The following is a 71,590-nucleotide window of genomic DNA, read 5'->3' as shown; positions in this document are numbered from 1 at the left end:
CAGATGGGCTCCACAGAGTGCCACATCTGTTTTGCAAGGAAGAGTCAAAGCTCTCAGACCCAATGGCTACCATCTATAGGGGGTTCCAGATGTCTGAGGACTTCTTTCTAGTTGCCAGGTGTTTTGTGGATGGGTTACCAGCTGTGCCATGGGACCCACAAAGTGTAGCCAGATGTTTTCTGGCACAGAATCTCCAGGTGTGGGTGTGGGTGTGTAGTCTAGCTAGAAACCTTAGTTTCAGGATTCACCTTCACAAGATATGAGAGACTATAGGCTTTCACCAAATCCTCTAATCCGATCCACAAACTAAAGACTATTGAGTGGAACACATTATTTTGAGTATTGTGTACCATTGCCTATATATATATATATATATATATATATATATATATATATATATGAATGACAAAAAGGAAGTATCTAAATCTGACAGTTGCTGGATATTATTATTATTATTATTATTATTATTATTATTATTATTACAAATCACCCAGGACGAAATAAAAAGGAAATTATATAAAGAGATATGTTTAAAGGCATATGGCTCATTTAAAGAATTGCCAGTAATTCCATCTCCTTTTTCAGCTGCTGTTCCAGAGTGGTTCTGGAGAATCCCAGCGAAATTGGAGCTGTTGCCAGAGTGACCAGATGCTCAGGCATCTTTTTTTGCAAGTTGAAATGTGTAGGCTAGGCTGAAGGCAACTGAGGGACCTTTGTCTGACAGATATATGACCAGCAGGGAACCAACATCAAATTTTTACCAGCCTGGCAAAAAGACAGAAAGTGTCACATAATCCTGATCGCCCCCTGCTGGCCTCTTTGGTGCACAGCACCTCAGTCAGAAGCATCTCACCTTTTCTACACAGACTCCACCTCTGCTGGATCACTGGCCCTTAGCCAAATCAAGACCTAAAATGCAGCAGTATCATATAACAACACTTCTCTATGGCAGCAGCTGGTGCACTTATAGGGCACTGAGATGGGATGCTCCCTTCTTCTCAAGTGCATAGGAAACCAGAAATTTCTACAGACACATTTATTTATTTTGCCAATTAATTTTTATTCATTTTTCAAATGTGTAACACATCAACACCAAATTAATACTAATTTAATACAATTCCACCCCCCAATTAAAAACTGGCTTCCCAGTCTGCCTGGAAACCATGTGTCTTAACCATGTGTCTCTGGCCCATCTCGTCTATTAAAAGCACATCGTCTGCGATCTCCTTTGAATGCACCTTGCATGCATCTCATTATCAGAAGCAGACAGTGAGGTGCAGTGGTTAGAGTGTCGGCCTAGTACCTGGGAAACCAGGGTTCAAATCCCCATTCAGTCATGAAGCTCACTGGGTGACTTGTCTCTCACTGTCTCTCAGCCAAACCTACCTCACAGGATTGTTGTGATGGTAAAATTGGCAGGGGGAGAACCACATACACCACCTTTTGCTTCTTGGGGGGAAAGCTGGGATACAAATGTAATGATAAACGGACAGAAATAAATCCTAGGCCAGACTCCGCTAACCCAGAAATAGTGCTTCAGGTTAAGAACTTTGCTTCAGGATGAGAACAGAAATCATGCTACAGCGGCGCAACAGCAGCTGGAGGCCCCATTAGCTAAAGTGGTGCTTCAGGTTGAGAAATTTATTACGGCCATAGGCCCATACAGGTAAAAACAACACCTAAATAACAGCTTGTGCCGTAGGGAAATAAAAAACAATCGCTAAAACACCACTATAACAATAAAATACTATGAAATGGAAAGGCATACTACGCCTTAATTAGCTTGTAGTGCTCCTTGGCGTCGCTTTTGGGAAAGGACAGCAACTAGGAACCTAGCCACCTTCAGGGTCGTGTGGGTATCCTTGTCCTGCAAGATTTGGGCAAGGTGGAATTTTGGTGGGGTACCCTCTAGTTTCTGTATGATTGATCCCAACAAATTTGCCCGTGGCACATTAAACAAGGGGCAAGTGAACATAATGTGCTGGAGCGACTCCGGCGTCACCTTATCACATTCGCACACGGCGGGGGCTTGGCCCTTTGAGAACCTATGTCTCAGGACATTGGAGGGAAAAACGTTAAACCTCGCTTTGGTGAAGGCCAGTCTATGTGCAACAGTCGAAAGGGAGGAGAGGTATGATGGAACGCAGTAAGTTAAAGTGATACCAATGTTCTGGGGCGAACAAACACCTCCCCCCTCTTCAGGTTAAGAACAGTTTCAGCTTAAGAACAGACCTCCGGAACGAATTGAGTACTTAACCCGAGGTACCACTGTACTGTTTTGTATTTTCTCCCCCAAGCTGGCGGGCAAGCCTTTCTCCCATGCGAGCTGTGGCAAGGCCTCTTCCCTCCCTCGTTCCTGCCCATCCAACCTTCTCCCCAGAGTAGACCATAAACCCATCACGGTCTGCCTCGTAATTGCCTCATTTTCAAAGCTCCCCAGAGGCCCCCCAAAGCCCAGTCACAGCAGATAAACATCTCCGGGCCTACGCTTTGTTGTTGAAGAGCGAAGAGTAACAAAGTGTCTGGCCTCCTCCACACACACAAACACACACACACGGCCTCTCCGACACCCAGCCACCCACCCACCCAACGCCGGCCTCATCCATGCCTGGGCTGAGAGGCCCAGGAGATGGAGGGGAAATCCTGGCCGGCTAAGGCCTGCAGCGAGACGCAGCCTGCTCTGGGGTTGCATTCCGCCGCCAGGCCTCCTGCGAAGGTATTTATGGCTGCCTGCTGCTGGCCTTTTATTGCACTTGGTTGTGAGCCTGTTGTCTCGCTGAGCTCAGCCCCATCTGCGGCGGCGCTGTTCACACAGAATTGCCCCTCCTAGGCCTCACTGGAAGGGGACCCCACAGCCCCTCAGCCCCTTTGAACCAAGGCAATTATCCCATCTGCTTTCCTCACCCAGAGGGGTGTTCCTTTGTGACTTCCCCCCACCTTAGAATATCCTCCCAGGCAAGGATCCAGTTCTGCCTTGCAGAAATGACGGGTCTGATCCACCAAGGGATGAAGGAGCACAATTTGTACAGCAAAAGAGGCATCTCCACCGCCAACCTGGTTTGCAAGCAGAGAGGAACGCAAACTGGGAACGACCCACAGATTTGCACACTGGCATGCTTTGAACAAAATGCACAATTCCGCCACGCAGGGGAAATTTTCACGTGCACCCGTGTACTTGCGCAACAGACGCCTCCCCATCTGCAGTCTGCCTCATTGCGCTCCACAACCTGGTCTGAAAGATGGTGCCCTCTGGTGGGTCGAGCGAAGAGCTCGCCCAGGAAGTGCCTTTTTTCAGCAGTCGCATCTGTGCCACGTTTAGGGCGAGTGGAAGTTGCTAACGTCCGCAACATGTGAAAGCTGCAAGATGGAGGCGGGAGCGTTTTAGTGCATTTGGCATTACAGTGGTACCTCAGGTTACATACGCTTCAGGTTACAGACTCTGCTAACCCAGAAATAGTGCTTCAGGTTAAGAACTTTGCTTCAGGATGAGAACAGAAATTGTGCTCCGGCGGCGTGGCAGCAGCAGGAGGCCCCATTAGCTAAAGTGGTGCTTCAGGTTAAGAACAGTTTCAGGTTAAGTACGGACCTCCAGAACGAATTACGTACTTAACCTGAGGTACCACTGTATTTGATTCTGAACTGACAAGTGACCGAAAGATTAAGATTTGGTTGCTTATTTTAAATCATCATGGAATACTGGGGCCAGTGGGGGGTGGTTCCAAGAGAGGTTTCCTTTCAAAGTGTGTGTGTAGGGCATCTTCATTCACTCACCAAATGCATGGTTAAATGGGTTGGGTCTAGCCCATGTGGTCTCACGATTGCCTTACATTAGCTAACAGGACCAGTGGTCAGGGATGACGGGAGTTGTAGTCCCAAAACATCTGGAGGGCCAGGTTTGGGGATGCCTGCTTTAGAGTATCACTATTGGATATTTGTAACTGTGTCACAGAGAAGTAATGAGTGCATTGGGGGGGTTAGTTGTGGAAATCTGTTCTAACCCCTAATAGACTTGTGTTATTGAAACATACTGAAACCTTAGGTCTATGTTTTTAGGACCCACCCTATTATTATGACTGAAATTAGTTTTAACCGTTTTTAATATTGAATTTTAAGTTATTGTAACCTACCCTGGGACCTGATGTTGAAGGGTGGGTAATACACTGAAATCATTGTTCTCATCAGTATATTTAATACAAGCCTGCTTCAAATTGTGCAGGGGCACAATTTATGTATCAGCTGCCCTTGTCTATATATAAAAAAAAATTACTTAAGGGAGGCTTTTCCATGCATCCTCGGGCCTACCCTGTGTGGATAGCATCTTTTGGACATGTGGAGCCACATTTTGAAATGGGTGCTGCAACTGCAGTCTGAAGCACTCAGGAGTAAATTCTACTGAATGCAGCGAGATTTACTTCTAGGATTCACTTATGAATAAAGAACTCTATAAAGTCACATGGTAACCTCACCTCCCACCCAAGGTTACATCCATGCAACCTTACACAAAAGGCAAAAAATATCTATCCAAATTCAACAATATATACAATTTTGGGCACCGGTAATCAAACACCATTGTTTCCTAAATTGTCCAGGGCAACCTCAGGCCCTTGGCATCCCTAGCCCTAACCCACGTGTTTCGATGGACACGCTGAGATCTGAATTGTTTTCAGAAAAGATTACAATCCTAATTTTGACCTAATTGGCACTGGTGAGGCTTCACTGAGAGTAATGGATACACATTTGGGTCCTGAAGCCTTTAAAAACAATGTAGAAACACTGGGCAGGGTTCAGAGGGCAGCAATGGAAGTGATAAAGAGTTCTGGGGGACGGGAGAAGGATCTAGGAGAAAAGAAAGGGGAAGGGCCCAGGAGTGTTTACTCACAGTAAGACAATATTTATAATGGGCAGGATACATTAAAAGGGTGCTATTAAAAAAGAAGGCGGTCAACCGCTGAGGAGACTCCAAGTTTGGGAGTTTTGTAAACAGGCTAGATAAACATCTGTCAAGGGTGGTTTACGTTCCAGTAATCCTACCTCAGAATGAGAAGAGAGATGGTGCAAAAGATCATCGCAAGGTGACCTCCAGATCAACATTTCTATCATTCCTAGATTCCGCCACTGAATGTGGTAATATGGCTACCATTGTGCGCAAGGAAGGCCCATTCAGCTCAAGGGCATGTGCATTTTTGCCTGTGTATGCAACATAAGGTAAAGGTAAAGGGATCCCTGACCATTAGGTCCAGTCGTGACCGACTCTGGGGTTGCGGCGCTCATCTCGCTTTATTGGCTGAGGGAGCCGGTGTACAGCTTCCGGGTCATGTGGCCAGCATGACTAAGCCGCTTCTGGCGAACCAGAGCAGCGCACGGAAACACCGTTTACCTTCCCACCAGAGTGGTACCTATTTATCTACTTGCACTTTGATGTCCTTTCGAACTGCTAGGTTGGCAGGAGCAGGGACTGAGCAACGGGAGCTCACCCTGTTGCGGGGATTCAAATCGCCGACCTTCTGATCGGCAAGCCCTAGGCTCTGTGGTTTAACCCACAGCGCCACCCACGTCCCTTGTATGCAACATATATAATGTCAATTTGCAGCTTTGGGCTATCACACAAGTTTTGATTTCTACATTATATGGGCCAGGAGGGAAGCCTTTCTGTCTGTGCCAGATCATTTTTACCATGTGCAATGCTGGACACATTCCCATGTACCATGAGCTGCTAATGATTAGCACATCAGCAGCTCATCAACCCAGCTCATGGATTGCTGGGATGCTAGTGTTGAAATGCAAGTGGGCCGGTGCACATTGCGAGCACACTTTGATGTGACCGGGTGCATGTGGAGAATTCATGGGTGTGGACTTTTCCCACGGCTTGCACACTGCACGAATAAGGTCTCAACTCAGAAGCTTGACACAGGTGTGCCGTCCTTGCACACAAGGGTACGCCTATCACTATAATCAATGGGGTAGTACAGGAAATGTAGACTTGTAGACCAGAAGTCACCTTGAGATTATCTTCTGGGCCACCTGCAGGGCTTCAGCATCCTCTTCAACCCAGAACTCTGTAAAAATGGCCCAAACCTGTCTGAAGCCTGCTTATTAGAGGAAAACCCTATTGTGCAAAATAAGTTGTTGTTGTTGTTTAGTCGTTTAGTCGTGTCCGACTCTTCGTGACCCCATGGACCAGAGCCCGCCAGGCCCTCCTGTCTTCCACTGCCTCCCGCAGTTTGGTCAAACTCATGTTGGTAGCTTCGAGAACACTGACCAACCATCTCGTCCTCTGCCATCCCCTTCTCCTTGTGCCCTCAATCTTTTCCAACATCAGGGTCTTTTCCAGGGAGTCTTCTCTTCTCATGAGGTGGAGCCTCAGCTTCAGGATCTGTCCTTCCAGTGAGCACTCAGGGCTGATTTCCTTCAGAATGGATAGGTTTGATCTTCTTGCAGCCCATGGGACTCTAAAGAGTCTCCTCCAGCGCATGCAAATTGAGCTTAGTTTTAATTTATTATCGTGGCTGCAGAATTTTGAAGGAAGTCTATTGCAGAGTACAGCCATCCTTTCATGTTCAGTAATGTCATTTGTATGTGTGCATGAATGCATGTGCATGGGAGAAATCTTGCAGGCCTCTCTTTCTTTGCACATTTCTGTGCATGAGGTACATTTAGCTGTCTACACAGGAAGACATTACAACCCTATACATGCCTGCTTAGAACTACATCCCACTGAGCTCATTGGGGTTACTGCCAGGTAAGTGGATTTAGGGTTGCAGCCTAATAGTGACATCAATTTCTTAAGCTGCATCAAAAACCTATATATGTCTGCATACGCACTATACATTTAAACCACACACACACACAAACCAAGAACAGTTTTTTAAGGGTGCTGGGAATTGTAGATCTGTGATGGGTAAACTACAGTTCCCAGGATCCTTAGGGTGTGCTTTAAATGTATTGTGTGTATGCAACCCTTGCCTTCTCAGATGTAATTACCATTGAGTTCTATGAGACTTGCTCCCCGCTAATCCTGCATAGGATTGCAGTCTTGATTTTTTGTATGCGTGACAAGAAGAGGGAGGAGAGAGGGAATATTTGACATTGGGGATCTAATTCTTTTTGCTGTCAGAGGTTTATCTGCTTTGTAAAAATAGCACTGCTATTTTTGGTTACTCATATAACCATTGTTAGGTAAAAAGGCCAGCAAACAATGAAATTTCTGCCTCGTTATTTATAAATATAAAAAATGCCTTCTGTAACCACCATAACATGGTAACAGTGCTCAGAAAAATACCCTGAGGTGGAGGGATGTTGCTTGCGAATTAATAAGTGTGTGTTGGGGGGTACTTTACGCTGAAAGCCCATCTTAGGCATAGAAAGTCCAATAGGAAAAACAGCTTTGGGAAGAGGCAGTTGGAGTTGTGAAGGGGGTGCTTCATCCTTTATATGCTTGCCACTTCTCCAGTCCAAAGCATTCCTTCCTCAAGCCATTTGCAGACACACCACACCAAATGCATGTTTGGAACGGGTCTGGCTGGGACTAGGGGATGCTTCTGCGATTGCTCCTTACTTGTTGGCTGCAGCAGAGGATGGTTCAAGGAACCCGGGTGCATCCTTACTCCTCCTCCAGAATGACAAAAATTGTCAATTACGGTCAGAAATAGGGGGAATCAATACTGCATCAGCCTTCCTGCCCTGAATGGGTGCTTCCTAGTTCAAGGCACAACTTAGCCCCACTCAGAAGTCAAGGCACATTAATGTGATGTGCTCTGATACACAGTATGGGAATCGCTATCTTAAGGTCTCAAGCTGTGGGCTAGGAAACCCTTTCCCCCCCACACACACACACTTCTTTTAAAGCAATTAAGGCACAATTCTAAACCCACATGTCTGGGAATACATCAATGAAATCAATAGGACTGACTTCTGGTTCTGAGTTGAAATGGATAGGATTGTGCTGCCAGTCAAATGTTTAGGAATCACACCTGTAGTCTCTTAAAAATATATATTGTGAGGTTCTGGTACCTAAATCCCATTTTAGACATTGGTTCCCCCCCCCCCCAAATCATGTATAAGGGTACTATTATATCTATAATTACTAGTCCAGTCTGGTATGAGACTGAAACTCATTGGCAAAGCACATACTTTGCAAGTAGAATATCTCATGCTCTTTCTGTTTATTTTGCTTAGAATACTAATATCCTGCTTTAAAGCCCTGGGAGGCTCTTAAAGTGACTCTCAGAATAAAATCACAAAGGACTCTCAGAATACAAAGGACTCTCAGAATAAAATCACATATAAGTCTGGTTTCAGCAACAGGGTATCCCTTGGTTGGCAGGGTTATTCAGCTGGCACTTCCTGCCTTTATGCTGATACTTCTCTTTGGCCTCTACCCACTAGGCAGCAGAGCCCACTGATGACCTCAAGGGAAGAGAGTAAGGCTGAGTGCCTGGACCTCATGCAGCCCCTTGATAACAGCAAAACTTTCTTACATCGTCACTCAAAAGGACCTCGGGTACCGTGAGGTTGGAATGCTGGAGAGCTGCTGCCAGTCCGAGCAGACAGCACTGGGCTGCCTGGTTTCTTATTTTTATCTCTGGAAGTAATGTTTGGATCATGTAATTGCTTGCTTGCTTTCTAGCTCACTCCATCCCCACAGGCTCCAGCAATATGTCAATCATAACCCCAGATTAGAATCGCTTATTATAGTCTCCTGCGGATATTTGGCCAAATAAAATGTGAAGATAACATCTTTTATGGCCTAATAATAGCTGCTGGGTGGGGCACTCACAGCGTACAGAACAGCCCCAGTAGCAGGCAATCCCCATGTTATCATCAGCAGTCTGTATACAACTTGGTTATCACTTGACAGATAATCAGAAATGATGTGTGGGCGGTTTTGCCGGTGATCACATTACCAACAGTGTCGTCTGCATCATTATTAAAGGGCTATAGCTACACATCTTCGTGGGCCCGTGACCTGGGGATAAATCCCATTGTACTTAGTGGGGCCAATTTCTAAGTTAACATTGCAGAAGATCACACTGCACAGAAGCAAGGCTAGTATTCACAAGGCTTTGCTTGCTCTCCAGTAGGTGTCTAGTGGTGGCTGAGGGGAGAGACTCCATCAGGCAAGGCCTCTTTCCACCTGCCTTGCCCCACCCTCCGGCCCTAGGAGTCCTCATAAGGGAGCTGTTCCTGGAGGAAGAACTGTGAGGGGAGAGACTCCATCAGACAAGGCCTCCTTCCACCTGCCTTGCTCTGCCCTCTGCTTCTCAATGTGTATTGTATTGTTTTATGTACTGTGGTTTGCCGTTGTTCTACTGATTATAGTTTAGATATTATTGTAACTGTTGAGTGGATTTCTGTTTAACTTTTATATGTTGATATTTTATACTATTCTAATGATTGTTGAATGTTACTTTTTTGATGGAGGTTGCCTATTTTAAAGTTATGTTTTATTATCACATTTTTGTATTGCATTAGATTGTTGTAAGATGTACATTTCTTTGTTTCTTCAGCTTGTAAACCGCGTTGAGTACTGTAAGATAGAAAGGTGGTATACAAAATAAAAATGGTGATGATGATACAGGCCCTGGGGGAATTGCCTGGTCCAGCCCAACAGGGGACCAAAGATGGCAGCGAAGGTTGTTTCTCTGGGAAAGACAGCAGCACAATCATGCCTCTTGCACAGCAAGGGCAGCCATAAAACCAGGGCCTTGCAATGCCTCTTCCCCTCCCACCGTCTCGCTGGCGATTTATGGCTGGCCCAAACACAGACAGACTGACTGATAGACATGGCGGTTGGTGCTTTCTCGCCTTCTGCCGGATGGCTGGCTGGGGGAGTCTGCCATCGCCAATCTCTCGGGCCAGACACCTTCCCAGCAAAGCCTCCTGTGTAAACACCGTCGCTGATCCCCTGCAGATGGCTCTCACCAGCCGGCCTCTGACCTCCTTGGATTCCAAATGCTCGTCCAGCATGAGTTAGTCTGGCAGGCTGGCTGGCTGCTGGTCGGCAGAACAGACAAGGCAGGACCAAGGCCTGATAGACGTTACAAATCCGTGCGCATTTCTGGCCCTTCCAGAGCAGGTAGGTACCTGCACGAGCGGCAAGACCAAGGTGGAAGCCAGACCTGCGCTTGATTAAGAAGAAGGGTTTGATCTTGTGGACCAGAGGGTTAGTGGAGCTCAGCCCCAAACTTCTTGCGAACGTCACGGCTCGGAGCAGAAACCTGCGGCAATGATTAAAAACAACCTCTGACCCAGCTAGTGTCCTCTGGGCAGAAGGCAGAGAAGCCAATGTCAGGCAGCACCAACTAATTCCAGTTTTGTCCCCCTCCTCCTCCCCGCTGAGTTCTACAAGGACAAAACTGGAGGAGAGGAAGCTGACAAGCTGTGCCACCCCCTTGGGCTGGTTGTAAGTAAGAAGGCAGGTAGGTAGGTAGGGGCCGGCAGAAGGCAAGCTGAGGCTGGTGGAGCAGGGCCCAGCTCACCCTATTGTAACAGTCTCCTCTGCTCTGATCATGCACAGGAAGCCTCTTTCTTGCAGCTCACCCAGCCAGTGCAGTACAGTATAGGGGTCAGGAAACCGGAATCAACACCTGAGGTTAGGCAACAGGTCTTCCAGGCAAGCCTGAAATGCAACACCTCTCTGTAGGGTTTAAGTGCTTTGTGGAAACAGGCTCAGCCTGGGCAGATCCACACCAAGCATTTAAAGCACATCTAATGCACTTTTGGGACGCGGGTGGCGCTGTGGGTTAAACCACAGAGCCTAGGACTTGCCGATCAGAAGGTCGGCGGTTCGAATCCCCACGAGCTCCGTCCCTGCTCCTACCAACCTAGCAGTTCGAAAGCACATCAAAGTGCAAGTAGATAAATAGATACCGCTCTGACGGGAAGGTAAACAGCATTTCCGTGCGCTGCTCTGGTTCGCCAGAAGCGGCTTAGTCATGCTGGCCACATGGCCCGGAAGCTGCATGCCGGCTCCCTCGGCCAATAAAGCGAGATGAGCGCCACAATCCCACAGTCGGTCATGACTGGACCTAATGGTCAGGGGTCCCTTTACCTTTAATGCACTTTTAAAGCACATGTCCTGGTCACTCTAGTTGCTTGGAATTAGCTCCATGTGAGGGAAACTACAGTTCCCATAATTCATTGGAGGAAGCCGTGTGTGCTTCAGTTATGTGTCTAATGTGCTTTAAAAGCATGGTGTCGGCCTGCCTACTTTCTGTCTGCTGTCCCCAGCGAGGCTAAAAGTACCGTAGCTTTCAGGGAAGGGGATGAATTTAACTGTGTAAGAATTGAGGAGAAAGGATTAAACATCCCCTTTCCATAATTACTACTCTGATCAATACAGGAAACCTCCAGAGCTATTTTTAAAAAATGGGGAGGGGGGAGATCTTATCTCAATTTTTCTGCACATTTTTTAAAAAAGCAATATTTGGTATACTCGTATGGAAAAGCAGGCCACACATTCCAAAACAAATAGATCAGAGAAGAAGGCACCCAGAAGAGAAGGGAGACGACGCTCAGAAGTGCTCAAGGCGACGGTGCGATCTGTTGGCCTTACTGAGGCAAAGGTGGAGTTCTGTGGCTGTAGCACTTCAGACTGGCCTCCCCGGTCCCACTTACTCCCAGGGAAAGAGACTTGATTTATGGCTGGAGGGAATGAGCAAAGCCGTCGCCTTTGGGAGAGAGGCTAAATGCATGTGCTGGGCCAGTTAGGAAGAATTGGCAATGCGGGGGAGAGGAGAAATGATGATGGAATGTGGCAGGATCAGCAGGACAGACAAGTTGGCTTCCCCTCCAAGATAAACACCTCTTGTTATCCTCCACACAGGGTTAACAGGAGGACAAGCCCTCCCTTTACTCCTGGAGCCAGTTGGCTGGTCCATACATGCAGAGAGAGAGAGAGAGAGAGAGCGCTCCCTTGCTATTTTCAGAAGGGATGAGTAGAAGATTGGTCCTGTGACACCACTGACCAGTTTCTGGTGGACTGCCAAAGAATGTGTGCTAATTGCTGGGATTCTTGCAAAGAATCATGGACTTATCCAGACCCCCACTGCAATCCAGCAAAGCTTACCGTACTTTCCCGTGTATAAGACTAGGTTTTTTTCTTTAAAAATTATGCTAAAAAGTTGGGGTCGTCTTATCCATGGATAGTGCATAGGGTGGACGTTCAATGGGTTGCAGCCGTGGCTGTCAGCAGTTATTGGGCATGTTCTTGGTTGCTGCATCAATAGCTGGTGTTGATTGGCTGATGCTGCAGCAATTAGGTGCGAGTGCCAGTGAGCGGATAGAGACAGATGTTGCGACGTGTGCAGGTGAGCTCAGCAGCCATGGGTAATTCCTCCCCCCCAAAAAAAGCTCAACAATTCAATCCTCTGCAAAGAAAGTTCAATAATTCTGTGCCATCTCCCCCCGCCTCTTAAATTTGAGTTCCCAAAAATACATGGGGATGTCTTATACACGGAAAAGTACGGTATGAATTTAGACATGTCCATTTGTTTATTTAAATAATTACAAGCAACATTTTTGTAGAAACTGTAGCAAGATGGCATAAAAACACCACACCACCATAACACCTGTAGAAACAATAAAGGTAAAGGTAAAGGTACCCCTGACCATTAGGTCCAGTCACGGACGACTCTGGGGTTGCGCGCTCATCTCGCTCTATAGGCCAAGGGAGCCGGCGTTTGTCTGCAGACAGCTTCTGGGTCATGTGGCCAGCATGACTAAGCTGCTTCTGGCGAACCAGAGCAGTGCACGGAAACGCCGTTTACCTTCCAGCTGGAGCGGTACCTATTTATCTGCTTGCACTTGACGTGCTTTCGAAGTGCTAGGTGGGCAGGAGCAGGCACCGAGCAACGGGAGCTCATCCCGTCACAGGGATTCGAACTGCCGACCTTCCGATTGGCAAGCCCTAGGCTCTGTGGTTTAGACCACAGCGCCATCAGCGTGCCCAACGTAGAAACAATAGCATATCCATAAAAACAGGCTTTTTTATTAAAAAAAAAGCATCACATTCTAAATATTAATAATATTTCTAACAAATTAGAGAAACTAGGATAAGCTGAAGGAAAAAAGGGATTGATAACAGAAACCAGGGTGGGGGAAGTCAAGGAATTCTGAGAATCCTAAATGTGAAGGTGAACGATATGTTTAAATTGAAATTTGTTATGCAAAACCTAATAAAAAATACCTATAGAAAGCAGGGGTGACTCCTGCCAAACCTCTGCTGGCAATGCGTTCCACAGGGAAGGGCTTGCCATATTAAAGGCTTGGTCCCTGGTAATGGATGACCAAACCTCAGGGCCTTTGGTGGGAAGAAGGGGCCACCAAAAATGCTCTTTCAGAAGGTCTCAGTGGTTGAGGTGCAGCACAATTAAATCTGTAGCACTTCGTCATGCTGTCTGAATTTAAACAAAGTGTGATCAAGTGAGGGATATGCATGTACTTTGGTGATGCTTTGGTTGAGGACTAAGGGACTGAGCAAAAGGGGGGCTTTGAAGAGCAATGCGAACGACAGGAAAGAGGAACTTCGGCCCTTCCCCCATCCAACATCAGTTTGTAGGTGAACTAGAAGCAGTTTCCACTGCTCCCAAGTAACCCTTCCCCATTCAACATGTGTCCAGTCTCACAGTCTTCCTTTTACCTTTATCCGCTGTGCTGCATCTAGGGTTCATGTGAGCTGGGAAGGGGACAAGATTTTGAAAATGTACCGAGCCTGGGAACAAGCAAGGAAACATGTCCTCTTAAGCATATCCAGAGCTTTCGGTCACTGCCCAAGAGTCGCACCCCAGTGGCATGCAAAATAAAGGCAGGAATGGGGAACCTCAGGCCCAGAAGCTGAATGTGGCCCTCCAGACCTCTCTACCTGGCCCTTGGAACTCTCCCAGGCCACACCTCCTCCCCAAGCCACACCCATATATTGCATTCTCCTTGAATGTTTTTGCCTGCCTGGAATGTGCCCTTGAACTCTGATCATGCCTGGACGTGGGACAAAGAGAGGGGTGCACAGACATTATTAGCCTACGGTTCTAACGTTTTCATTGCCCCACCCACTTTTGACCCAGGTCCCACCTACCACTGGTCTGTGGTCCTGGCAAGGTTGTGGTGTGGTTCTCATAATTCCCCGCCCTTGAGTTAAGGTCTCCTGTGGCTTGATCAACCTTGATCCTCAGAACCTCTGCTTAAGCTTTGCAAAACATCCGCTTCTTCCCAGCGAAATAAATAAATTAAGGTCTTATGCATATAATAAAGGTTCATAAATGTACCAAGCAAACACGTACAGTGGTACCTCAGGTTACATACGCTTCAGGTTACACACTCCGCTAACCCAGAAATAGTACCTCAGGTTAAGAACTTTGCTTCAGGATGAGAACAGAAATCATGCTCCGGCGGCGCGGCGGCAGCAGGAGGCCCCATTAGCTAAAGTGGTGCTTCAGGTTAAGAACAGTTTCAGGTTAAGTACGGACCTCCGGAACGAATAAAGTACTTAACCTGAGGTACCACTGTACATAGATCTATAGGCCACATGTCTGAAGCTGCACAGGAGAGCAGCCGTGGAGCCATTTTGACTCCCAGGCTGACCAGGTGTTTTCCCTGCAAGGTCAAATGGAGGAGCCTCCCCATTGTCTTTTCCTTCACAAATCCTGTCTTAAGGGTATGTCTGTGTATGAATAGGGTGAGCCTGTCACTTGGCTCAGGAACTAAGTACTTATTATTACAACAGACTGGCCAGACTCCCCAGGGTATCAATCCAGTAAACATTAACAGGTAACTTGCCAGACAGGAGGTAAACAACCCAATCAGATTTCTGCTGTAGACCACCCTTTCTGTGATGTAGGTATGATGTTTCTGGGGGTGGTCTTGGACTCCAAGGTGGGCAATTTAAAATGTCTATATAATGGCGGACACACCTTGGTTCTGGGTCCTCCTCCTCCTGTGTGTGAAGGGCGCACCCTGTTGCAACAGTTCAATAAAGATCAGGCTTACAAGCTGCTTTGCTTCTCAATATTCTCTGGTTGGCCTCTGTTTTTTCCTCTGATGGAGTACCTACAAAGGACTCTATAAGGGTTCTTGTGTCCCCCATAAGGGCAGATTTTCGTTTATTACACCAGCATTCTGTAACAGCCACCCCCCCCTTACCCCAGACTTTTTTTAAAAAAAAAACCCCCACCATGCTCCAGATTTGTTTTCTACTTAAACTGTCCAAGAACTGTTGCAGGTGAAAGTTAGCATCCTTACGAATGCTGCTTTAAACCACAGTGGTGAAAGTATGGGTTGCCAACTGATGGCTTGGAGAGAGAAACTCTGCTCTTGTGCTTTCAACAGCCTCTTGGTGAGGAAGCAGCAAGTTAAGCACAGAGATTAAACGCAACTCACTAACGTCTGCACAGCAAAATGCAGCTGAGGGCACAGCAACAGGGACTTGTTAAAGGAACCTAGTTAAAGAAGTGTTGTGGTTTGTACATGAATTTGTAAATCTGTCTCTGCTTGGCTACCCAGAGCTTAAACACACCTTTTCCAACACATGCATTTGGAGAAGATCCCTAACTTGGCAGAGAGAGGGGGGGGGGGGACTTGAAATACAGGGCAAAACTAGATCAATACAGGACATAACATTTTACATTGAGATATGGGACAATCCCATATTATACAGGACAGCTGATAACAAACGTACATTTTGTTCTCTCCCAACTAGGCCTCCTGTGCCTTTAGCAGCACCCGGCATGAAAAGCTTTCCTATATCTTCACCTGTTGAATTTCTGCCTTTCACGCAAGTGTTAAAAAATAAGGGAACCTGTCAAGTTGAAAGGTGGCAAGTCCAGATGGCACAGCCATGAACTCCCCCTGGCCCCGGCCTATGGCACACACGTACACAGGAAAGCAGCAGACAGACAACTCGCTGCCACCCCTCCTCCATGAGGGTGCCCTCTCTAAACTATGCCAATTATCCCCATTAATGAGCACATTATACGCAAAGTCCCATTCTTCGCTTATTTATTAGCCATTTTGGAGTCTGCCACTGCAAAGAGCCAGCAGTTCAGAGGCGAAGCCCTTCGCTGCCCTCTAGTGTCCTGATGGTGAACAGCCTGGGTTGAGAAATTTACTACCATACACGGGTTTCTTTGTCAATACAGTACTAGAACAGTTTCTTATGCTCCAACCACCAACAGTGTTTGATTCAAGGTGCTGTGATCAGTTCATAGCCTGGCTTTTAACTGGGCAATCAGTTCATGGATTGTATTTACATAATTTACAGGCTGCATCGTGGCTGAAGGTGGGAGCAAGAAATTTTAAAAACCCACAAAATCAGCCAACACTCGCTATTTGCCCCCCCCCAAAAAATGTGCATACTGCCTTACAAAAATATATTGTTTTCAAATTATTTTGACATACGTCAATTACAGTGCAACCATAAGCTTTAAAGGGCTTTAAAATTCCATGGCTTCTATCAGAGTCCTGGGAAGTGTGGTTTGTTAAGGCGGCTGGCAACTGTAGAAGAAGAAGAAGAGTTTGGATTTCATATCCCACCTTTCACTCCCTTTAAGGAGTCTCAAAGCGGCTAACATTCTCCTTTCCCTTCCTCCCCCACAACAAACACTCTGTGAGGTGAGTGGGGCTGAGAGACTTCAGAGAAGTGTGACTGGCCCAAGGTCACCCAGCAGCTGCAGGTGGAGGAGCGGAGACGCGAACCTGGTTCCCCAGATTACGTGACTACCGCTCTTAACCACTACACCACACTGGCTCTGTAGTTCTATGTTGGGAAACTACAGTTCCCATGACTCTTTGGGAGAACCCGTGTGCTTTTAAATAGGGACGCCGGTGGTGCTGTGGGTTAAACCACAGAGCCTAGGGCTTGCCGATCAGAAGGTCGGCGGTTCGAATCCCCACGACAGGGTGAGCTCCCGTTTTTTGGTCCCTGCTCCTGCCAACCTAGCAGTTCGAAAGCACGTCAAAGTGCAAGTAGATAAATAGGTACCACTCTGGCAGGAAGGTAAACAGTGTTTCCGTGCACTGCTCTGGTTTGCCAGAAGCGGCTTAGTCATGCTGGCCACATGACCCAGAAGCTGTACGCCGGCTCCCTCGGCCAGTAAAGCGAGATGAGTGCCACAACCCCAGAGTTGGCCACGACTGGACCTAATGGTCAGGGGTCACTTTACCATTATCTTTATGTGCTTTTAATGTGCGGTGTATGTATGGTGTGGATCTGCCCCAAGAGCCCCATTAAGTTTGATGGGGTTTATTTCCAGATAAGTATCAGATTGCAGCTTAACCCCCCTCTTCATTTAATAGTCCAGTCCCAGAGTGAGGAACAATGAAATAAAACAACATTGCAAATTTACACACACACAAGCAATGCAAGTGGTGGGTAAGAGAGCGGTGATACCACATGCCCTGAATGAAGTCAGGAGCAGGGAGTGCCTGGGAGGCTGGTAAAACTCTAGATTGGCTCTGCCAACATGCCCACACAATGCCAATCTCCCTGCCGCCTTGCCCCTCTCCCAGCAATCAACAGCAATTCCACAACCAGGTGCTCAGTTCTGCCCTGCCGTACCGAACGCTCCCAGACACAGCAATATACGAAAATTACAGAATCCATTAAAAAAAAACAAATCCAGGAAGTAATGACCAAATCAACAGCCTCCCATCAGGAAAGCTAAACAGCCACTAATACAGCAATGAGGATTTTCAATTTAACCAAATGCCTGCTTAAAGACAACACAGGACACCCAACTGCAACAAGCAAATGGCTTTAGCAAGCGTGCCCACCCCATCTCTTTCCCTGGGCGAAGGTATCTGCTCAGCCTGCTGCCTTCCAGGTCTATGGGGTTTTGGACAGAGGATTCTACCTCCTCTGCAATCTGAGATATTTCAGCTGATGATAAAGGTAAAGGTAAAGGGACCCCTGACCATTAGATCCAGTCGTGGCCGACTCTGGGGTTGCGGCGCTCATCTCGCTTTATTGGCCAAGGGAGCCGGCACACAGCTTCCGGGTCATGTGGCCAGCATGACTAAGCCGCTTCTGGAGAACCAGAGCAGCGCACGGAAACACTGTTTACCTTCCTGCCAGAGTGGTACCTATTTATCTACTTGCACTTTGACGTGCTTTCGAACTGCTAGGTTGGCAGGAGCAGGGACCGAGCAATGGGAGCTCACCCCGTCGTGGGGATTTGAACCGCCGACCTTCTGATCGGCAAGTCCTAGGCTCTGTGGTTTAACCCACAGCGCCACCCGCATCTGTATCAGCTGATGATATAAGGGGCTGAATACCCACCAAACATTTAAAATACACCGCCTCCCCGCCCCTCCCCAAAAGCTTATACAAATAGATATATAAATCAGTATGAATTCATTTTCCTTCTGACACACCCTCCCAGCTTCCGGGTTCTCACCCCAGGGTCCAACAAATTCTCAACTCATCCACAAAAGTTCCACAACGAGAAGAGTTCCTGGAAACACCCTGATCTCTCACTCCAGACTTGCTTCTTATGGGCAAACCCAAAGTGGACGCTGCTTCTTCAGGCTGCCCACAGCTGTGTCCCATTCAGCTGCACTCTCCACACCCAGCTCCAGGTACAGCAAGGTTTGAGGAGTTTTTCAAGGGGTCCATAGGACAGGAAAAGTGGGGCCCCCTCCTCTCAGAGCTTTTTCTTCACCCCTTCCTCCTGCAGCTGGAAATGATGCAGTTCGGAATTCCCAGCAGTATTGTTAATTTGCTTGAGAGAATCAGAATTTTATATTTACTATTGTTGTTGTTAGCAACTTTTTTTAAGTACATCCAGAGATACTGGGAACAGAGCAACTGCTTATTGCTCCACTGCTTTTCCTTGGGGCGATTTTATGGACACCAAGAAAGCGAGTCCATCTAGGTGGGGTGCAAAGCAGCGTGTGCGCAAATGATGGATGTGCACCCTGTTATATCCCCTAGGGTACAGGATGAGGGGTTTGCATTCCACAATCACTTTGGTCAAGTTCTAGTGGGGGTGGGGGAAGCAAGGAAAGAAACAAACATTTTTGGTGGAAGACAGCCACACGCAGGTCTAGGAATGGCTCTGAAGGCAGCGAGATGCTGAGAGCTAGCCCTGCATTTTAGCATGGCACCCGTGTAGAATATAAATAAGCAGCCTGCTGGAAGAACAGGCCAGGCAGTGGCTAAAAGACCTCAGGCACCGAATGCCTCCGATCTCACCCAGCGCATGGGGTCAAACCGAGAGGCCTCCTGAGAACACCTGAGTGCTGCTGCTGTGCGATCTGGGAAGCTCATAAAGGGGAACTCCCCTCTAGTGGTTTCATGCAATCTTAAATCTCAGCGCTGTGCCAAACCATAGGGGGGCGCTGTGCTGCAGTAATGGGGCATTCTTTCCCCCACAAACAGTGCTCCCTTTCCTCTGCTATATCTGCAAAGCATCGTCTGCTGGTTGCTTCAAACTCCTTTGTGAAGCCCTATCTCTCTTTTTTGCCCAGGCTTTTCCTGACCCATAAAATTTGGCCCTGCTATCTCCAAATTCCTGTTTTTACTCCTTAATCTTGTGCCGTGTTACTGGGTTGTTGTTTTTTTGTTTTTTTTCTTTCCAAATGTTATTTTGCAAACTGCGTAGAGATTTTAAAGTATTAAGTGGATTAGAAATGCTGTTAATTAATTAATTAATGCAATACCCCCCCCAACCCTCTCCAGTGCAACACCATACAGTGGTACCTCAGGTTAAGAACTTAATTCGTTCCGGAGGTCCGTTCTTAACCTGAAACTGTTCTTAACCTGAGGTACCATTTTAGCTAATGGGGCCTCCCGCTGCCGCTGCTGCGCAATTTCTGTTCTCATCCTGAAGCAAAGTTCGTAACCCGAGGTACTATTTCTGGGTTAGCGGAGTCTGTATCCTGAAGCGTCTGTAACCTGAAGCCTGAGGTACCACTGTACTAGGAAGAAAACTGCACACACAGTTAACTCAAAAGGGGTTGGTTTGCCCCAGGGGATGAAACATCAGCCCCTTCTCTCACTCACCTCATGGCTCCAAAAAGCTCCATCCGCTTCCCAGCCCCAATCCACTGGCGAATAAAGATGTCAAGAGGAAAGTAGTGTCAATGAGCGGGAGTTAGGCTTGACATTTTTTTTCTGGCGAGGCTTCGGGGCATTTAGCAGCTTGCACCAGGCAGAAATTCAACTGGCGAAGCATGACACAAACAGAAAGTCACGTGGCTATGTGAAGTAAAGCATTTGCGGCAGGGGTGGAGAAGCTGTGGCCCCCCCAGATGTTGTTGGACGCTCATCAGCCCCAGTGAAAGTGCCCAGTGGTTAGGGATGTTGGGAGCAGCAATCTGGAGACTCACCGTTTCCTGCAAGAAAATTCTGAAATAAACAGAGGTCTTTCATCGGTCACTATCACTTCAGAGGGCAGGAGGAGAAGCAACCACAGAGAAACAAATTTCAGTAAAGCACTAGAAGCTTTTTCAACAGTGCAACACACGCTGCCTTGTTGGGAGCTGGTGGGATCTCCTTTTGTTTGTTTTTTTATAAATATTTATTAGAATTTTCAATTTTATACAAACAAAAAAGAAAAAGAAAAAAAATATTAAAAACAAATCAATTTCAATACCAATTTTCAATAACATATTTCCTTGACTTCCTCATACCTCCCCTTCTTGTTTTCTAGTTCAAATTGTTTATCCAGCAAATCCTAATCTCTTAACATTCCATTTAACTAACACCTTGTTTTCCAATCAACTTCTTAAATTTTGTAACTTAAACAATATTTATACCAATTCTTTTTACCATAACAGCTATAGACCACATAAATTCAATATAAGCTGTGTTTCAATATAAGCTGGGTGGCCACCTGTCAGGGATGGAGTAGTTGCATCCTGCTTTGCAGATTCTGCACTGCGCAGGGGGTTGGACTGGATGACCCCCAGGGACCCTTCCAACTATATGATTCACATACGAGATCCTTCCCGACTGTGTACAATCCGGAGTAGCAGTGTGTGCCGGTTCACACATCTGAATTGTAACAAGGAGGGCAGGAATGAGGGGTGGTCTTCGCTATGGTGGCACCCCAGGTACAAAATCCTCTTCCTCCAAGGTTTGTCTGATGCCAACCTTGGCTTTGTAGCAGTTCCAGGTCAAGCCCTGGCTGCTTTCTCAGGCTTTTATGAATTATTTTGTGTGCGGCTTATTATTAAGGTAGGTCGCCGCTCTGCGCTTTTAAGAGGAGAGGTGTTATTTATGACTTCATCTGCTCCTTGTTTTACGAATCAGATAGTTGTTTTAAATTGAATTCAGTGTTGTTGCTAGACAGGCAGCCTATAAATATTTGGAAGGAACGAACGAATGAATGAAAGCATTGCCTGCCCAAATTTTCATGCAAATATGGGCACAAAAGGGAAACTCTGGGGTCATGCACCGAGGAAAAGACAAGAGCAAACCAAAATATGACACAGCACAAAATCCTCAGGTTCATTTTAAGCTGAGATCTGTGGTGGGTGGGTGTGCCGTTGCTTGCTTAGCTTGAGATGTGTATTGCTTACGATGCCAGGATGAGTTAGAAAAATTGCTTCTCCGGGTATAAGCTTAGGCCAGGGTGTCATGCGGGACTCAGCGCGAGACAAGCACCTCTGTACATGTGCAAAGTTCATTTCACCCAGGGGCGACCCATCATGTTTCACCGCCTGCGCCTCCGCTACACTCACCAGGGTTGTACGGCTGCGGCTTCTGGGTTCTGGCAAGATCTTGCAAGAGCTCCTACAAGATCTCACAAGAGCACTTGTGAAATCTCGTGGCAGTTCCACGAGATCTCGCAAGGCTGTTGGCAGAACCTGGAAGCTGCTGCTGTCACTTTTCCTTGCTTCTCCTGCATTGACGGCATCTCCTTTCAATTCTCAGTCTGCTTCGTGGACAGGCGGGCTCTGATCTCACCCTACTAACTACAGTTCACATCTCTCTGGGATGAAAGGGCTTAAGGTATAGAAGAGTCATGCTGGATAAACCCCAAACTGCCCCAGTGTTTTGTTGCCAGTAGCAGCCACGCAGATGTCCTTGAGAAGCTAGCATGCAAGGCACAGCCCCTGTTTTCCAGTATCTGAGAATCAGAGGTATTATAGACTGCCCCTGAACATGGAAGCTCCATTCCTAGCCTTTATGGCTGAAACACCACGTCCTCCAGGAATGTATTTGCTGGGTGCTGATTATCTGTATTTATTCTTGGGCTGAAAGCAACATAGAAATATGTAAAAATATGAAATAATAAGAATAAGAATAAGAATAATTTGTTATTTATACTCCACCCATCTGGCTGAGTCTCCCCAGCCACTCTGGGCAGCTCCCAATCAAATGTTAAAAACAGTACAGCATTAAATATTAAAAACTTCCCTAAACAGGGCTACCTTCAGATGTCTTTTAAAGATAGGATAGCTGCTTATTTCCTTCACATCTGAAGGGAGGGTGTTCCACAGGGTGGGCGCCACTACCGAGAAGGCCTCTGTCTGGTTCCCTGTAACCTCACATCTTGCAATGAGGGAACCGCCAGAAGGCCCTCGGCGCTGGATCTCAGTGTCCGGGCTGAACGATGGGGGCGGAGATGCTCCTTCAGGTATACTGGACCGAGGCCATTTAGGGCTTTAAAGGTCAGCACCAACACTTTGAACTGTGCTCGGAAACGTACTGGGAGCCAATGCAGATCTCTCAGGACCGGTGTTATGTGGTCCCGGCGGCCACTCCCAGTCACCAGTCTAGCTGCCGCATTCTGGATTAATTGCAGTTTCCGGGTCACCTTCAAAGGTAGCCCCACGTAGAGTGCATTGCAGTAGTCCATTTACTGAGCAGGGAAGGTGCTGGGGAAGCAGGATTGAACTCTCTGCTCATCAGCTGATGAGTGGAATGTTCAATCCTGCTCTCTGCACCTCCCCAGACAACCAATACTCAGTAGGGTTGAAACACCCCAATCTGCCCATCACCCAGTGATTGACAGGTGGGCAACCTCATACCAAAAGATACAGGTCCATGCAATCCACCCTACCCTAGCATCCCTTGTCTCCTTTCCAAAACAACCCCCAGATGTGCTGGGGGACACATCACATCCCCCTGCCCTTTGCTGCGTGGCCTGTGTGATGCCTGGGCAAATCACGGTACCAACAGCAGTGCAGGCAGGCAGATGCTGGCAGCAGTGGCAAGCTCCTGTGGGAAGCTATTCCAAGCAGGGCTTCCCCTGGCATGCTTTCGTGCTCCCTCCTCCTCTCGGGCAAATTTTCCAGTGAATGAAAGCAGATCATTAGCAGTCAGGGAGCAATCAGTAACCGATGGATGAGCTGCGTCTAATGCCAAGCTCGTTAAATGCCATGAAATTAACCAGGGGAAATCACCTGCTGAGCCACTTCCCTCTACCACGGGGCCAGGGAGATTCCACGGCACCTGTGGCTGTCAGGAGACAGGGAAGCTTCCCTGAGCCATGCTGCCAAGGGAGTCTAGCATCGCCAGGTGTGCTGGTGCAGAGGCACTTACCCAGGGATGTGTGCAGAAAAACTGCAGGATGCTTTCAAAGCATCTTAGCTTTCCTTTTTAACAATAAGCAGCTTGGAAACCTCATGGTTGCAAATATATGCTTTAAAGCCAATGCCTGCAGAAATCCTAAAAGCCAGAGAGGGATTGTTGCTTTTTGTACGCAGGAACTAAGCAGCCTCAATCTCTCTGTCAACTGCACAGACTGCAATAGCAAGCCTAAAATAGTCTACTTAACAAATCTTGGCAGTATGCTATCAGAATTTCAGTGGATACATGCAAGCCTTTGTTCTGGCAGAAGGGCAGCAGACACGGAATCATCTTCCCAAGGTGAGACTCAAATATCAAGGGAAGAATGAGATGCAAATCTGATCTCCTCCCATGTCTGCTAGTAGCAGTAGCACCGACTTCACCCAGGGATTTGATCCTAGGTGAGCAGCAGCCCCACAGGCAATGAGGAATCTTATCAAAATTGGTAGCACAAAGAGGCCCCCCTGTGGCTAACTCAGGAATCGCAAGCATGGTCTTTGTGTCTGTCCCCCCAAATCGATGATGATGGAAAAGAGAAACCAAACATAAAAAGAGGAAACCGATTTGTTTTACGAAAACCAAGGCGAATATGCTTCAAAATTGCATACAATTAACGCTGAACCAGGGAGGGGTGGATCGCTCTTTCCAAATTCAGACAAAGGTATGTACTAGAATCAAGCAAAGCCCAGGTTATGCTGTTGAAATCCGTCCGTTAATGTTTTCAAAGTCAGGGAAAACATACCCTAACATTCGCTGCTGAAACATGCAATTCAAAACTCAAACTCTGCATCAAAGCATGGTGCTCAGTTGCCTTGAAAACAAATGCCACCTGGAACTCAAGTGTGGACATGAAGAATGCCAGGGACGGAGATAAAGCCGTGTCTAACAACAGTCTTTTGTTTTACAAGCGTCCTTAATTTAAGAGATCACAGAACCTTTAGGGCTTTAAAGTTCCACAGAATGTTCACAATGCTATTGGAAAGCAGCTATAACAGAAACTACCCCCCCCCCCCCGCCCACTGTCACTGTCTTCAAATCCAGGGCATGTTACATATATATTTAATCTCTGGAGAATCCGTCCACTGCTGCAGATCTTTACTTTTGCTCTTTGAAGGCAATAGGCTGCTTGTCCTTTAGCCTTTCTGGGCTAGATGTGGACCTCTGGGGACCTAGCGGGGTTCCTTTTACGTTGCTATGATGTATTGTTTGCTATGGCCCCTGAAGATATGTGCGCTCCATTAAAAAAAATTTAAACATCACGGAGGCAAGGAGGCTGTTTCAGGCATAAGAAGAACGGCGTGGTCAAAGGCTTTGGGGGAACGGGAGTGGGAAACATATATGAGGGACAGTGGAAAGGGACCTCGGGAAGAGGCTTAACTCTGCTCCTTGCTAATAGATCACACTTCCAGGTAGGAGCAAAAGCCGCAGAAACCCGGCACCATGTGAATGTCCACATAAATCTGAGCACGGAGGTGGGGAGCTTAGCAGGCACAGTTCAAGAGGCTCAGACTGAGCAGTGACAGATGCGAGGCTCTGGCCCCCGCTTCCCAAGCAAGCCCACCCATGTTCCAGACTAGGGATCAGTGGGGCAGGTGGGCTGTGGTTTTATGAGTCTCCAGCTGCTGCAATATAAATCCCTTTGGCTCTTGTTCCCTTCGGGGTGGGGGGTCCTATCCTGAAATGCCTATACACGAGTGGGGGGGGCAGCAGCAGCAGCTGCTCAAAGCTCTCCCATCCTCAAGGGATCAAACTGCACACTGGCAGCGCCCCCCCAAAAAAAAATTCCAGAAGATGGCATTGGGGAGAAGGATGTGTGCATGTCGGAGAGATAAGTGAGGAGGACAGACTGGGGCATTAGGAAAACTATGGAGAAATGAAAGTGGTACCCACCCCAATTTTGCCATTGTAAAAGGTGATCTCAAAATTACGGGGGATGATTTTGAAAAAGAATTTTGAAGAAGGGCTGTTTCTTCATTTGTTTGACAGGAAGGTTCATGCAGTTTTGTTTTTAAAAATAAAATAGAAGGGAGGGGAGTGATGAAGGTCATACTAAATGGGGCTGCCAATTAAAAAAAAAAAAACTTTACCGCCCTGCTTTTAATCGTCTGCCGTACTACTATTAATATGTTGACATCTGTGCAACAGGCAGGAGTTCAACCGGTGCATCTTTTCTGAATGCTGCATTTCCATGCCAGAGAAAGATTTCCGTGCTTGGAAGCAAAGGCACTAACAGGGACTAACTTACGTGAGTCAGGACTTGCTCTTGGAACATGAGATGAGTGTTTGAGTATATTCAGAGTAAAAAGGTAAAGGGACCCCTGACCATTAGGTCCAGTCGTGGCCGACTCTGGGGTTGCGGTGCTCATCTTGCTTTATTGGCCGAGGGAGCCGGTGTACAGCTTCCGGGTCATATGGCCAGCATGACTAAGCCACATCTGGAGAACCAGAGCAGCACACGGAAACACCATTTACCTTCCCATTGGAGCGGTACCTATTTATCTACTTGCACTTTGACGTGCTTTCAAACTGCTGGGTTGGCAGGAGCAGGGACCGAGCAACGGGAGCTCACCCTGTTGCGGGGATTTGAACCGCTGACCTTTTGATTGGGAAGTCCTAGGCTCTGTGGTTAAACCCACAGCGCCACCCACGTCCCTTTATATTCAGAGTAAATTGCATTAATACTTGATTGTTAGAGCCAACTGCTCTCCCTCTCTAGTAAGGTTGCCAGCTTTTCTGTTTAATAGAGGCTCTTGGGCCTCTAATGTATGCTGGCCAGATGCAAAAGAGGGCAGGGGCTCCAGCCTGCACCTTTTCCTAACGGTGCTGGAATTTCAGCAGCTGCGGCTGGTGTGAGACGAACTCCACCTGCTGAAATCCGCTCCCCTATACAACAATTCAAGGAGTCACGAGGAGGAGAAGAACTGTCCTCTTTCCTTTCTTGTGCATTCAGGAAGCCAGATGCTGTGTGCCAGCCTTAGGCATTCGCACAGACTATTGGTGAGGCCTGCCAAATGCCACACACATTTGTCCTGAGCATGCAGCCTCCAACACAGGACAGCCAATGTCGCCCATCACCTCCCTCCCGCTGAGCACCGCACGGAATCTCCTTAGCAGTGGGCGAAGACTGGGAAGCTTTTCTGCCTGTCTTATCAAGGGCTCCCTGGAACGCAGTTTGATAACCACCATCTTAAGACTGTCTCGCTGCAGAAGTGGCCCTGCTGCCAATCCCGACCCCCCTCCCTCCTCCTGCCACCCAGGAAAATTGTCTTTAAATTACTCTCCACATGGCAGCTCCTTTACCCTGCGGCTGCACAGCAAAGGAAGCCGGGAATTACCTCCCTCATAAATCCAGCCGCCTCTGCCTGCTGAAATATTCCCTCCGCCGCCTCCACCCACTTCCTGCTGCATCTGCTCCATATTAATTAGCGCAATTAGCGGTGCTCTGGGCTCCCCAAACGAACCTGCTAGGCAGCTAGAGGGTAGCAGTGCTGTGTTGCTGCTGTTGCCGCCACGGATGGTGCCGGACGAGAGGGAGAGGAGGAGGGAAGGGTGCGTGTTTTTGAAGTAACTGGTTACAGTGGCGTAGCGTGGGGGGTGCAGGGGGGGCGGACCGCACCGGGCGCAACATCTGGGGTTAGGGCAAATCAATGGGTTAGGGGGCGCAAATCCACGGGTTAGGGGGCGCAAATCCACGGGTTAGGGGGCGTAAATTACTTGCCTTGCCCCGGGTGCTGACAACCCACGCTACGCCACTGACTGGTTAGGCTCCTCAGTGAGGAGGCACAGAATTTGGGGGCTTCACAGAACCTGTGAAGATGCAACACTGCCAGGCAGAAATATAATACAGACAGGCAGACAGACAGACATGAAGATCCCTTACAGACATGTGACAAGCAAGGGCCTGTTTTGAGACTTTCTCTGTGGAGATCCAGGCTAGCTCCATCCACCACGAGTTTGGCTGGCAATTGTCTGTGGGCCAGTATCATACCCTCCAATATTTCTCCGATGAAAATAGGGACATCCTATTCCATCATCAACATCATCATCAATTTTATTATTTATACCCCGCCCACCTGACCGGGTGCCTCAGCCACTCCTGGTAGCTTCCAACATATAAAAACATAATAAAACATTAAACATTCAAAATAAACTTCCCTATACAGGGCTGCTTTCAGATGCCTTCTCTGGGGTCATATAAGGAAGGTGCTGTTTAAGGGACTTGGGTCCCAAGCCATTTAAGGCTTTATATGACACTATTATGAATACCTTGCATTGGGCTTAGTAATTCAGTGGCAGCCAGCATGACGTTTTCAAGACCTGTGGCAGCACATGGCCCTATCAGGCTGCCTCACTTACCAGCCGCACTCTACCTGCGGAGTCTGGACCACGGATAGACAACCTAAGGCCCATGGGCCGGATGCGGCCCATTTGCCTTCTCAATCCTGCCTGCAGACGGTCCAGGAATCAGCGTGTTTTTACATGAGTAGAATGTGTACTTTTATTTAAAATACATCTCTGGGTTATTTGTGGGGCATAGGAATTTGTTCATTATTATATTTTCCAAAATATAGTCCGGCCCACCACGTGGTCTGAGGGACGGTGGACCGGCCCATGGCTGAAAAAGGTTGCTGACCCCTGGTCTGGACCATCTTCAAGGGCAGCCTCACTTATTTTGCATTACAGTAGTCCAGTATCTTGCTAGGTAAGACTCTACAAAGGCTGGGCCCACCATGAGGCAGAGTGAAACAGCTGCCTCTGGGTCAGGGAAAGGTAGCGAGGTTTTGAGAAGGCATAGGAACCTGCCACATGCTGAGTCAGACCACAAGCCTATCTGACTCAGTACTGTCTACACTGACTGGCAGCAGGTGTCCAGGTTTTCAAACAGAAGTGCCTCCCAGCCCAATCTTGAGATGCTGGGGGTTCAACCTGGGATGTCCAGCATGCAAGGCAAATGCTCTACCAGTGGGATAGTAGGCTGCCTTCAGGTGCGGGGGCAGACACTGTCCCCTTTGCCAGTATTAAAGTCAGATTGAACTGCCAGTCAAGGCAGCTTCTCTACATGAAACCGCATAGGAAAGGGCATCCTAGCATAGCTGTCAACTTACAGATTTGAAAATAAGGGACCAGCAGCCTCAAAAATAAGGGATCAGCAGCCAAAACAAGGGATTTTTGTCAACCAGCTGAAATACGAAGTTAAAAGGGACAAGATAATTTTGGAGAGCAGCGCCGGGTTTTAGCCCTACATTTCCAGAGGTTGCTGCTCAAGACACCAGCTGATGAAACACTGCAATTAAATAACTACAAGCAGCAACCACATTTCGCTCAAAACAAAGTCCAAGCTACAAAAATGCTGCTGAAGTTCTGTATCTTTTCTCTTGTGCTCCATCTGCAGCTCTCAGTTCCATAAGGCGGGGCGGGAGGAAGAAAGGGGTGGAAATAGCGCCCGAAGTAAACCCGCAGATCAGACCATCTACGCTAGTCTACCACTACAAATCTACGGGAGAAGCGCTTGCAGTCCTTCCTCCGCTTTCTCCCTCTATGGTTAGCCCTTGGAACACCTGCCTGCGCCTCCGCCACCGCCTCCTCTCTCTGAACTGCTTTCTCTATGGTTGCCCTTGCTCTCCTCTCAAGGCTCCTCAGCAATTCATAGGCCGTGCCAGGCTGCCCATCTTATCTGGGTCCTTTGGCAGCACAGCCACAGTACAACCTAGCGGGAGCGGGAGCGGGCAGAGGGGAGGCCCTAGGCAGAGACGCTCAGTTTAGCGGCCGCAAGGAGGATGGCGGCAGAAGGGCTCGAGGCTCCCGCCAGTCCCGGCGGGGAGGGGCTCCTGGGGCCGAGGCTGGTGAGAGGAGGCCGGAGGGGGGTGGGGCGGGCAGCCAAGCAACACAGTTGGAGCCTCCCTCCTCCCTGGCCGGCAGGGAGGGAGGGAGAGGAGCTGCTTCCTTTGAAACCCAGGAAATTTAAGGGATATCATCAGTAAGGGACAGCAGCGGGACAAGGGAGACAGCACTGGGATAAGGGAGTTTCCCACCAAATAAGGGACAGTTGACAACTATGCATCCTAGTCTTAGCCTTAGGCAGTAGCATCTCTTGGTCCTGCCCAGTTCCTCCTTCACCATCACCTCTCTCTCTTTCTCTCTCACACATCAGCACCATTAACTATTTCACCTCAAGAATGTCTCGGGTGGAGCACAGCTGCCACCTCAGTAATCAGTGACCCCTTCTAACCTCCAGCTGCACCCAAGATATACGCTGCACACCCCATACATTTAAAGCAAATTTAATGTGCATGACTGTCCCGCAAATAATCCTGGGAACTGCAGTTTGTGAAGAGTGTTGGGCATTGGCGCTCAATGAGGGGTAAACTACAGTTTCCTTGAGGAAAGTCATGTCTGTTAAATGTATGGCGTGTACGCACAGCCCACCACAGGTTGCTCCACAATACGCCACTTTATCTGGAACTGTCTTCCTTTGTTCACACTTAACAACAACGTTGTTGTAGGAGATGTAGGGGACTGAAGTTTGTATGCAAACCACATGCTCTGCCCACTGAGCTACTGCCTTTCCCTGTTATTTGTGTTCATCTCCTCTGCATGCTTGCCCAAAAATAATTTCCCCCGTGGTGATCCGACTCAAGACACAACCACAAATTCCCATTCAGGAATTTCTGGGGATTCCAGTCAGTTCTTTCCTGTTAGCTTGTTACATTCATTCATGCCCCCTGCAATTTCCCTGAACTCCGGCACAGACATACCGCAAACATGCACACAAACCATGCACTCAGGAAACGGACTTCTTCTTTTAAAGAGCAATCTGCTAGCAAGAAGATGCTTCCCACTTTTGCTGAAGCACGCTTTCCCCTGCCCCAGGCAATAAGCACTAATGAACTCGGCGGCTGAATGCGGAATTAACTAATGCATTGTCTCTCCAAATATCTAACCAGTGACCTCAAACCACAAAGCTTGGAAAGGAAAAGGAGTGCCTTGCAAATTGTGGAAGAAGTAGTGGTGCAGTGACAGAGGAGAGGGGAGGGTGGAGAGGGAAGCTGAAAAGCTTTTGCCCTGCAGTCCCAATGACTGCTTTAAATTAAGGCACTAGTCCATGTAGTCCAGTATCATCTACTCTGGCAGGCAGCAGTTATCCAAAGCCTCTCAGGCAGGGATCCTTCCCCAAGTGGCGCCCGGCCTTGCTACTCCTTCTCCTTGCTTTTGCTGCTTATTTGCCAGCCAAGGGAGCGAGCCATGAGAAGAGTGAGGAAGAGAAGGAAGGGGTGGAAGGAGGTGGAGGATCCCTGTGTTGTAAACAAAATCTGCCCTTTTCCCTTATGGGGTATCCAAGAGCCCATATAGAGTCCTTACATAGGTTCCCTATTGGTAGGAGAAAATAACAGAGGCCAGCCAGAGAATATTGAGAAGCAAAGCAGCTAATAAGCTTGATGTTTATTGATCTGTTGCAACAGGGTGCTCCCCTCACACGCAGGAAAGGAGGAGGAACCCAGAACAATGGTGCACAAGGCCTTATAAAGAGTTTTGAAACTGCCACCCTGTAGATCAAGACCACCCCCAGAAACATCATACATACGTCACAGAAGGGGTGTAACCTAAGACCACCCCTCAGAAACATCATACCTACATCACAGAAAAGGCAGTCTTAAAACAGAAATTTGAATGTTGTTTTTCTCCTGTCGTTGTTTATCTCCTGTCTGACAGGTCACTTGATATCTTAAATGTGCCCTTAAGACAGGATTTGTGAGGAAAGAGACAATGGGGAGGTTTGCAACTTTGACCTTGCAGAGAAAACATTTTGCTCAGTTTAGGAATCAAAATGGTTCCAGGTTGGCCTTCCTGTGCTGATCTATGTACGTGCTTGGTTGGTACACTTATGAACATTACCGTATCTCTAAGACCATAAATTCCTATCACACCTGCATGCTTTGTTCCCTCGCTGGCCGGTGGTTGTAGATGGGACCCAGAGGGAGAGGCAAGGCGGGGGGGAAGTATCACCAACAGTAAGGAGGAATTGCAGGGTTGGAGGCCAACTCACCCAAGCCCTCTGTTCAGTGCAGAATCTGCAATGCAGGAAGCAACCACAGTTGACAGATGGCTCCGTACAGCCTCTGCTCCAGTGCCTCCCGCAAAACTAAGAGCACAACCACCTTTCAACAATGCAGGCTATTTCTTACCACGGCAAAGCTTCTCTGGATGTTTATCCAAATTCGGCTTCAGTGCTGGTTCTAGTCCTGCCATCCAACCAACAGATTTGCAGTCTGCTCCATCTTCTGCACTGACAGCCTTTCAGGTTCTTGGAAGACCATGAGCTCATCTTCCCCTATTATGTGCCCCACCAAGAGGCAGGCAGGCATGTTCTGCCTAATCCACTGAGAGCAACTTGACTGACACACCCACACCAAGGAGCTGTACAGAAGACCCTCCTTGCTGGCAACAGGCCTTTTAAATGCAATTCTGCTCTGCTTTGTTATGGCAAAGGGATAATTTGTCTTGTGTGTGTGTTTTGAAACTTATCCTACATTAGGCTTGCCCTATAATGAAGAGGTAGGGACGCGGGTGGCACTGTGGGTTAAACCACAGAGCCTAGGACTTGCCAATCAAAAGGACAGCGGTTCGAATCCCCGCGACAGGGTGAGCTCCCGTTACTCGGTCCCTGCTCCTGCCAACCTAGCAGTTCGAAAGCACGTCAAAGTGCAAGTAGATAAATAGGTACCGCTCCGGCAGGAAGGTAAACGGCGTTTCCGTGCACTGCTCTGGTTCGCCAGAAGCGGCTTAGTCATGCTGGCCATATGACCCGGAAGCTGTACGCCGGCTCCCTCGGCCAATAAAGTGAGATGAGCGCCACAACCCCAGAGTCGGCCACGACTGGACCTAATGGTCAGGGGTCCCTTTACCTTTATAATGAAGAGCCCTGTGGTGACTGGCAAAACCTCTCCTGATGTTCACCACAGCAAGCACCTGCTATAAGCATAAGCAGAGCCCTGGGAAGACAAACAGGGCAGTTGTGCACATGGGCTCAAGATGAGCTGCTGGAATGGCCTATTGTGAACTGAGCAACCGCAGCATAGGCTACAGCATCACAATCCAGTTGCCCCACAATCCAGTTGCCGCATTGTGAGACTAGTCAGTCAAAGATGAGCCACTAAAATCTGGGCCACCCTAGATTGGGTATGGGGAACCTTTGGCCCTCCAGATGCTGCTGAACTACAACGCCCAAACACAAGTGAGTGAGAAGATTAGTGATTTTATTCTAAACAGCAAGCAATATATACATTACCAAGCAACCCTTCAATCTGCCACTGGGAAGCCCTCAAGAAGTGGTGAAGTGACTCCCCCAGGTAGTCTCAATTTTTCAACAGCCCCACGGCCAACAGTCTGTGCACGAGGTTCTCAGCACTCGGCCCAAAAACCATCTGATTTATAGATTATTGATAGCTAGCCTGTATGGCTTGCCCAACTGCCTATGTGCAGGTCATTCATTAATCACCCTCTTCCCAATGCTTCTACATCAAAGAAGGTCAGAAAGTACCCATCACTATTGCATCTTCCTTCCAGCAGATTATACATTAAAGGCTGCTCTCAGCCACCAAAGAACTTTAACAAGAGATAGAAAGGGGATGTAAACAGAGGCAGGAAGAGATGACCATGCTAGATCAACTAACTCCTTGAAATTACAATTATTTTCCAGAAAGATAGCCCATATACCATCATCCCTGGCTATTGGCCATACATGCTGGAGCTGATGTCGAGTTGTAGTTCAACATTTGGAGGGCCAGAGTTTCCTCACTCATGTCTCTGTTAGCCAATTCCCAGATCCCTCTTTGTCCCAGCGCACTCCAGCCCTTCTCACCTCCTCCCTCTGCCTCCTTTTCATCTCCCTTTGAACAAAACAAGGGAGTGGCAAGTGAGAAGCCCAGTCAGGCGGCTATAAAACAGGGCAAGTGGAAAGGCTGCAGAAGCTGGATATAGACACATCAAATAAGTTTCCGTTAAATGCGTTGCAAACTTTGTATGGGAAATCGGGTTGGCAAAAATGGAACTACACAGCACCATCTAGTGTCACAGCATTAGAATGCATAAACAACGCATATACTGTTAGGCACTTTATCTTTGCCAATATAGCTGTGTCCAGAGTCTAGCACGGTGATGGCCAAACTTGGCCCTCCAGCTGTTTTGGGACTATAGTTCCCATCATCCCTGACCACTGGTCCTGTTAGCTAGGGATGATGGGAGTTGTAGTCCCAAAACAGCTGGAGGGCCAAGTTTGGCCATCACCGTTCTAGCAGCACAAAGAGCCATTATGAGGTCACAGGGGTTCCACAATGCCATCAGCAGGCAGAGGTGCCCAGGCAGGCAGGTAAACAGGCAAGGAGAGCATCCTGGGCCATGTGCACCTGTATCCATGAATAGCCCCCATGCCTATGGCGCCGGGAGGCAGGGGATGAAGGTCGCAGAGCCCAAAGGTCTTGTGTCTCAGCTCCTCGGGAGCTGGTTACGAGCCATCCGGTAAGTTATCATGCCAGAAACTCAGAGTCAACCTCTGAAACTGGGAGACCAAAAAGGTACTTTTATTTTTACTCATTGTGCTATTAACTTATGGAACTCAGTGCTACAAGATGTGTTGGCGGCAGCTGGTGGCCACCATCTGCAATGGCTTCAAAAGGGGGGTTAGAGATATTAATGGAAGATATGACTTTGCCATAAGAGCTTAAGGAAAGCCTGCTGGATCAGGCCAAGGGCCCATGTGGTCCAGCATCCCAGTCTCACACAGTGGCCAACTGGGAAGCCTGCAAGCAGATAGCCAGGGCATTTGAGCCACCAACTTCAGATGCAATGTGCCTTCAACCACAAGTTACTGCTCTAATTACAGGAACGCGTCGGGCTGGTGACTGTGCGTTACATACAGACCTTTGGTCCAAACTTGCAGGGCTCTTTTTATATTCCTATGCTGTCACCTCAAAACTTGCTCTCTGTCATCTAGCTTCTGTCATTCATGAATTGCTCCTACCAGCTTCCACATGGCTGCTTATCCCTGTCTCTGATGATCAGAGCTAACCAAATGTTTATGCCCCACAGAGAGACCATTGCAATCCTGTTGCAGTTTGCAGAAGATCAGACCCAATGGTTACTTCAAACGGCTGCTAGTTATCGTGTCCTGAAGGCCCTGTTCCCATGTCTGGAATCCTTTGCAAGGTCAGAGCTTCTGCAAGGAAGAAAATGGGGGTAGGGTGGGGGAAGAAGGAGATGGGGAATCACAGCTGTGATTGTATGGATGGTGTTCATATGGCAGGACACAAAGAGGAGACACTGAGCAAATCCTAAGGCACTTTTGATACAGTTCCAAGAATTTCAGCTTAATTCTTTTAAAATAGGTGTCTAGTCCTTGGAGAGGCAGGAAGAAAATTTAAATGTGTTTCAGCAAAAAAGGAAAACACAGGAGGGCACAAAATAAGGAGTCTAGTATAAAGAAACTCAACTTCATGGCAGTTTCTTCGGTTCCTATCAAGGTATATGACAATTCAAAGTACAGAAAATAAACATACATTCATACCTTGGATCTCGAACTCCTTGTCTCCTGAAATCAGCTCCCGAATGATCAAACCCCAGAAGTGAGAGCGTTCCAGTTTTCAAACGATTTTCAGAAGCCGAACGTCCGGCGCAGCTTCCTATTGGCTGCAGGAGTTTCCTGCAGCCAATCAGAAGCCACATTTTCATTTCCGAATGTTTAGGAAGTCAAACGGACTTCCAGAACAGATTCCGTTCGACTTCCAAGGTACAACTGTATAAAGAATTTTCAAACCTTACCGACTGAAATTTGGTTGCACATCTTATGATTTCTATTTTCCCTTTATATATCACAAAATCCCCTCTTGTGGATGCAGTTTGATTTGTGAACTTTAGAGGCAGAAGAAAGTTGTCAAGCACCTCCCACACAACATTACCATTTGAGAAAATATTTAAATGCTACAACATTTCAGTCTGGAGAATGGGCTAGACAGTTTTCAAATTTGCATGATGTTTCAGTTCTTCATTTTGTACTACAGTGGTACCTCGGGTTAAGTACTTAATTCGTTCCGGAGGTCTGTTCTTAACCTGAAACTGTTCTTAAACTGAAGCACCACTTTAGCTAATGGGGCCTCCTGCTGCCGCCGCGCAGCCGGAGCACAATTTCTGTTCTCATACTGAAGCAAAGTTCTTAACCTGAGGTACTATTTCAGGGTTAGCAGAGTCTGTAACCTGAAGTGTATGTAACCTGAAGCGTATGTAACCCGAGGTACCACTGTACAGCTAAGTTCATCCTAAGGACCAGCAAATCGCCTACAGAAATGGAGTCTAAAAAAATCTGACATGTTCTGCTTTTACTTTCCTGGTCTCAAGAAGCCAACACATAAGTTCTGCTGAGCTCACGGCAAGCCCCAGCAAGAACCAATCAGAGACAGCAGGCAGTAGCCAGAAAGATCCCACTAAGAACCACCGGAACGAAGATGGCACAGCATTACCCTCCCGCTCCGCAAGAGAGAACACATCTCTGCCCTCTCAGTCCATCTACACCTTATTTGACAAAGATGGGCGGCTGGATGTCTTCCGCATGCGCAAGCTGGTCTACGAGAGAGGTAGCCACACAATCTACACTGTGGAGATGCCGGTGGGGGCAGGAAGGGGGAAGCCTGTTTCTGGCATCCTTTAGCCCCAGGGGTCATGGGTGGCGCTGTGGTCTAAACCACAGAGCCTCTTGGGCTTGCTGATCAGAAGGTCGGCGGTTCGAATCCCCGTGATGGGGTGAGCTCCTGTTGCTCAGTCCCAGCTCCTGCCAACCTAGCAGTTCGAAACCACGTCAAAGTGCAAGTAGATAAATAGGTACCACTCTGGTGGGAAGGTAAACGGCGTTTCCGTGCACTGCTCTGGTTTCGCCAGAAGTGGCTTAGGCATGGTGGCCACATGACCCGGAAAAACTGTCTGCGGACAAACGCCGGCTCCCTTGGCCTGTAAAACGAGATGAAAGCCGCAACCCCAGAGTCGTCTGTGACTGTACTTAACTGTCAGGGGTCCTTTACCTTTACCTTTTTAGCCTGGGGTGAGGAACCTTTTTCAGCCCAAAACCACATTTTCTTCAAACACAGTGGAGAATTTTGGGAGGTCATCTGTGCACAGCACAGGACCACACAGAGAATGTGGTGAAAGGACACTAAATTCAGCTTCCCGGGTGTTTGATTAGTACTAAAGCCCTGGATTTTTGTGTGGGAAGTGGAGAAGAAAGCAGTTTTGAGCTGAAAAGCAGTAGTGGGGAGGGATGCTTAACCCTTTCCCCCAGCGACTTTTTTCTGTGCTGCCTGCAAAGCTGCATCCTCTCCCTTCTCGGGTTTAGACACATGCTTGCAAGATTAACCCCAACTCTGATTCTGCCCCACCACTACTGCAGTGCTACCCTTCAGGCATCTCAACTGGATGGGGACCCGTTTAAAACTGTGGTTTGGTATTACTACCCTGGGGGAGGGGTCAATGTAGGGTGATGTGTGTCTTTTCTTAGGCACACATCCCAGTGAGAGAAAGATCACCTGGAAGTTTCTCTTTGGGGTGTACCCGGAGAAATCCACAACTGAAGAGAGGAAGGAGCTGGACCAGCAAATGTCCTCTCAGTATCGGTGGATGAAGCGTTCATGGAAACAGCGCTTCCCCTGGGCTGCCGTAATGAGGGTACATTCCGACTGTAAGTACAACCAATGCCTGCTGGCTTTGTATCCTGCTACACCCCTCCCACTGGGTGGAGCAACAGGGCTCCGCCTCTTAAAGGCACCACGCCTGGCAAATGATGCGTAGTTTACTATTCACTTACTCCTATAGTGGAGCTTTCCTTGGCGATCCAGAGACATGACGAACAATGGAGGGAAGCTGAAACAGCCAGTCCTCCTACAGATATCTCTGATGAGGTGAGATATGAAATAGAAAATTACTTTCTTGAAGTGGATATTAATTAAGGATGTTGAGGCGGGTAGGGTAATGAGCTGGTGAGCAAGGCGTAGTTTAACTCAGGCTCGGCAAAGCTTAGTCCTAAAATTTGTTTTCAGTGCATTCCTGTTTAGGGAAGCTTTTAATGTTTAACAGACCACTGTATTTTAATATTTTGTTGGAAGCCGATCAGAGTGGCTAGGGAAACCCAGCCAGGTGGGCGGGGTATAAATAATAATTATATATATATATATATATATATATATATATATATATATATATATTATTATTATTATTATTATTATTATTATGACACAACCCTGGGAAGACTGTTTCTTTTTTTAAAAAAAAGTGTCATGCTTTAAGCACATGCAAGGTGAAGATTTTCCAGTTACCACAAAGTGACTCTTAACCAGCCAGAGGACACATAGAGTTAGTGTTTCCCAAACTTAGGTCTCCAGCTGTTTTCAGACTACAATCCCCATCATCCTTAGGTAGCAAGACCAGTGATGATGAGAACTGTAGTCCAAAAACAGCTGAAGACCCGAGTTTGAGAAACACTGAGTTAGAGGCTTCCACATCAGAGGACATTTTTTCCAAGTGGTGTTGAGGTCCAACGTCCCTCCCTCCCTCCTTTTTTTAAAAGGAAATTTTAATGACTTGGAAATCTCTGCCTTTTAACTCTCAGCAAAGGGCGGTGTAAAATAAACCACTCCCTGCACATTCGAAGCCAGCACATCAGAGAAAAGACTTACCGTATTTTTTGCTCTATAAGACTCACTTTTTCCCTCCTAAAAAGTAAGGGGAAATGTGTGTGCGTCTTATGGAGCAAATGCAGGCTGCGCAGCTATCCCAGAAGCCAGAACAGCAAGAGGGATCGCTGCTTTCAATCTTGCTGTTCTGGCTTCTGGGATTCAGAATATTTTTTTTTCTTGTTTTCCTCCTCCAAAAACTAGGTGTGTCTTATGGTCTGTTGCATCTTATAGAGCAAAAAATACGGCACCCCAAATCTTCTCCCAGACATTGTAATTCTTATATTCTTTGTGGAGAAAAACATTTAAACGCCTGGCTGCAGTTTGAAATGGTGCAGCCCAGCAATGGGTGCTACATGTGGTGTCCCCCGTGCATGTTTTTAACTCTTAGGACCAAACCAGATGACAAGACAGTGTAAGATCCACAGAGTGGATGTCCTGCAGGATTGGTTTTTGTTAGCTAAAAGCAGCTGTAGGGAGAGGTGAACCACTTCAGAGCCATGACACTGGGGGAGGAGTGGAGTTGTGTGTGTTTTTGTCCCTTTACACTCTGTATGTTTCCCACATCTGAAAAATGGTGGCGGGTGGGAGGGTGGCAGTTAGATCAGGAAAACAACAGCAGAAGGAGGAATTAAGCCCCACCTTGCCCCAGACTTCTAGTCCCAACCCACCCTCACCCTGCATGGCTGCTTTTCACTTTCAAGGAAATGGATCTTGACTCTTGAGAAGGGATTTGATGGAAGGAAGAGAGTCATGTCAGGGATCTCCTGATGTCTTATCCTCCTATTTTACAATGGTCATAGAGTATAGGGCTCCATCTTGAGAAGGTTTTCAGAAGCATCTACTGGCCACAGAATCCTGGACCAGGCTGGCTCTTGGCCTAATCTAGCACACAATTACTCCATTCCCAGACATGGGGTGGAGCTGAGAACTCACGAAATATGCTTCCAAGCATCAGTGTGCTAACTAGCCCTTCCTTAATGTTAAGTTGTAGGTGAACATATCAGACGACACAGCGATTCTTCAAACAGCTCTTGTTTATTCACAGGCCAGAACAGAACTGAATTGAAGGGTTCAGTCAGCCTGCTTATATAGAGCTCCAGTACAACGTAACTGTAACAATTTTCTAAAACTATCCAATCACTGAACGTCACTTTCGAGCCCTTATTTGCATAACTATCTACAGTATCCCCCTGCTGGCCCAGGGTGAGAACTTCAGTATATAACACCTAACGTCTCCCACTCTAACGTCAATGCAATTCTGTCTTTCGTCAGCATAGCCTGCCCTTCTCGCACATTAACGAGCAACAGTTCCAAAAGGCGCTTCAAGACATTGATGCCGACGTACCCCAGACGGACAGACACCGGACATTCTTCCAGTGAGAAGTTGGCCCTCCCCAGCTGAGGCAAAACAAAAAGTTGGGACTTCCAGCAAATTTTGAAAATTCAGATTCTGAAAATTCAAAGGGGGGATTTCCTGAATGATGTACCGGCCTGTGTAAAATATGACCACCGCTTCCCCCACAAGCTGGAATCAGCTCGCCAGGTCCTGTCTTCACACATACACACATCCATTTTTGCAAAACCAGGCAGGCAGGAATCAAACCCACTGGAGGGTTGCCGCTCATACCTGGCAGTTTTCATTTAGTTTGGTAGGCATCGTGCAGGTCTGAAGTCAAATATTGTAATATCCCAACAGGTTATACCCAAACATGGACAAGTCTGCCCTCTCCTTCAGGAAGAAGTGCGCAGAACATTTCTTCCTGGGAATATTTGGCTTGTAACAGCAGAGGAATTTGACATATAGGACTTTTCCAAAACTCAGATCACATTACTAACCTGTCAGCATTCGTCAAAAGCTGGAATATGCCCTGCCCCCCCCCACAATCTGGGGGGGGAGAGGGGGAACCCCACACCTCAAAATGAAAACTTTAGGCCAAGAAACATGTGATGCAGGAGACGGGAGATCATATCTCCTTTTCATTATTCGTTTTAGCTTAAAAGCAGTTCTGATTTTGCTCAGAGAGCAATGGCGCTGGGTGGAAGGAATGTTTAAACCTTCCCACTCCTGTGATGTTTTGCTGGTCTAAATCTACCATGACACTGCTGTTAGCACCAGTGGGTGGGTGGGATTTAGATCATGAAAGGAGGGCAGGGCAAAGGGTTAAGGATTCCCTAATCTAGCATCACTCCTCCAGGCAAACTAGAATCCCCTCACACACACAGAGAGAGAACTGTTTCGAAGGGTGTTTTTTAAAAAAAAAAATATTATTATTATAATTTTAAGTTGAAATATCCAATCAGAAATTGTCACTCCTCTTTTGGGCCTGAGATAATCAGGTTTCAGGTTATCCCCACGCAGAACCTGCTATACCTGCGTATATACCTGTTACACAAATTGCCCTATACGAGCAGACTTGCCAGTCCTTTTGTAGTACCTACTGTTAGATTCCTCCCTGCTTCCCATTATCACACATCCAGCCCTTTCCAGTTACATTCTTCTCCTGCCCTCTCTGGTCCTGAATATCTTCTTTTGTAATTCCTGTACTACAGCAGAGCTTTGAGGCAGCTATTGGGGAATACTTTCTATCCTCCAAACCTCTATCATTTATATACAGGTTTTAACGTAGCCTCTCCCAAAGAATGCTGGGGATTGTAGTTTGGTTAGTGTTGAGAATTTTCCCTTGGAAATCCCTGTTCTCACTGCTACTGTCCACCAAGCCTCCTTGAAGAGCAGGAATAGTCGTTGACAGTGTCGATACATCCAGTAGTGCAGCAGGAGAGCTGAAAATAAGGCCAATATATTTCATCTCTGGTTTCAGACAGTTTGGTCAGAACAAAGTATACACTTCCAGAATGAGGTCTTGTTGCTCGGTCCCTGCTCCTGCCAACCTAGCAACATCAAAGTGCAAGTAAATAAATAGGTACTGCTCAGAAGGTCGGCGATTCGAATCCCCACGAGCTCCGTCCCTGCTCCTACCAACCTAGCAGTTTGAAAGCACATCAAAGTGCAAGTAGATAAATAGGTACCGCTCCGGCAGGAAGGTAAATGGCATTTCCGTGCACTGCTCTAGTTCGCCAGAAGCGGCTTAGTCATGCTCGCCACATGACCCGGAAACTGTACATCGGCTCCCTCGGCCAATAAAGCAAGATGAACGCCGCAACCTCAGAGTCGGTCACGACTGGACCTAATGGTCAGGGGTCCCTTTACCTTTACATTACTTCTGGTAAATGAGCCAACCTAACCGCTAGAGCAGGCATAGGCAAACTCGGCCCTCCAGATGTTCTGAGACTACAATTCCCATCATCCCTGACCACTGGTCCTGTTAGCTAGGGATGATGGGAGTTGTAGTCCCAAAACATCAGGAGGGCCGAGTTTGCCTATGCCTGTACTATCTGAAACCAAAGGGACGCATTGGTTGCCAGATGTAATTTTTTTTTCCAGCTCTCCTACCCCACTATTGAATCGACTTTAATTCTAGGGCTCTGTCTGGGAACATGTGAAGGAATAGCGGGGGGCGGGTCTCCTCTGAGTATGTGCCAAGTTTCTTTCTCTTGCCAGTGAATAATCCCAGCTAATGGATCTAAGGAACTGGCCACTCATAGCTGTCCCAGGTGCTTTCACCTCTCTTTTTAGAACTAATTTGGGGTACACTCATGATCAGGGCCACCACCATAATACCTAGCGTATGGATTTATTCTCTCTCTCTCTCTCTCTCCCCAGACGTGAAGGACTAGTGAATCTGCTTTACCTCCGGGAAATTCTCGTCACGTACGTGGCCTTCCACCAAGGTGAGGAAACTGCTGTACTCGACCCACTTCCAGGAATCTCAGTTGATGGCATCAGATGTCTGCCTGCCAGCTTCCCTGCTCCATTCACCTCCACCCCTCTATCCGTTCCTGACACTTTACAGGCCTGCCATTCATCATTTATATGGTGCTTTTAATTTGCCACGTCCTTTTCAACCCAAACTGTTTCTCAAAGAGGCGTAGGGCTTTTCTCAAGGCAGTTCAGGGGCGGAACAGACCTTCCCCTCAGGAGGTCTCTGCTAAACATCCCACAGCCAGCAGTGTAGACCGTGCTAGTTATAGCGCGTACATTTTTGCACAAGAAGGAATGTGCAAAACTCCCTAGACCCACTCTGTATGCATCACACTCACGTGTCTAAGCCCACATGTGTGTCCACCGCTCATGTGTATTCATACACACGCTACCAGGGTTCTTTGGGGCAGGGAAAGCCAGAGCTATTAAAATGGTGCTTTAAATGTATGCCATGGATGTGACCTTAGCACCCTCGCTTTCTACAGAATCCCATCATAAAAATATAAAACCGCAGACCCAAAGATGACATCCAGACCAATCTTGCCAATGCTATACTTCTGTCATAGAACCAGAGTCTGTGAAGTGTAGAAATTAATAAAGGGTAGTATTTAGAAAATGGGATGTGGGTGGCGCTGTGGGTTAAACCACAGAGCCTAGGACTTGCCGATCAGAAGGTCAGTGGTTCGAATCCCCGCGACGGGGTGAGCTCCCATTGCTCAGTCCTAGCTGCTGCCAACCTAGCAGTTCGAAAGCACGTCAAAGTGCAAGTAGATAAATAGTTACCGCTCTGGTGGGAAGGTAAACGGTGTTTCCGTGCGCTGCTCTGGTTCGCCAGAAGCGGCTTAGTCATGCTGGCCACGTGACCTGGAAGCTGTACGCCGGCTCCCTCGGTCAATAAAGCGAGATGAGCGCCGCAACCCCAGAGTCGGTCACGACTGGACCTAATGGTCAGGGGTCCCTTTACCTTTATTTAGACAATATTTGGAATATGAAGGGAGAATACAAGCTGCAGAACTGTGCCACTAAATAAATTCCTGAGCTAGGCTTATGCGAAACAGCTTGGCTGGGCTAGCTAAGTGCAGAGCCATGAAAAAACAACAGGGAGCCAGGGACAAAACCATTAACTGCCCTTGGCAATGCAAAAAGCTATCCTTCCCTCCTGCTCTGAGGAATGGACAGCAAAAGGAGATCTGGAAGGTAGCCAAGGTGGCAGGAGCATGTTGTCACAGGAAAAAGTGTCCTTTTGGAAATCTAAAGGTGCAGGAGGAAGTAGACAGGATTCTAGGCCACGAAGGGCAAAACCACCTTGGAAGGCTAGGACAGAGGCACGAGAGGGGCTGCAGGGAGCCTTGAATTCCATGCTTGCTGGCTGGAGGAAGCTGCACCGAGAAACCAGGGGCCATGACTGACTGTTGCTTGGGACCCCAACTTGCTGAAGCTATGAGAGGAGCAATGAGAGACACTCTTGGGGTAGACTGTTCTGCACCCCTCCATTGAAGGCTTTAGGTGTAAATATGTGTAAAATAAACCCCATTTCTTGATGACACTAGCCTCAATTTTCCCAGCGGAAGCACAATAGCTGGGCATGTGCCTGGACCCCCTGGAATCTTGCTACTGCTCGGCAGAGGTTAGGGGTGGCTCACAACCTCTGTAACAATACATTCTTTCTCTGCTTTTAAAGCAGCGCAAGAGTAAACAGGGTTGTTGCAGAGTACAGTGGTACCTCAGGTTACATACGCTTCAGGTTACAAACGCTTCAGGTTACAGACTCTGCTAACCCAGAAATATTACCTCGGGTTAAGAACTTTGCTTCAGGATGAGAACAGAAATTGTGCTCCGGCGGCGCGGCGGCAGCAGGAGGCCCATTAGCTGAAGTGGTGCTTCAGGTTAAGAACAGTTTCAGGTTAAGAACGGACCTCCGGAACGAATTAAGTACTTAACCTGAGGTACCACTGTAAAGGGATGCAAATATGTAGTCAGCAATGGGTAATTGCAGGAGTGGGCTCAGATTGTGATCTTTGGGGATTCCAACTACACAAGTACAGTGGTACCTCTGGATGCGAATGGGATCCGTTCCGGAGCCCTGTTCGCATCCTGAAGCAAATGCAACACGCAACTGTGCGTGCGCGGGTCGCGTTTTGCCGCTTCTGCGCATGAGCGTGATGTCATTTTGAGCGTCCGCGCATGCGCGAGCAGCAAAACCTGGAAGTAACACGCTCTGTTACTTCCGGGTCACCGCAGAGCACAACCCAAAAATGCTTAACCTGAAGCGTATTCATCCCGAGGTACGACTGTATATCTTTTTCTCCTCTGTGAACAGTAGAGGAGCATGCTCTTCTGGTTCATGATTCTGTGATATTTTGAGCTATTGCTACTCCTTTTATTGCATGACACTTTGCATATGCCATGTTTCCCCCCTGAATAGCTGCAAGGTGGGCTGGCAATTCCGGGTGCCAACTGCTGCTGGTTTCTTTCCTCCTCTGCAGACATCGGATATTGCCAGGGCATGAATGACTTTGCCAGCCGCTTTCTGGAGACCCTGGAAAATGAGACTGAAGCCTTCTGGTGCTTTGTGGGCTACATGAGACGTTCAGCGTGGAGTTTCACCACCATGGGTGTTCGCCGCAAGACACGTGAGAGAGCGGGGAGGGAGAAACACCTCCCCACAACACCTGACTCAAACATACATTATCCTCTCCAGGTTTAAGCACTAGGGAGGAATGGACTGTTCTGAAAATTTTCAGGGAATGTGGATTGTGGAAAGGGCCAACTGAATACTGCCTGTGATGTCACACCCAAAATTCCCATAGTCATTTTGCAACTGCCCCCCCCTTTAAATGCCTTAGAATTAACATATGAATTGGTAAACATACATGTGGCATGGGGGAAGAGGCACAACTATTGCTCACCCCGTGTTCCATTTGCTAGAATGCAGATCCGCCATGCAAATTGCAAAATTAGGAAGAAACCTCGCTCACACCGTGCGTGAAGAACCTAGCTGTGGCCTCTCTAGATATTTTAACTGTCTTCAGCCAGGGAGAAAGAAATATGGGAGTGGGCAGTTAACTAAGCAGCGGAAAGGGACATTGGGAGAGAGGAGGCAGTGGTGTAGCGTGGGTTGCTGGCATCCCGGGCAGGCAAGCTGACGCTGACAATGGAGCAACCGCCCACCAGAGCCAAGCAGGACCATGCTGCACCGCCTGCATGCATGCACAGGGCGAGCCTGCCTGGCTGACGTGGCCCCTGGCGGATGAATCACCCTGACACCTGCAGAGAGGAGAGCTGGGCTAGTCTATGCTGAGGTTGATGGGAATTGTAGTCCCAAAACATCTGGAGGGCTGAGTTTGCCTATGTCTGTATTAGGTCTTAGATTGAAGGAGAGAGGGTATTGATAGGCAGAGCTGTGTGCAATTAAAAAGAAAAAGAAAAACATGTGCTAAGAAAAGCTGAATTCTGCAACCTGAATAAAGCCAAATGGCATACATTTGCTAAAGAATCTACTTAGTTCAGCTTTTGCAAGTCATGGGGAAGAAAAAGAAGCTCCACTCCCCACCCCAGCAAAGTCCACCGGCCTTGGACATTTTACCAGGCATTGCTCATGATGTGCATGTAATGTTTCCTCCAGGTGAGAACACCTCTTTTGACATGTTGGCAACCTTTGCAAATCAGGATCTTTGTCACCACCTGTCCCAGTTTTCTCCCTCTCCAGAGAGCAGTTTGTTGAGGGCAAAGATGGCATGGGCACATGGGGTTAGTTGGTTGGTTGAGTGCATGATTTTAGACATTATTTTGGCGCTGAGAGTTAAACCACAGAGCCTAGGGCTTGCCGATCAGAAGGTTGGCGGTTCGAATCCCCGCGATGGGGTGAGCTCCTGTTGCTCGGTCCCTACTCCTGCCAACCTAGCACTTCAAAAGCACATCAAAGTGCAAGTAGATAAATAGGTACCGCTGCAACGGGAAGGTAAACGGCGTTTCCTTGCGCTGCTCTGGTTCGCCAGAAAGCAGTTTAGTCATGCTGGCCACATGACCCGGAAGCTGTGCACCGGCTTCCTTGGCCAATAAAGCAAGATGAGCGCCGCAACCACAGAGATGTCTGCGACTAGACCTAACAGTCAGGGGTCCCTTTACCTTTACCTTTCTCCTGCCTGCACAGAAATCTGCGAGGAGCTTCTGAAACACGTGGACCCAGAACTGTATGACCACATCGAGAATGTGTCCAGTGACAAGCTGCTCTTTTGCCTCAGGTAAAAAAAAAACCCCCACCTCCCTACAAACCCTGGAGAAGGAGGAAGGAGCAAACTGCAGAGATCCCCACAGAAGGGATGGCTCTCAGCCAGCATGCAGAGGTGACCAAATTCTGCAACAAGAGCTTGATTTTGTGACCTGCATAAATCATACAAATTAAGCCCATCCTGAATAATTGATTATGCAGACACAAGTTTTGCATAATCAGCATCTATGTCTCTAAGATATGGAAGCTAGCACCCATGCAAAGACCTTTTTAAAATACAAAGCTTTATCTGTGTGTTTCTGTCCTTATCTACAACACTAGGCCTTCCACTCTTGCTGTCAACTTGTCCAATACGTACTTCTTAATTTCTAGCTCTGATTACTGGGGCTGGTGGGGAAAAATACATGCTGTGCATGCTCAGAGACATCACACATTAAGCGGGACGAAGTGTTCCAAGGGTGCTAGTGCTGAACCCCAGGAGAGTGGTCTGCATCAGATTTGACCCAGGCCAAGGAAGGACCTAGAAATGGGCTAGAGGAGTCTGTAAAGAAGTGGGCTTTTGTCAGTGTAAAATGAAAGGCTAAGACGCTCAGTTTTCCTCATCCATCACCTCTTGCAACCCTCTATGTCAGGGGTAGGCAACCTAAGGCCCGGGGGCCAGATGCGGTCCAATCGCCTTCTCAAGTCTGGCCCCGGGAATCAGAGTGTTTTTACATGAGCAGAATGTGTCCTTTTATTTAAAATGCATCTCTGGGTTATTTGTGTGGCATAGGAATTCATTCATTCCCCCCCCAAAAAAATAGTCCAGCCCCCCCACAACGTCTGAGGGACGGTGAACCGGCCCATGGCTGAAAAAGGTTGCTGACCCCTGCTCTATGTGCCTCTATGTCAGGTGGCTGCTGCTACTTTTCCAGAAGGACTTAGACCACTCTGATGCTGTGAGGGTCCTAGAGATCAGCGCCTTGGAATCTGAGAGGATGAATTTTGGAACCTGGATCTGGCTGACTCGTAGGGAAGGTGAGCCCTGTGCTCTTGGGAAGCAGGTCCCTGGAGGCACGGCAGTAGCATCAACTGTGTTTCCTCCACCTGGGGACAAGAATGGTGCACATCATTCTGCCATGTGAGCATTCTGCTGCCTCCTTTCACTGTGCATTTATACCAGGCTAGAAATGTCTTAGGGAGAAGGAAAAGGTGTTTCTGGGATCATCTTTGGCGATCACTCATAGCCAAGTAAGATTGTCTTCCATAAACACGGTTTTAACAATGAGTCTGTAAGTGACTGTGGAGGCCAATTCTGAATCCACACCTTCTTCCACAGTGGGGATATTGGCTTCCGGGCAGGAGTTGATCACGGTGTGGATTTGCCAATTTCCTCTTAGCATGTTTCTGGGATAAACTCTATTACAAAGCAGGGAAGTAGGTTTCAGCATACAATTTAAGGGCAGCAAGTGGTCAGTTAATTAATGTTTATTTATTTTTGCAAGCCACTGACTCACTCAAAAAATATATATGCTGATCTACAGTTTTTATTACTACAATTATCACCATTTTGGCACCATTTGTATTTTCTTGCCTCTTGGCAAGTGAAAGACATCCTTCAGTACAATTTCAGTGGCAACATTAGAAAATGATCAAAATGGGAGTCAAATTCTAAGAGGGAGTCAAATTGTAAGGTGATACGAAATTTTGAATCGGTGTGAATCTTTGCTTCAGCTCTAATGGGAGAGCAGGGAGTTGCTGGTTTCCTCAGAGGGGACTTTATCAAGGAAAAGCACCTTTACGCAACCTTGCTCCACAACTCATCCCCATCCCCAGGTCCCCCATCACTGAGTTCCCCTGGTGCCTCACTCCCAAACAACTCCCTGAATTGGTTTAGGTCCACAATCCAAAAGAAGTCTTGGAGAAAACATACAGTATTCTCCGCCAATAGGTGAGGAGCCCCTGCCAGGCCCTTTCACATCTGTAGATCGGGAGGAAATCACGTTTGAAGTGCTGCTTTGCATTGCCGTCCTGATCAAGAACAGGAGGAAGCTGTTGCAGTACCAGGACGTCAGTGACTTTTACCTGTTTGCACAGAGGTAAGCAACACAGCTACCTATGAAGTGGAGCTTTAAAGTTCTAGAGATGCATTTTGTACTAGTTAAGGGCAGTAGAGGCTGGTGTGCCCATTATGACTGGCTAGGGAGACAGACACTAGGTGGGGCCAGAGTCAGGAAACTAATTCTGCATATCTCCAGCTGAAGCACAGAAAAAGCAGGCAGTGCTCCTCTGTCCCATTCCTTCCTGGGTCTTCTCCTCACCTGCTGGGCAGCACACTTGGAGACCTTGGAGACACAGTAGGGGCAGACAATAGAAAGAAACTGGTCTTTTATGCCACTTCAGCTGGAGATGTGAAGAGCAATGTCAGATGTCCGAGGCAAGAGATGACAACTTGGATATTGTCTACACAGATGCTTCTCTGCTGCTGCATCTGCCTGGCCTTTAAGTGTAAGGACTTAAGAAGAACGTGGCTATATCAGATCACAGGTGCATCTAGGCTGGCAACAGGGTCCAGCCAAATGCTTCATTGCCAAAGAACTGACCGCTTAGCTAGCTGGGTCATCATCCTGACCCAGCACTCCTATGCTTCCAAAAGAGGAGTCCAAGTGTGGTTCCCAGAAAGTCATGTGATATGGGTTTGCTATCAAATGTGGGTAGCTGGGCTGATGATTTTGCTACTCTTGGCACAGGTTGCAGGGGAGACTTCAGCTGAACACACTGCATGGGGAAGAGCGGCGGTGATGAGTGACTTCTTGAGAGCAGGGATTTAAAGAGGACTACAAAGAACCCCCCATGGACTTGAGTGGCCCCTGCAGGAAGAAATGAGATCACCATCTCTTTGGAAGCCAATCTCCAATGAAGCTATAAGCAATATCAACCTAGAATTTTGTCACAGCCTCTTAATAAGCAAACATAGAAACTAGGACACCTTCTCCACCTCAAACCTACCGTATTTTTTGCTCTATAAGACTCACTTTTTCCCTCCTAAAAAGTAAGGGGAAATGTGTGTGCGTCTTATGGAGCGAATTCAGGCTGCGCAGCTATCCCAGAAGCCAGAACAGCAAGAGGGATCGCTGCTTTCACTGCACAGCGATCCCTCTTGCTGTTCTGGTTTCTGAGATTCAGAATATTTTGTTTCTTGTTTTCCTCCTCCAAAAACTAGGTGCGTCTTGTGGTCTGGTGCGTCTTATAGAGCGAAAAATAAGGTAACTATCCTACAATATTAGTTTCTGCCGATTTCAAACAGGATATGGCTCCCACTCAAGGGATGCTGTGAGTTGCAGTTTGTTTAAAGTTGTTGGGCTTTCTAACCAAAGGCACATGTACACTACAGACTTAAAACTGATTTAACAGTCATTCCAGCTCCTCAGGACACACGGGGAACTACAGCTCTGTCTGTAGGAATCTCTCAGCACCTTCACCAAAATTACAGCTCCCAGGATTCTTCGAGAGAAAGCCAGGACAGTTAAAACTGCAATAAAACCAATATACAGGTTTGTAGTGTAGATTTGCCCTAAAACTTATCGGCACATTCACAAAACAAATGGCAATTACCAGTGTTCATTACCAATGAAAAACACCCAGGGCTAACCATTTCGCATGATGAACCAAGGAAAATGAGGAACGGTTTGGAGAGCAAAATTGTGCCTTGAACCCAGAGAGATGACAGGCGCACTGATATTTCTGCAAAATGTCTGTTTCGAGGCTGTTTGTGGGGAGGGGATTCAGGGACCGTACAGATGCTTAGAATTCTAAAGTCTAAATACCGAAAACTTTTCATAGATAGTGAGTGGAACGTTCCCCTCTTCCTCTTCCCTCACTTTTTCCCATTATCCATCATAAACTCCATAATCTAGAAGGTAGTTTTACCGCTCTACCCCTTGGCAGCTGCTGGGCTTGAAAGCACTATATTCGCTTGGTTTCCTTAAACCAGGGGTGAGAAACTTTTGGTCCTCCAGATGTTGCGGAACTACAACTCCTATCAATCCCAGTAAGCATGGGCAAATGGCCAGCAATGATGGGAGTTCTAGTTCAGCAACATCTGGAGGACCAAAGGTTTTCTAACCCTGCCTTAAACCATTATAACCCCTGAACTGGAGAGGGATGCAAAGAAAAACCCAACAGAAATTGTTTTAAAAGATTTGGGGCACATGGTCTGTGGGGGGAGACACGAGAACTGGAATGAGTTCATTTTACAGTGAACAGGGAGAGAAATATATGGAGTATCAGGAAAAGCAATGGCTTTTTCAGAAAGAAATATTTTTTCCCCCATTCAATCCTGGCCTAAACAAACAGCTCAGTATCTGGTATTCTGTGCCTGCACTTTACCGCTGTGGGTCAGGGAATCTGCTGGCTGAATGTTTTTCCCATATTCAAAAGCAAAACCTCCATGCACATAGAACAGTCCTGTTAGAGAAGAATATCCCCCTCCCCAATACACGCACACTGGAAGGTCATTCAAGCCTGCAATCCCCAACCTGTAGTCTCAAGTGGTTTATTGTCCATAAATAGCTTAATCATGTGATCTGCTGTTTGTCTAGCCTGGACATGAGCCCAGTGATGGGGGAGGGGATCTGTAGTCCATTCTCACCTTTGGCCAGATTTCATAATGGGTATATAACAGTGCACAATGGGATAGAAGAATATACACATAGAAAGACAACAGGGTTTTTTTTAGAATGCTTTGGAAGCAAATTCATTCCGTACAAAGAGACTTACTGTATTTTTCGCTCTATAAGATGCACCAGACCACAAGATGCACCTAGTTTTTGGAGGAGGAAAACAAGAAAAAAAATATTCTGAATCTCAGAAGCCAGAACAGCAAGAGAGATCGCTGCACAGTGAAAGCAGCAATCCCTCGTGCTGTTCTGGCTTCTGGGATAGCTGTGCAGCCTGCATTCACTCCATAAGACGCACACACATTTCCCCTTACCTTTTAGGAGGGAAAAAGTGAGTCTTATAGAGCAAAAAATACGGTAAATGCAAGCGAAACCAGGCAACAGAAAGGGAGAGCTGGGAGATGGTTCAAAGTCTGTTCAGAACAGGCTGCAGGAGACAGGAAATAACAAGAACTGAGAAAGACTGCATAAGCGTTGTTGGGGAACATGGTGCCAACCTGGTGCAATGACAGCAACACCCAGGCCTGTCTTACCCATATAGGCTAGTGGCGCCAGGGCGCCAAGTTCTGGAGGGCGCCAGGCGAGAGTCCAGGGAACACCGAATGAGCGCGATGAGTGAGCAAGGTTGCGTGCGCCGCTCCCACCGAGTGTCGGCTCGGTTTTTTCCCTTTTAGCCTGCAGGCGCCGAATTCTGCCTTCGGCACCAGAAGGCTAAAAGGGGGAAAACCGAGCCGCTCACTCGCTCAGTGTGCTGCCTGCCATGGCCACCGCGGCACGAAGCGGCCAGCCAAGCCGGGAAGCACCGCGTCCAGCCTCCACCTCTTCCCCGCCAGAGGAGCCACTCTCCAGCCGCTGCCCGCCTCCTCCAGCCCTAAAAAAGGTTGACAATTCTGGAAAGGGAGGGGCGCCGGAGGGATCTTTGCACCACGATATGCTTAAGATGGCCCTGGGAACACCCTCCAGAAGCATCTCAGCAATGCTGCATGGACAGCCGCCCTGATCTCCCCAGCAACACCGCAATGACATCAACTGCTCCTACCCCAGCACAGCAGCAACAGCACCATTGTATTTAATTTCCTGTAACGTTTGGAGCCACACACAAAGAGAAACTCCTCGCTGATGTTACAGCGCCGGGCGATTTATTCCAGCCCCAGAGATCGGGCTTCTCTCGTGATCCAGGGGCTGCCCTGGTTACAGGGCAGGAGAGGGAAGCAGTGGGCCCCCCCCCTCCCGTTCCTCCCTTCCACGCCAAGGCAGCATTAGTTACTGAGCGCAGAGGCAGGGGGAAATAACAAACGGCTTCATGCCACCCGCTTCCCCCTTTAATGCTGCTTTATTACAGCAGCGAGTTCAGGCGCAGGTGACGGCGCCATAAACCGCGGCTCGGGTGCTGGCAGAGAAGCCATTTATTAAAGAGAGTGAAGGCAAAGAAAACATTAAGAAGGGCAAGGAGATTACGGGCAGAGAACTTTCTCACAAGGATGCAACATGCCGTAAAAAGCTGGCCGAGACTCCTTCCTGTAGAGCCTGGCATTGTGGACCACCACCCCACCATAGACCATCTGGTCACTTTCGCTCCCCCTCCACTGACTGCTTGAAACCCCAGACACGTCAAGAAACCACCTTCTTTCCCCTTTGTGCTGTCACAGGCACCAAGATCACTCAGAGAGGTGACTCTCTGGACAGCACACCCGCCGTTCCCTAGGCTGCCTGTCACAGGAATAGAAAAAGCCCTGCTAAATCAGGTCGTGTGATCTGGGGGTTGCCTCCAGACTCAGGATTTTGCAGACGGATTCAAGGGCATATGAGATTTTTACGTTTGCACATTGAAAGTGGGTTAAAGTACTCTGTCGGCCTAGCGCAACAATTACACAGTATACAGAGTTTGGAAATGAATGGCCAAATACATCAGAAAGTGTGGGATGCAAACACCATTAACAGGAAGCTGTATAGACACCCTGCAAACAAATCAGGACGAATGCCCATTGTCATGCAACCGCCCCATAAACAAATGAGAACAAATAATAAATACATACATACACACATACATACATACATACATACATACTTTTATTATTTATACCCTGCCCATCTGGCTATGTTTCCCCAGTCACTCTGGGCGGCTCCCAACAAAACACTAAAAACAGAATAAAACTTCCCTAAACAGGGCAGCCTGTTTATAGGGCTGCCAGATAAAGCCTACCTACCAGCTACATAAGCAGTGTACAAGCAAATCAGGATGAATGCTGAACAGGCCCTCCATAGGCACCCTGATCAAGAATCCTGTTCCCACACGGGCCAACTAGGTGCCCTGGGAAGCTCAAAAAGTCCGAGCCTGAATATTCTCTAGATTAATGATGCAACTTGGGACGCGGGTGACTCTGTGGGTTAAACCACAGAGCCTAGGGCTTGCTGATCAGAAGGTTGGTGGTTCGAATCCCCATGAGGGGGTGAGCTCCTGTTGCTTGGTCCCTGCTCCTGCCAACCTAGCAGTTCAAAAGCACGTCAAAGTGCAAGTAGATCAATAGGTACCGCTCCGGCGGGAAGGTAAACGGCGTTTCTGTGCGCTGCTCTGGTTCGCCAGAAGTGGCTTAGTCATGCTGGCCACATGACCCGGAAGCTGTACACCGGCTCCCTCGGCCAATAAAGCGAGATGAGCGCCGCAACCCCAGAGTCGGTCACGACTGGACCTAATGGTCAGGGGTCCCTTTACCTTTACCTTTTAATGATGCAACTTACCTCTTTGGGCTGACAGTCAAAAGCCAAGGTAAAGTTAATGTGGAGTGATTGTAACGTTAACAGGGTATTTTCCACTTCTTCTTTTTTACTGCAATTTGCTTTACGCTTTAACTTTTTACACACCAGCACAGGAAGCTGTGTTACACTGAGTCAGACCATTGCTAAGCTCAGTATTGCCTACCCAGGCCTGGCAGGGCCAGCTCAAAACATTTTGATGCCCAAGGCAAGGAGCAACATGGCTCGTTCTACATGCAGAAGCCAACCAGAGTGGAGGTTGAACCTTAGCTTGCCCTGGTGATGAGACACCATCCTCCAGCACCCCCGAGGGCTGCCAGTAGGGTAGCTTAGAAGGCAAGGCTACTTGGGACACACAGCTCTGTCCTTCCAACAGCCCACTGCCTCTCCAGGCCTCCCAGAATCAGCCATCTCACACTGCCAGCCCCACTGGCCTAGAGGAAATGTCTCTTGGGGTTAGAGCCTTTTTAGCTCTGCTAGTGGGAGATTTCAGAATCTCAGCGCCGTGAGTTCGAGCCCTACCTTGGGCAAGAAATCCCTGCATTGCAGGGGGTTGGACTAGATGACCCTCATTGTCCCTTCCATCTCTACAATTCTGTAATTCTAATATTATAAATAGGGACGCGGGTGGCGCTGTGGGTTAAACCACAGAGCCTAGGACTTGCCGATCAGAAGGTCAGCGGTTCGAATCCCCGTGACGTGGTGAGCTCCCGTTGCTCGGTCCCAGCTCCTGCCAACCTAGCAGTTCGAAAGCACATCAAAGTGCAAGTAGATAAATAGGTACCACTCTGGCGGGAAGGTAAACGGAGTTTCCATGCGCTGCTCTGGTTCGCCAGAAGCGGCTTAGTCAAGCTGGCCACATGACCCGGAAGCTGTACGCCGGCTCCCTCGCCCAATAAAGCGAGATGAGCGCCGCAACCCCAGAGTCAGTCACGACTGGACCTAATGGACAGGGGTCCCTTTACCTTTAATATTATAAATCCAAAGGTGCCTGTAGTTGAACCTGAGCTCTTATACATGCAAAGTATGAGCTCTGTCACTGAACGTCCCCCTCCCGTTACCTCCAGCAAGCCTTTGGGAAGAAGGTGGGATAGGAATCAAATGAAACTAGTAAATCACAACATTCGAGAGGTCTTCCTTCACACATCACACGACAATGTATTTCGCATCTTTCCTTTCCCCTCCTTGCTTTACATACAGGTGCGCCAGGGTGTGTGTGCTGGCGTACAACCTTCAAAGGGACATACGTTTTATTAATTTTATTTATAACCTGCTCTGCATTCTTCAAGCGAATCCCAGAGGCAACATTAAAAACATGATAAAACAATACGTCATTTAAATACAATTAAATGTAAAAAAAAACAAAAACCACCCACACAATATAACAACAATATAATTACATCAGCCAAGCAAGAAGTAGCACAACATTAAGAGATGGGGTGAACATTTCACATCTTCCCCTGATGTAGAAACTCCCATAAGCACACCCAAGGCTTTTTTCAGTCTTAAAAACAGGTGGGCGCCATTGTCATTGTAAGACAACAAGGGAGGCGTTCGTGGAGAGCTCTGGCACCTCTTTTTCTAGAAAAATAGCACTGAGCACACCCCAAGTGAGGGTGCCGTTACTCAGAACACCCTCTCACTAGCCACCACATGCTCAAAGAGCAGAGACACTGATGACCTCAAAAGTCTGGACAGGTGTGGAAGGAAGAAGACGGTGCTTCAGGTATCTGGCCCCAATGTTCAGGGCGTCTATGAAGGGTCAAGTGCACATCAAGATATCCAGGGCCTTTATGTCAAAATTATATCCGGCTCGGTAGCATATTGCCCGCCACTGCTGAGCTTCTAACACTGGTATTATATCTTGATGGTGAGCTGCCTCCACCGCTCTGAACCAACAGCAGCTTGCAAATTATGGTCGCATCCATGCTATACATTTAAAGCGCATGGCTGCCCACCCTCTGCAAGAATCCTGAGAAATGTGGTTTGCTAAGGTTTCTGGGAGTTATAGGTTTTTTATTATTATTTAATTTTATCGAAATAATTTCAATTAGAAAGAAATGAAGTGATACGAAGAAAAGAAGGGAAAGCGTGTGAAAGAGAAAACAAAGATGTGTATAGTCATACCTCGGGTTACAGACACTTTGGGTTGCATGATTTCGGGTTGCGCACTGCGCCAAACCCGGAAGTACTGGAACGGGTTACTTCCGGATTTCGGCGCTTGTGCACGTGCAGAAGCGCTAAATTATGACCCGCGCATGCGCAGACGCGGCGCTGCAGGTTGCGAATGCTGCAGGTTGCAAATGTGCTTCCCGTACGGATCATGTTCGCAACCCGAGCGTCCACTGTATAAGAAAGAAGAAGAAAATATAATATACAAAAATACAATGCAAGTTATAATTCTGTGAGGGGGTAAACTACAATTCCCAGGATTCTTTGGGGGAAGCCATGACTTTTAAAGGGGCACAGATAAAGGGTGTGGACGTGGCCTAGTGTGCCATGTTATGGGGAGGGGCCACAGCTCAGGGATAAGGCACATGCTCTGCATGTAGCAGACCTGGGAGACCTGTGGACATCAAGATGTGGCTTGACTCCAACTCCCATCAGCCCCTGTCAGCATGGACAATGGGCAAGGACGATGGGAGTTGGAGTCCAACAACTTCTGGAGGGTCAAAGGTGCCCAAAGGTCAACCCGCCCTGTCGTAGAAAGCTTCGTGAAAGGGTGAGGTGAAGACTCTCTGCCCAAGATTCTGCTGCCAGTCAGAGTAGACAACACCTATGCAGTCCGAAGAGAGCACCACTGCATTCAATGGAGTTTACTCCCATGAAATTATGCATAGAATTGCAGTCATACAATTCTATGCATCTCTAGTGATGCTCCACTCTATATATTTACAGCTATGGCATGGAGGCAGCCGTATGCATAGAGTCTGTTTCAAAGACCTTTAAGTGATAATGTGTCCATCACCCCTTAAGCTTTTATGTGGGGGTTCAGGAGGGCAGCAGTGCTTAATTTCTATAAAAGTGATAGCAGGGCACTGGTCTGCCTGGGAAGATCACCCTTATTCTTTTTGCTTACTGTGGCTTGTAGCTTCCTCGGTGGGGGGTGATGCACTCTGCACATGTTCCGTGACCCCATAATCTATTCTGACTTCATACATTCCAGGCTTGGTCGAAAGTGGCCCTGGCTAAGCCCTGAGGCTAATTAATCCATTTGCTGTTTGCACATGCATGTGTGTATATATAGGTGCCATTGGCCCGTTCACTAAATCACAGCCGCATCCTAAAAGGGACACATGATCTTGCGCGATCATCTTTTAAAGCACCAAATCGGCATTGTTCATCACGCTGCGAAGCTGCCACGTTCTCTCTGTCCTTTTGCACTCCTCCCAACAGGCTGCCTTGGCTGCCTCCTCCTCCTCCTCCTCCTCCTGTGCAAAGGCAGCTCATTACCCGAAAGATATTGATAAACTGGAAGCAGTTGGGAGAGCGGCTACAAAAATGATGAAGGAGGCTGGTGGGACTGAGTTATGGAGGCAGATTAAGGGAGTTAAATATGTAGAGCTCGGCTGCGTGCCGATTAAAAGCGGGGAGCGCGGCTGCAAACACCAGCCGCAGGGGAGGGGGAGCAGACCCCAGCTGGCAGGAACCGGATGGATGGAACAAAAGTGGGGGGGAGAAGCGAGAGCAAGAAGAATGTGGCATTGAGAAGAAAGTGGGTGGGAGGGAAGGAGGAAAGGGGCTCTTAATTCCTAAAAATCAGAGGTGCTGTACGGAACATTAAGGTTGGCACCAGCGGGTGTTGCTAGGCACATCAAAGCCTTGGGACCAAAGGCCTGTGGCACACAATTGCGTAACATTTGCATAGGCAAATCTGTATGTACAAATGCAAAAATAGGCTGGCTTTCTGAGGTAGGGTAGGAACCAGCCATCAGGGCTTACTCTTAGCTATGGGGGTTTTCTGGGCTCAGGACACTACGTGGATTAGGCCCTCCACAAACGAAGGCAGTGGGAGGTTGGGATTTCTCTGGACCGGCCCTGAAAATGAAATGTGTATCACGGAATTGTAGAGTTGGAAGGGGTTCTGAGGATCATCTAGTCCAACCCCCTGCAAAGCAGGAATATGCAGCTGTCCCATATGGGGATTGAACCTGCAACCTTGGTGTTATCAGCACCACACTCTAACCAGCTGAGCTATCCAGGCTGACCCATAATACAGTGGACACTCGGGTTGCAAACGTGATCCGTGTGGGATGCACGTTTGCAACCCACAGTGGCGTGTCTGCGCACGTGCAGGTTGCGATCCAGGGCTTCTGCGCATGTGCATAGTGCGATTTAGCGCTTCTGTGCATGTGCAACCGCCGAAACCCAGAAGTAATCTGTTCTGGTACTTTCGGGTTTCAGCGGTCCATAACCCAAAAAAAACGCAACCTGAAGCGTCTGTAACCTGAGGTATGATTGTATAGTAATTTTGTTGAAAACGGAGAAAGGGCAGGAGATCCAGGGACTAATGAAAAAGACCTGAGGTTCTGATACCCCAGAGCCACCCCCCAAACAACACCACAAGTTGCCATCACTGGGTATTTCACTGGGCCAGTCTGTATTTTTTGCCTTGGGTGCTTCATTGCAGAGCCACGTAGAAATACAGACAGGGAAGCGTCTGCTGACATGCCAATGCTGTGATGCGAAAAGCTTCACTTGCTGGATTTCTGTTTGTTGCACAAATATTAAAAGCATAGGACCCTCTTGGGAAAAATATTAAGCTATGTCAACCAAGGAGGCAGGGCTGTAACATACCAAAACTGAACTGGATGAGACATTTCCCATCATTTCATCCATGTGAGGAAAAGCTTCCTTTGCTACATTAATGTACCTTAAGCAGCTGCAAGAAGCACAGGTGCAGAACTAGGACTGCTTGTTTGTTTTGAAGTGCCAGCTGCGCCCAGGAACTTGGCTGCTCACTCACCACTCTTGTCTTTACAAGCTCTGAAGCAGGACAGCAGTTAGCCATGCCTGCTCACACAAAGATACCCATCCCTGCAAAGTCTTCCTTCTCTTCTGCCTTTTTAAAAAGCAGAACCCCTTTCCCAGGTGAAATATAGCAAAACTACCCCTCTCTAAGGGACGCGGGTGGCGCTGTGGGTTAAACCACAAAGCCTAGGACTTGCCGATCAGAAGGTCAACGGTTCGAATCCCCGCGACTGGGTGAGCTCCCATTGCTCGGTCCCTGCTCCTGCCAACCTAGCAGTTCGAAAGCACGTCAAAGTGCAAGTAGATAAATAGGTACCAATCCAGTGGGAAGGTAAACGGCGTTTCCGTGAGCTGCTCTGGTTCGCCAGAAGCGGCTTAGTCATGCTGGCCACATGACCCGGAAGCTGTACGCCGGCTCCCTCAGCCAATAAAGCGAGATGAGCGCCACAACCCCAGAGTCAGCCACGACTGGACCTAATGGTCAGGGGTCCCTTTAGCTTTTTACCCCTCTCTAGGGTGGGCAGGACAAATTTGTCTAATGGGTGGACCATTAGAGGGAAAGTTGTTTATTTCCAGAATAAAGTTCTTGTCTTGCAAGAACTGCACCTGTTGTGGCAGGTGAAGGAATAACCAATCTCTAGATGTTGGGAAAGACTGAGGGCACAAGGAGAAGGGGACGACAGAGGACGAGATGGTTGGACAGTGTTCTTGATGCTACCAACACAAGTTTGACCAAACTGCGGGAGGCAGAGGAAGACAGGAGTGCCTGGCGTGCTCTGGTCCATGGGGTCACGAAGAGTCGGACACGACTAAACAACTAAACAACAACAAAGGTTTGCTGAAGGAGACAGAAGTCTGAGTTTGGCTGCTGGCTGGGAAGAGGCAGCCCTTTGTGGGCTTCTGCACAAAAGTGCACAATTTTTGGAGGAACCAACGATGCTTTAAAGGCTAGCAGCGCCTGTCTCAGTGCTTGCCCACTCGCCCATGCTCAACTTGTAAACCCCAAGAGATTCTGCAACAGATTGTTGCAAAAATTCCAGAAAAGAAGCCTCCAGCACTCTCTTCTCTCAAGGAAACAACCTCTGGAAAATCTTCAGCTTCCTATCTCTCACAAAAATGGGGAGGGGGGCACCGAGCAATGATCAACAGACCCTCAATACAGGGGGTCGCACGGGGTACTGGGAGAGACTCTCAAGCTGGCACATTTGAGTCGTCATCACCCCACCGCCACCAACCTCCCAGCGCGGCACAGTGTTGCCAGCGTGGCTGGCAGGGCAGCCCAGCCATCAATCCTGGCGTAGTGTAATTAACATAAAGCAGAAGCAATTAATGGATTGCATTCCTAGTCCATTAAACCTGCGATGGATTTGGAGTTCCCCCGATCTGACATTTAGTACCTTTTAGCCAGTTAAATACCAATTGCTTATTAAAAAACTGCTCGCTGATGTTTAGTGCCTTCTGCGATGAATGGCTGGCAAGCAAACCAGGTAGTGGGGCAACAACTGCTTGCAGGCCGACTGGAAACTTGCCTGTGCGGAGTCTGAGTTGTTTAGCCAAATGTAATATGTTTTTTTTAATGTGTGTGTGTTGGGGGGAGCAAGGGCACACTGGTCCTGAGGTAGGTAGAGGCATCTGGGAATGATTTTTCTGTGCTGTGTGGTATTTTTGTACTACTCAAGGATTAAGTACAGGATTTCAAGAAGAGAAGAAATCTAAGATACTATGCTTTTATTTCAGCGGATCCCACCCCCAATGTGTTTATAAATACACTGCAGGGAAGAATCTGTTCAAAATGGCTTCTTCGCACCATTTTCTATCATCAATTCTTGCTGGGAAAAGACTGTATTTCTTACCCCGTTCTGTCCTCAGTTATTCAGCATCTCCTCCTGCCAAAATCAAAAGGGACGCGGATGCCGCTGTGGGTTAAACCACAGAGCCTAGGGCTTGCTGATCAGAAGGTCGGTGGTTCGAATCCCCATGAGGGGGTGAGCTCCTGTTGTTCGGTCCCTGCTCCTGCCAACCTAGCAGCTCAAAAGCACATCCAAGTTGCAAGTAGATAAATAGGTACCGCTCCGGCGGGAAGGTAAACAGCGTTTCCGTGTGCTGCTCTGGTTCTCCAGAAGTGGCTTAGTCATGCTGGCCACATGACCTGGAAGCTGTAAGCCGGCTCCCTCAGCCAATAAAGCAAGATGAGTGCTGCAACCTCAGAGTCGGTCATGACTGGACCTAATGGTCAGGGGTCCCTTTACCTTTACCTGCCAAAATCACCATTGTCCGTTTCCCTGCTTGCTTGAGAAAGGGATGTGGCTCAGTGGCAGAACACACACTTTGCATGCAGAATGTCCCAGGTTCAATCCTGCATAGGGTGGGAATATCCTGCATCTGAAACCCTGCAGAGTCTCTGTCAGTCCGTGTAGAAAATGGTAATCTAGAGATGGACCAGGTGTCTGACTCAGTATATAAGCCAGCTTCCTTCCTATGTTTTTATGAGGCTGCCATCCCACAGCTGTCAAAGCTGCTACTGCTGTCAAAAAATCTCTGTGATGCACCCAAAATGCTTTATTGGCCACTCACATTTGACCCACATTATGTGACGTCACACTACCCCAAAGCATGCAATACAGAGCGTGATGACACAATGAGGGACTGGCTGTACATCACATTTTGCTGTTTAAAAACACGGACAACCTGCCAGACAGACAGTGCAATCCTGCCAAACAGTGAAATCCTACGCCTGTCTGCTCAGAAATAAGTCCCACTGAGTTCCATAGGATTTACTTCCAGGTCAGTGTGTATATAGGACTGCAGTCTTGAACGTTTTTGAGTTGCTGTGTTTTGTTTTTAAACTGAGCTCTTAGAGGGCTTAAAACAGGGGCAGAAAAACTTGTCCTCCAAATATTGTAGAATTCCAGTGCCCATCAACCCCAGCCAGCATGGGGTTTTAACCAGGTCTTTGGTTAATTTGATTGACATCCTATGCCCTTTTAAAATGTGGGGGGTTTGGGGGGGAGGGGTGCTATTGGGTTGGTTGTTTTTATTTTGATTGTATATTTTGTGGTTTTATATTTTGATTTTGTTCTGTGAATTGCCCTGAGACCTCCGGGTATAGGGCAGTATATAAATATTATTATTATTATTAATGGGAGTTGTAGTTCAGCAACAAATGGAGGGCCAGAAGTTAAAGTTTTTTTAATGAGGATAAACAAAAAGTTACATTCTTATGGTCAGTTTACTAACACACTTGCTTCAGAAGCCAGCACAGGCTTACAGTCTGTTACAGACTGAATGAACAGCAGGATGATAGATGCCATTCAACAATTTCAGGCAATAGTATTAAGAATGGGGGTGCCAGCACTGATCTTGGGTTTGAGGCGTCCTAAGTATGTGTGAGAGTGTGTCCCTCTTTCCATCTGTGAAATACTGGAGGGCATGTTTTGAGCACCTTGGATGTGAGCACAACAGGATTCTCCAGGGGTTCTGCAAGGTTAACTACCTGCCGGGGGGGGGGGGGAGAGATGCCCGTGGTTATGATTACCAGCCTCGGGTGCAACATAAAGTAGAGGAAACAGCTCTCTTCTTCAAATTTATTCCTAATTTCCACCCTGATGTGCTCTGGGACACACAGGCTTGTAAGAGTTAACGATGCAAGCATAAGGATTTGTGGGCACAGCTCCAAAGTAGCAGGCGTTGCCATGGCAACATCTGCCATCCTAAAAGCACAAGGAGCTTTGGTAGCAGCCTCCAAGATGGGTCCTGAGACAAAAACCCTGGCAGTTCCCAGAGACCGCAGCTTTGGGCCTCGCTCTCGCCAAACCGAATTGTTGACAATTTGGGGGAGCTAGTTAGACAGGGGACTTTTTTTGGAGTGGGGAGGTAGGAAGAGAGACAGAGAGAGAGGAATCAGCTGGGATGCAACTGGAATGCAAAACAGGTACACATAACCCACACAATGCACTTGCCTTTTTAGCATGCCTTTTTTATTATACAGTGGTACCTCGGGTTAAGTACTTCATTCGTCCCGGAGGTCCGCTCTTAACCTGAAACTGCTCTTAACCCGAAGCACCACTTTAGCTAATGGGGCCTCCCGCTGCCGCCGCGCTGCCGGAACACGATTTCTGTTCTCATCCTGAAGCAAAGTTCTTAACCCGAGGTACTATTTCTGGGATAGCGGAGTCTGTAACCTGAAGCGTATGTAACCTGAAGCGTATGTAACCCGAGGTACCACTGTATATTTAACTTTCTACTAGGACACCTCTAGGGACGCGGGTGGCGCTGTGGGTTAAACCACAGAGCGTAGGACTTGCCGATCGGAAGGTCAGCGGTTTGAATCCCTGCGACGGGGTGAGCTCCCGTTGCTCGGTCCCTGTTCCTGCCAACCTAGCAGTTCGAAAGCACCTCAAAGTGCAAGTAAATAAATAGGTACCGCTCTGGCGGGAAGGTAAACGGCATTTCCGCACGCTGTTCTAGTTCGCCAGAAGCGGCTTAGTCATGCTGGCCACATGACCCGGAAGCTGTACGCCGGCTCCCTCGGCCAGTAAAGCGAGATGAGCGCCGCAACCCCAGAGTCAGTCACGACTGGACCTAATGGTCAGGGGTCCCTTTACCTTTAGGACACCTTTAAAATACAAGACATGGATGGGGAACCTCTGGCCCATCAGATATTGTGATGATCCAGCTCCCATCATCCCTTACTACTGACCATGCTTGCTGGGGTGAGGTAACACTATCCTATGACCTCATATATTACAGGAGAGACTGTCTGGTGTAGTGGTTAGAGTGTCGTACTAAGAAGGCCAGGGTTCAAATTCCCATTCAGCCTTGAAACGCACTGGGCTGACCTTGGGCCAGTCACTGTTTCGCAGCCTAACCTACCTCACAGGGTTGTTGTGATGAAAAAATTTGGGGGGCGACAACCACAGAAGACACCTTGAGCTCCTTAGAGAAAAAGGTGGGGTATCACTGCAAAAGATAAAATAAATATCCCCCATCCCAGCTTCGAATACTCTCGCGCAAATATTTTAACATTTGCTAATGTGGGCAAAATAACCAAAGTACAAATTTTAAAATAATGTTAAAAACAACCTATGCTGCTACAAGGGTGCTGGAGCAGAAAATAAATAGTGGAACATGTGCTGGGGGGAAAATGATGATAGGGCTCATTTGTCCAAAATGTCACTGCACACATCAAAGCAGCTCACCCTTCTTTACAAAGACTGAAGAGCAGCACCAAGGCAATCTGCACAGGTGGAGATTGTGGTGCTGTTTTGTTCCTTCCAGAAATTCAGATTTTGTGAGCTCTCGAAATGGATGGCGCTTGGTGCAGGGGAACAATAATTTGCTGATTTGCTGTCGAAGTTGGGCAGACTTCAAGCTCTTCCTCCTCTCCATGGTAACCAGCAGTGGCATGTGGCATTAGGAAGCCACAAAAGCTTTGGGCTGATGACAACTGCTGGGATAGCTCAGTCGGTAGAGCACGAGACTCTTAATCTCAGGGCTGTGGGTTTGAGCCCCACGTTAAGCAAGAGATTCCTGCATTGCAGGGGGGTGGACTAGATGTCCCTTGTGGTCCCTTCTGCGATTCTATACCACCTACAACTCCCAAAGGGCTTGTCCACACCAGAGTTTACTGTGTGGCGCTGTGGGTTAAACCACAGAGCCTAGGACTTGCCAATTAGAAGGTCGGCGGTTCGAATCCCCACAACGGGGTGAGCTCCCGTTGCTCGGTCCCTGCTCCTGCCAACCTAGCAATTCAAAAGCACGTCAAAGTGCAAGTAGATAAATAGGTACCACTCCGGCGGGAAGGTAAACGGCATTTCCGTGCGCTGCTCTGGTTCGCCAGAAGCGGCTTAGTCATGCTGGCCACATGACCCGGAAGCTGTACGCCAGCTCCCTCGGCCAGTAAAGAGAGATGAGCGCCGCAACCCCAGAGTCGGCCACGACTGGACCTAATGGTCAGGGGTCCCCTTATCCCTTTAAACACTCCTTCTTCAAAAGGAGGGTGATCTTTTCCTAGAGATAAGGCAGGCATAGTCTTTGAATGTGCCTGAATAGTCGGGGGGTGTCAGAATTAATGCTCATTAAATAGTCAACTTTGTCTAATGTCTCTGAAAAACAAACAAACCGGGATGAGTACTCAATAAATAATCGGAAGCTGCCTTCATTTCAGCAGCCTAACCTCAGGGGGAAGCTGTTGCTACAATTGGGAGTCAAAAATTCTTACTGCTCTGTTGCAAATTATTCAAGAAAAAGTGAGTGAACAAGATGTGGAAATTCTAGAGTTGAAGCTTATTATGGAAGCAACCATGTAGTCTCAAGTGAGCAAACCTCAAATTACTGGGGAAGGCAAAAAAAGAAATAAGGAAGGGTCAGGCTGACATACCAGCACACTGTACCCAGTAAGCTGTGGGAAACCTCATTGATTCATTTTCCAAGTTAGGTGAACATGACCCAGAACTTAGATTAGATCAAAGAGATTTATGGAGCTGTTATGTACTAAGCTTGGATCCTAGAACAATAGGCAGGTAGGATCCTGGAATGCAACAACTGATTGGCTTGCAGGAGAAGACCAATCAGGCTCCAGGAGGAAGTTAATCATCCTATTAGGCTGGTAGGATCGTAGAATGCAACAACCGATTGGCCCGCAGGAGAAGACCAATCAGGCTCCAGGAAGGAAGCAGAATCAGCCAATCAGGCGGGACTCATTGTGTAAATAATGTACAGTGGTACCTTGGGTTAAGTACTTAATTCGTTCTGGAGGTCAGTTCTTAACCTGAAACTGTTCTTAACCTGAAGCACCACTTTAACTAATGGGGCCTCCTGCTGCTGCCGTGCCACCAGAGCACGATTTCTGTTCTCATCCTGAAGCAAAGTTCTTAACCTGAAGCACTATTTCTGGGTTAGTGGAGTCTGTAACCTGAAGTGTATGTAACCCGAGATACCAATGTATAAAAGCTTGAGGTTTGGGGGGAAATGTAATCACTTTACAAGCTGCAATAAAGAGCATGAAATCACTGCAGGACTCAGAGTGTATTTCAGGAGTGCTGCTTTGGATTTCCATAGGTCAGCCCTGTACGTGTTCAGATTTATCACCTGCCCCATCCCAAAAACTTAGGGAAAGTAACCAAAACAAACCTGCAACCACAACAGAACAGAATGAAATTTAGTGAATTTCATGGGAATTTCCCCCGTAAAATCTAGCCTGTGCACAGTGCTGACTGGTCGTCCTTTGTGTCAGTCAGTCAGGGAGCCACCTTGTTTTACAGGATTTAAACAGCTGCTTCCGGCCTGTCCCCACAGCCAGCAGACTGATCGCACAGCCAGCAAAACGTAGGCAGGACTGGTGTGCCCCCCCCGCAATGCACACACGCACCCATTTCCATTACGTGAAATGCCAGCTTCAAACTTCTGCACATCACACAACTGTCAAAAGCACAGCACCTCCGTAGAGTTGACAACTTGAGAGGTAGAAAGCGGCTTCCAGCAGCTGCCTGACACATGGAAATTTAGTAGGCGGAATTTTCCCTTCCAATTTATCTTCATACCAGGAAAATATTCATGGGGTCGATTTATCTGGGTCAGGTAGCTACAGATGAAGGCACAGGTTGTTTTTTTTAATAAAAAAAAGATGGCAACTCAACATTCCAGCTGTTGCCACCAGCCTCTCTCTCTCTCCATGAGTCAGTCGTCTTCACAGTCTGCATCCTTCCATCTGGTCTGGTTTCCCCTCTATGCCCTCCCTCCCATCCCCGAAGGAAACTGCCACTGTGCAAATGGGGGAAGCACCCCATTGCCTTTTAATGTAAGTGGCTGTTTGCACAGCAGTGTTGCAAGGCAGGCAATGATTGGTGTAACGGCCTCCCTTGGCACAGCTTTACCCCAGTGACAGATCACTCTGCATCATCCAGTTAAAGCCCTCAAGTGCCTTTGGCCAGCTCCACACGCAGAGAGAGAGACCTAATAATTCTAGTGCTTTAAACAGGCACTTTAAACAGTGGCACATCATAAACAAGGCGAGGGCCATGCCAGCTCCTCCAAGCAGCTACATGCATGGGACAGAGTCCAGGAGCCTCAGCTGACGGACGGAGATTCCTGACACCTGTTTGCTGCCAGCTCTAGGGAACGGAAACCGCTTCACACTGTTATTATAAAGCAAAAACTACTAAACAGGTTGACGCCTTTGTGCATTTGGGATGTTTTGGACCTGTGGCCCTCCAGTGATTGCTGAAATCCAGCTCCCAACAACCGCAGACAGCCTGGCGAATGGGCAGTAGGAGCTACTATTCCAGATTCACCATCCCTTTTTAAATGCATGTCCAGGTTGTGAATAGTGCCATGCACCTTGCCAGTATTTTGCTCGCCCAATCAGGAAATAAGTTCTGTCAAGGAACCAATATTGTGGGCTGAAAAGCCAGTAAAATCCAGTTTCTACCAAGCTCTGTCTGTAGCTGTTTCTTTTCTTACATCTGCATTCCAGCCTTTCTCCAGGAAATCCGAGGTAGTGATCCTCCTCATCTCCATTTTATCGGTGCTTTTTTTCAGCTGACGCACAGTTCCAGCACCTCTCAGGTAGGTACCATTACACCTGAACAACAGACGGCACTCGGTTGCACTCTTCCTCACTATGGCGAGTTGTAATGCCTATAATGTTTAGGTAAGGCCTGATATTTTGATGGAGACAGACTGTCAAGTCTTGCACCCATAGCAGTGACCATAGGAGGAATGACCGCTGGGAGGAGTGCAGAGAGAAGAAACACCATGGTGCATCTGCAACAGTACAAGCAGACACCTTCACCTGCCCCAGCTGCAACAAAACATGTCTTTCCTATATCGGTCTCTACAGTCAAAGCAGGCACACTCCTCCCTTGTCTTCCGAGACAGATGGATGCCAACCAACCAGATATTCTGATGGGTTTTTAATGTTATCATTCTACCTATAATCAACAAATGTTTTAGGAAGCTTCCTTATACCAGATCAGACTCTTTGTCCATCTGGTATAGAAATGAGGACTCTCTAGTCCCAAACTTGGGTCTCTAGCTGTTTTTGGACTACAGTTCCCATCATCCCTAACCACTGGTCCTGTTAACTAGGGATGATGGGAGTTGTAATCCCAAAACAGCTAGAGAACCAAGTGTGGGAAATCCTGCTCTAGCCCATTGGCCAAGATCATTCTGCGGGCCCCAGCTTGCGGGGTTATTGGGTTGTTGTTCTTATTTTGATTCTGTCTTTTGTGGTTTTATATTTTGATTTTGTTCCGTGAACCGCCCTGAGACTTCCGGGTATAGGGCACTATATAAATTCAATAAATAATAATAATAAACTACATTCACTTGCTGTGACGTCTGTTGAAGAGCTAGATGGTCAGGTTCAAGCATAACAGGGTTTGCCTTGCCAGCTCATTCCCTGCAAGGAATGCACTGGCAAAGGAGACTCCTGCAGCCAGTAAAATTAAACCTGCCACTCATCAGCTAATAAGTTCAGTCCTGCTCAGATTGGATGCATATGCCTGTTCCCCTACTGGGAACAAAAGCTCACCGTCAAAGACAGTGCTATGGCCCTTTTGGAAACATCCCTGTGCTGTTCTTTAAACTTCCAAAACCCAGTGGTTTAAAGAGCACCATGGGGCTGTTTGCAAAAGGGCTTTCAAACAGTCCCATACTGTGCTTTCATGTCCCAAAGGCCAGGCAACTGACAAGCAGTCAGCCCCACTCACCTGTCAATTTAAAGGAAAAGGTAAAGGGACCCCTGACCATTAGGTCCAGTTGTGACCGACTCTGGGGTTACGGCGCTCATCTCGCTTTATTGGCCGAAGGAGCCGGCATACAGCTTCCAGGTCATGTGGCCAGCATGACTAAGCCACTTCTGGCGAACCAGAGCAGCGCACAGAAACGCCGTTTACCTTCCCGCTGGAGCGGTACCTATTTATCTACTTGCACTTTGATATTCGAACTGCTAGGTTGGCAGGAGCAGGGACCGAGCAACGGGCGCTCATCCCATTGCGGGGATTCGAACCGCCGACCTTCTGATCAGCAAGTCCTAGGCTCTGTGGTTTAACTCACAGCGCCACCCGCGTCCCCTACCTGTCAATTTAGCCCTCCTCTAATTCCCACCTCTGATCTAGTACACTAAGTGACAGCAGCTCTTGAGGGTCTCAGCTAGAGAAGGGTCTTTCCCATCCAAGGAGACTTTTAACTGGAGATGCCAGGGATCAGTTCTGGAGACAGTCTGCACAGAAAGCATGTACTGCAGCATGGAGCTATAAGTGCTCCCCATGTTACAATATTCAAGCAAATGGAAGACTGCAGCTATCAGATCATTGTGGCTGGAGTCAGACCTTGCAATGGATACTGCTCCCCAGGCTTAATCATAATTAATAATAATTAATAATAATAGGTCAAACTTGGCTCTACTGCAGTCTGGTCTGTGCAGCTCCGCACTCTGTTAAATTAATGTCCTCACTGACACCTAATAAATATACTTTGATGAATGTCTCCACTGTTAACTAATAAATATACTTTATTCTACTGGGATTGTTTGGGATGTTACTTTGCCTAAATACCCTAGGAATTATTTTAAAAAAATATATAGCAAGGAGCTGCTGTCGAGCTGCCCTACATCAAGATGATTTTCAGGCTGGGTCAGGATCAGGGCAATATCTCAAAATGCACGTTTTTGGTTGCAGATTTGGAAGGGATTCTCTTCCACAGAGTTCAGGTCTTGAAGGTTTTGCAGATTCACAGTCAAGTAGACCTTTGTGCCTGAGCAGAGCAAAACAAGAGGGAGGCCAGGCCACAGTAGTGAGGAGGCTCCCTCTTGCATGATGTCTCCAGGGAAATAAAGGTCTCTTACCAGTTTGGCATAGAACAACTTGGTACGTACTCCTGCAGTGCAGTTATTTTCACATAATTTAAGCAAGACTGCATGTGTATTCCAGAGCATAGCTGTCAACTTACAGATTTGAAAATAAAAGACCAGCAGCCTCGGAAATAAGGGATCAGCAGCCAAAATAAGGGATTTTCCAAGCACAGGTATGTTCAACTTCTGAGCCCCTCCGAGCCAAAGGCAGAAAGCCCAGCCAGAGGCCAAACGAAGCCTCAAGCGGTGGTTCCCACAGCGCAGCAACCCAGCAAAGGGAATGCAGCAAGGCAAACCACCATCACCTCTCCGCTGGGAAGTGCTGAGCAAAGGCGAGTCCCCAGGCAATGCGGCCGATTTGATCGGCACAAGGCATGCAAGCTCCACCCCCCAGTCGTTCTTAGACTCCTTATTGGGTGAGCAACGCAGCCAAGCAACACAGTTGGAGCCTCCCTCCTCCCTGCCCGGCAGGGAGAGGAGCTGCTTCCTTTGAAACCCGGGAAATTTAAGGGACATCATCAATGAGGGACAGCAGTAGAACACAGCACTGGGATAAGGGACTTTCCCGCCAGATAAGGGACGGTTGACAGCTATGTTCCAGAGCCTCCCACCCCCGCAAGTGCACTGCTGCAAGCTAGAAATTTGGCATCAGAATGCCCCCAGAGAAGGTAAGATGACCTTGCATCAAAGCAAGTGTCCCCCCCCCACACTTTCAACTGCATCCCCCCATCACTTCGCTTATTGCAAGAAGTCCAATCCTTTGGGAGGTCTTGCAGAGCAAACTGCTTCCCCAGCCAACTATAAATGTGCACCCTGAATTTGCCAGTGTATGACAGAACCCCACCCTGAAACAGCAAGCAGTCTGGTAGCACCCATTGTCCCCACCCGCTCTGAGTACAGTGCCTTATCAGGAAAGGATTGCAGTCATTCCAACGCAGGAGCCGATCAGGCAAAAGGAAAGATCAGGCGCATGGTGACACAAGGACTGTGATAAGGTTTCTTCTCATGGCAAGCTATGCTAAACTCCAGCCACAGCCCCACTCCAGGAGATGCGCTCAGGGGGTTAACACAAGATAATAAACTCCAACAAAGTACTCACCAGGTGCAGCACAGTCCAAAACAAACCTCGATCAAGCACAGAGAACCAGCTCAGGTCCAAATGTGATCCAAAGGCAAGGTCAGGAAACAGTCCAAGACCAGTATATAAGAGGGAGGTCACATAAAGGAGCATACCAACCATTCAGAATACCTAGCAGCGCCAGATTAAACCCTGCGGAGGTCCTTAGTCAGTTGAAATCTCAGTGACAGATATCCCCTCTGGTGAGAATAATTTTCCTTCAAGATATTTTTTTGATCCACTGTCACGGGACCCCTAAAAAGCGATGGGGGGGGGGCGATAGGCTGGTACCTACTCTGCCTATTAGATACTCATACCTTGGACACGGGTGGCTCTGTAGTCTAAACCACTAAGCGTCTTAGGCTTGCTGATCAGAAGGTCAGCAGTCCGAATCCCTGTAGTTCTGTCCCAGCTCCTGCCAACCTAGCAGTTTAAAAGCACGCCAGTGCAAGTAGATAAATAGGTACTGCTATAATGGGAAGGTAAACAGCATTTCCATGCGCTTTGGTTTCCGTCGCGCCAGAAGCGGTTTAGTCCTGCTGGCCACATGACCCAGAAAGCTGTCTGTGGACAAACACCGGCTCCCTAGGCCTGAAAGCAAGATGAGCGCCACAACCCCATAGTCGCCTGTGTCTGGACTTAACCATCCAGGAGCCCTTTACCTTTGAGTCAAGAGTCCTGTGTTGCTTCCCACAACTAAAGGCCTCAAAAGGGCCTCCCAAACAGTCTCCCAAACCACAGCTGCTAGCAATGAAGGGGGTAGTAGGCCTGGTTTACTCTCAAGAATGCCCCTTACTCCTGAATAGACCAGCAGCTCTGAGTCTTTAGAGGCATACTGCACTGTTGCTCTCCCACAGGGATGCAAAGCTTTTTTGCTGGTGGTGTTCTCAAGTCGTCTCTTCCGCAGGTTGCAGAGGTTCCTCAAGGGCAGGGATCAGCAAACTTTTTCAGCAGGGAGGCCAGTCTG

The 71,590-nt window shown here is 47.9% G+C and overlaps 1 protein-coding gene across 2 annotated transcripts; it reads left to right on the top strand.

Annotated features, from left to right (window-relative positions):
- Positions 1-32,612: 32,612 nt before the first annotated feature.
- On the top strand, positions 32,613-49,195 carry LOC310755890 (TBC1 domain family member 15-like). Of its 2 annotated transcripts, none has more exons than XM_083599297.1 (12): positions 32,613-32,741; positions 34,595-34,711; positions 35,897-36,132; positions 37,047-37,226; positions 37,361-37,446; positions 39,493-39,596; positions 41,942-42,009; positions 44,527-44,673; positions 46,194-46,284; positions 47,164-47,288; positions 48,202-48,349; positions 49,001-49,195. In XM_083599297.1, the coding sequence occupies exons 3-12, from the start codon at positions 36,108-36,110 to the stop codon at positions 49,050-49,052; spliced, it is 1,026 nt and encodes a 341-aa protein (XP_083455423.1). In that variant the 5' UTR covers positions 32,613-32,741; positions 34,595-34,711; positions 35,897-36,107; the 3' UTR covers positions 49,053-49,195. The 2 variants fall into 2 exon arrangements, with proteins under 2 accessions (XP_083455423.1, XP_083455422.1); XM_083599296.1 differs by lacking the exon at positions 32,613-32,741 and adding an exon at positions 33,835-34,024.
- The last annotated feature ends 22,395 nt before the right edge of the window (positions 49,196-71,590 follow it).

The sequence above is a fragment of the Podarcis filfolensis genome (genome assembly GCF_964270895.1).
Source record: "Podarcis filfolensis genome assembly, chromosome: 2".
Lineage (NCBI taxonomy): Eukaryota > Metazoa > Chordata > Lepidosauria > Squamata > Lacertidae > Podarcis > Podarcis filfolensis.
Note: the sequence above shows the minus strand (reverse complement) of the source record. Positions and strands in the feature narration are given on the sequence as shown.

What these genes read in the sequence shown, in the direction of transcription:
- LOC310755890 (XM_083599296.1), top strand. Translation starts at nt 33,921, where the DNA reads ATGAATAGCCCCCATGCCTATGGCGCCGGGAGGCAGGGGATGAAGGTC. An exon ending in AAGCTGCTCTTTTGCCTCAG is followed by an intron (nt 46,285 to 47,163) that starts GTAAAAAAAAAA and finishes CCTCTATGTCAG; the next exon opens with GTGGCTGCTGCTACTTTTCC. An exon ending in CTGGCTGACTCGTAGGGAAG is followed by an intron (nt 47,289 to 48,201) that starts GTGAGCCCTGTG and finishes CTCCGCCAATAG; the next exon opens with GTGAGGAGCCCCTGCCAGGC.